At 41.0% G+C, this 72,089-nt stretch overlaps 1 protein-coding gene across 1 annotated transcript; it reads left to right on the top strand.

Moving 5' to 3' along the window:
* Positions 1–30,864: 30,864 nt before the first annotated feature.
* VEGFD (vascular endothelial growth factor D) lies at positions 30,865–62,883 on the top strand. Its single transcript, XM_059821845.1, has 7 exons — positions 30,865–31,004; positions 50,431–50,641; positions 54,189–54,379; positions 56,693–56,841; positions 58,116–58,213; positions 60,612–60,807; positions 62,301–62,883. The coding sequence occupies exons 1-7, from the start codon at positions 30,915–30,917 to the stop codon at positions 62,425–62,427; spliced, it is 1,062 nt and encodes a 353-aa protein (XP_059677828.1). The 5' UTR covers positions 30,865–30,914; the 3' UTR covers positions 62,428–62,883.
* The last annotated feature ends 9,206 nt before the right edge of the window (positions 62,884–72,089 follow it).

Below are 72,089 nucleotides of genomic sequence, written 5' to 3'. Positions count from 1 at the left end.
ACAAACAGTCAAATGCCGCTTCCTGTGCTAGCGAATGGTGCATGATCTGTAGGGGTTGCTGCTGCCACCTCCTCCTTCACATGCAAGTGTGAGATAGGGCTGGAAACCTGTTTCCCCAAACATTTTCACAGGACCCAGACACAGAACTGGAGCTGCTGTTGCCACCACTATGAACATAATTAAAAAAGTTTCTCATGAGGGTGACACGTAAGCAGGTGAAACTTGGGAACTCCCATTCTTCATGGATTTGTTGGACACCACTAAAAATGAGTTTAAAGGAAGCCTCGTCACCAAGGAGAAGACGGTTGCCTTCTCCAGCTCCTTCCCTTCTGCAGACAGCGTTGCCAGGTCCTCTAGACTTAACATGAGGGTGTAGACTACTTGATTTTTCTTTTAAAGCCAAACTTCTGATGCTATTTTGTTCATCCAAAACAAAATCTTACTGCTTTCTGACTGCTGTGCCAGTATTTTGGGGGCCACAGGGACGTGTCCTGGAGCTTATAAACAAATCAAGATAAGAGTCAACTATTTGTTACCAACAGAATGGAGCGAGTTTTTTCAGTACAAGTGCCGTGGGAGGCTTTCTTTGCCAGAAGATAATTGTTGCTTTGACTCAGTTTATAGACGTGCACACGGCCTTTTGCATTTTTCGTAGTTGATAAGGCCATTGCAATTTAGACTGTTGTCTCAGTGGAAGGACTGAATTAATGTTTATTAACTGATCATCACCAATTAATAACTCCCTAAAACTGAACATCGCATTACCTCTGACATAACCTCATTCTAGGCACCCTTGCTGCGTGATGTAAAGCAGTCATATGTAGCTCCTTCATTTTTATGTCTGTTTATTTTGCAGAGATATACAGCTCTGTGGTTTTATTATCTTCATTAAGAATAACCTTTATGGTAGAAAGAGAAGATGAACGCATATTGAAATAGCATTTCTGTATCTACTACTAACATTGTAATTAAATGCCTTTCAGTTTTTCATGGGTTCTCTTACGCGTGATGGTTAAGCACAAGCTGTGATGCTTCTCCTTATCTATGGGAAAGGCACACTGGGTATGGGAACAGCTCAGTCCTCTTGATCTTTTTGTTCAAGCTGGCAGCATGTTTCCAGTTGTGACAGTGGCTGGACGATATTGGTACCTTTCCTGCTGTGACCGAGACTTCTCTTTACCCCCCAGAAAAACCTCAAAAAACAGCATCACTGACAGAGCCAGTGCAAATCTAAATCCCTAAATACCAGAGAAAGCTTGAGCTTTGCGTTAGAGATCCTTTAGGGGTAAAAGTAGGAAATAACAGTGAACAAGGCTGCAAAGGTAACACGAATTTTTTGCATTTCATTCACCTTGTACCTTTGCTTTTTTTGTCAATGTAGTGATAAGGTGCATTATGTCTCAGTCTTCCATCATGTGACAGTGCCTGTGTGCAGCTACAGTATGTTGAACACTTAGTGGTTGTCTCCTGTACTGTCTACTAGATCGTTTGTTTTGACTTTGAGGAAAAGCACTTTGGCTGCCTACCTCTCGTATGGTCATGGTCCATCCAACTTCATCGATAGCATTTTATTATAAAATAGAAAATAAAACCATGATTTTGCACCAAGCTCTTTTATAGATGACCCTTCCCTGACTTGCTCCACAATCCCCTGGATGTTGATGAGTGGGGTACAGATAAGGGCGGGAGTCTGCACTACCAGATCTAAATTAAGGTGTTGAACAAAGCCTTTAGTAGTAGGCAATTGTGGTTACATACATAGCTACGCTCCCAATAAGGATTTTACTGCCCATACTGGGACAGAGCACAGAATTTGTAGATAGATTAAAAAAAACCCTCAGACTTATATCTGCTCATACTGTTCAGATTTCATGTCCCTGCTCCTTCTCCAAGACCAGATGCTTGTTCTCAATGGGTGTCTTTGAACCAACACAAGAAAAACAGCAGCTGCCCAGCCTACAAGTAAAGCATGAATTGTGGGATGGCCTTGGTCACCTTTGACAAATGGCCACTGAAGGGTTGGTATTTATACCCAGGCTCAGTAGTTTGTTTGTTCAGTCATCTTGCTATTAGTACTAAGGAAGGAATAAATGAGAGCAAACAAACATTGGGGCAGGATATGCATTTTTATGAGGTTAACTCATCCTTAGGGAAAGAAGGAAGGCTTCCATCAAAGTGTAGCCTTATTGCAGAAATCTGACTGCAGGGGTAGTTTCATTTGTTGAGGATTCAGTCTCTAGCAGGCAGCAGCACTGAATGATTTAAGAGACCGGCCCAACAGAAAGACAACACACAGGAAGGCGTTACCACTGCTGTGAAGTTTAATAGTTCTGAATTAAACTGGTTCATTTTCAAAGCAGGAAATATACTACAGTGTTGACATTTACTGCCCTCTGGCAAGAACGTAGTGGGTCCATGTGGTAGGGTTTTTTTCTGTTTTTTTTCCCTCCCTAATAAAAAAGGGAGGAAACCTCTTTTTTTTTTTTACCATTTGTTTGTCTTTCACATATCTTCAGCCAGTAATGGGGAAAAATGCTTGGAAAACATCACAAAATAGGGGGAAAATGAGGGACACCACACCAATTATTAGGTCCGTTAATAGATAAGGAGATGTTTACCCAAACAGATAATTGGCAGAAGGGCTGGATATAAAGCCTGATCTCCTGATTTGCTGTCCACAGTGCTCTCTCCAGAACCACCCTTTTATTGCAGCTTGCTATTTTATAAAATATCCTCACATAAGCTTCCTTGAAGGGATGCTCAATCACACAGTGAGAGTATACAAAAATCAATATTTTACATGATTGTCAATAAAATCAACTGGGAAAATACAATTGTCAGGTTTTTCCTATATTAGCGTCCCTAATGATACAAATTACTTTATCTGAAAACTTTTGGAGTGAAATTCTGGCCCTCCTGAAGCCAGTAGATATTTTGCCATCAACAGATGAAGAGAATATTCTGTGTATACTGCCTGCCTGAGGTAGGTGACATTCAGATACAACTTGATTGTGTTGTGTCTAACTTGTTCAAAGTTGGAACCTAAGTCGTCATTCCTCATTACAAAAATAAAGTTTCTGGCGTCGCTTTTGCCTGTGCACAGAGGAGCATTTTCTACTTCTTTGGCATTAAACTCTGTAAGACATCTGTGCCCTGTATTTGGCAGGGACTCTTGTTTGCTAAAAAAGGAATGAGGTAATCAAGTAGTGAGTAAACCACACTGATTGCTCACCAGAACAGGCCTAGCAGGGCACATAAAGAAGAAAAGCATATAAATCACTTGAACAAGTAACTAGATGAAAAATTGTATAGTACATCTGGGCATGATAAGTCATTGCTATATAGGGCATTCAGAATCCTGTTCTGAGCTTGCTGTTTGAAATTATTTTGGTATTAGCATACCAATGCAGAGTGCATGGATTAAAAGAAATCCTGCCCTCTCCAACTGTCCTGTTTTGCCCTAAGCATGTCATCCAGGACCTTCCTGTGCTGAGGGGCAGCTCCCTATGTGCATTAAAGAGGCAACCTGGATTCCAGATTCTACCGTTCACCACAGACTGGTGAGTGTCAGCCAAATGCTGTGTTAATACACCATTGGGCTACAATAGCACACTGTGGCTGCACTACGGTTTTTTTTCAGGATGGCTGTGAAGATAGGCATCTTGACAGAAGTTATTTTAAGGTGTTAAGATTACACTTAGTGCCTACACAGCCTGCTTGCCAGCCCCAGTTGTTCATGTACACTTTCAATAGTCTTCCTCATTAGTTGATGTATTAGTTTAAGAACTCACAGTAGTTGTATCCAGAATTGCTAATTTACACATGTTCACATTATTAAAGATTCCTTCATTCCTCCTTTATAAACCATCTGTTTTCAGTCACTTTTAGAATGATTCCTTTGGGGGGGATTTCTTTCTGTGTTGTTCTGTGTTTCAGAAAGCACCTGAGAATCTTTGGCATTTTTGGGGGTGCTCATTTCACTGCCTTTAATTTTTTTTTTTTTTAATGCATTGGCTTGTTTTGAATTGCATCTTCCCCCTATGAAGATCTCAGCAAACATATTACAAATATAATCTACCATAGTAAAATAATGCAGAAAAAAAGAAGAAAGTAATAAAAAAATCCTCTTCTCTTTTTCAGGAAGACGGCTTTGAGCCAGTCAAACATGTCCTCTTCAAACTTTTAACATGTCTGCAGCATCTGGTGTAAAGAAGTTTTAGCATATTCAGGACACACAGCTCACGGAAAATGCAATACACGGTGTGTGGGATCTTGGTCAAAAGACCTTGTGGGCAGCTCCTTCACAGCGTACCTGAGCCTTATAATAATTTTTAGCTCTCACAGTATTATGTAGCAGATCTCTCAAAATAGGTAAGCTTGGCTGCAGTGTCAGCCCTGTAGGTTGCAGTGGGAAAGCCTTGAAGCACCAGCACCAAGTGAGCAATCAGTGATGTTTAATTTTGCAGAAAAACCTGTGAGTTCTACACTAGGTTTATCTTTCCAAGGTAAGGTTTAATATGCCCTTTGTGTAACGTATGTTGCAAAAATGCTATCTAAAGTTGGCAAAGATACAGTGAGACTGCCCTTCCTATCTCTTTTGGAAAAGGATTGGCTGATGACTAAGCAGGAGTATTTGTAGCTGTTGTTAAAACTAGTAAAACTAATACAGCTCTAGGTGCACTCACTGTTCTTTTGAAGACAGTTCTCTTTAATTCTGCTACCCTTTAGTTATCTTGGATTGGTAATATTAACATGTTATTTTTCCACAATTATTTTACTTATAACTTCACAAATTGTTTCCTTTTCATTTCATAGATGTTCATATGTTTGTTCACATACAGAAAAAAGAATCAGCAAAACTATTTTCGAAGATAGATTAATGATCTAGCTTTAACTTTGGAGATTTTATGATGAATAAGGATCAAATTAATTATGGGTTCCCCCATTAGTCTTACTACAGAATTTTTTTATCAATAGCTAGGAGTAGTTATATTTATATACAGCACATGATTCAAAAAACTATAGTTCTATAGTAAACTATATATAAAACATAGTAAACTATATATAAACTATAGTATAGTATATAGAGTAAGCTATATATAAACTATAGTAAACTATAATGTTTAGAGATTGCTTGAAAGAAATTTTAGTCTAACATACATGTTATGCTAACATACATGTGTGTATATGTACCCTAAAACAAAATGGTTGTGCATTTTACATTTTGGAATTTTTGTCTTAGTCCTGTTAATACTGGTAAAGTAACCTAATCTCAACAGTCACATACTTTTTTTGACATCTTAGCAGGGAAACCATCAGTTGATTTGGCATGGAGACTAACCTTTCACCCCTTGGGGTGGTCCCTTCAGGACATAAGAGAAGGCACATAAGTGGATTAGCATGTGGAGGCTTACATTGCTGACAGTGATTTCCACGAGCATCACATTCTTAGGATTCTAGCAGCCATACAGCCCTGCATAAGTGAAACTATGCATCTATTTCAGTGCTATTTTTGTTCTGTTCTGTTGTCTTTTCAAACTAAGGTTTTCTACTGCATTCATATCCTCACTGCATAGTAACATCATGTGAATGTGACTAATGAAAAGCAGTATCCTAATGGTGTTTTAAACACTAATGGCCAATGAGTTGGCTATTTCCTGGCAGTTAATGGCCATCTGGAGGAGATCTTAATCTGTCTGGTCATTAACTGCCAGGAAATGATTGACTTGGAGGTTGTTATTGCTCTTAAAAATGAAATAGATTTTTTCCTTCTCACTCTCCTCACCATCATGCCACCGGCTTACAGTCCTTAAATGCTGTCTCCAATGTGAAATTTTTTCTTGATTGCAGAACTTTTTTTAGCTGTCCAGTGTTTTCTGCACTTCATAGAATCACACAGTTGTGATCCCTGCCTGAAACAGGGGATCACAACCTGAGGCTACATCTTTGCATTTGTATCTACATAGGAAGAATCGTGAACTGGCATGAAATTATGTTCTATGTGCAAAGAGAGGTTTTGATCTTTCAGATGCAACTCATAGGCTGTGATCTTTGCAGAAAGGATATCCGTCGCAAGAGCAGAGAGCAGAAAGCAACAGGAGAAGGATAGCGAAAAATGGTTACAATGATCTGTCTTAAGGAAAGTAAAAACTAGCACGGGTAAAACTAAAAGTTGCCATGGCCATCTTTGCTTTCAGCCCACATTTCTTTCTTTATCTGCTGTATGTTTAGGTACATTCTACTGCACCATTTTAAAGTTTATCTTTGTTTATTGTGATAGTTATTTAGGGAAATCTGCATTTCTAAATCTCTCCGTAAGAACTTGCTTTGCTAGGTTGTCTACAGCAAGCTTGATAATAACTTGAGGTTTTGCTGAGCCCACTGCCTATCATCACCAGATTGCCTTACTGGTTTGTTTACTCCCCCATTTGTCTGTGCTGATCTTTGTCCTAAAGTAAGATGAAGTCATACTATAAGTTCCCTAGGACTTGCAGTCTTTTTGGTTTGTATTTGTGCTGGATGTGGCAGAGTTGCATGTGGCTGATGCCTGAAGACCTAGATATTGTGTTACTGCAGAGCTGCTTGAGTAAAGTTGGGTCTGAGACTTAAAGGATTTATGGAAAGAGCAGAGAGGAATTAAAAAGAGACGATGGTTGTTGAATGATATCTTTGGGTTACGATTCGTTGATGCTGAGAGGAGGAGAAGGGGAGAAGGGGAAAGACTGGAAGGATGAGATGTACAACAGAAAAACAAAGGTAGGTGAAGCAACGTGTCAGGTAAAATAAAGTTAGTGCTGCAATATGTGAATCAAAACAAAAGCACAGATGATTATCAACACATAGTTTACTTAACAAACAGTAATTATTCCAGAAGATGCATTGACTGGATCTGAGTGAGACCCACAGAAGCAGCTGTTACAAGAGTGGGTCCAATACAGAGCACTTCAAGAAGCAAAACTGGAGAAAATCTTGGCTGATTCCCACAAAAAAATCTCTTTGACTGCACAGTTTATAGTGTTCTTAGAATTATGAATAACTGACCCTAATACAGTATCTGGATGCAAACTATTTGGTTTCTTTATTCTGTCAGGAAACATCTATTACTAGAAGAAAAAAAAATCAGGGAGGAAGACTAATTCGGTTTTTATAATGTCTTTAACATGTTTTTTTTATAATGTCTTTAACATGTTTTTAACATGGTGTTTCAAACCTTAGTTGCAAATTATAATTGGGTCAGGAAATTAAACACAATACTCTGTAGATATTTAAAAAATGGAGCAAGCTTGAAGAAAAACATTAAATAAAAATATCTTTTAAAGTATAATTGTAAAATAGTTATGGACACATATGAAGCCACATGTCGAAAAATTTATGACTGCTCTGGTATGCAGACCCCACTCCATTTCAGCCTCTCTTCTTTATTTCACATTTTATATTTTGGTTCAGTTTGGCAATAAAATGGACATATTAAAAAATGTTGGTAAATCAGTTCTTAGGTGTAAAAGGGGAATTTAGTGTGAACATACATATCCTTGCCTCTCATACTTGTGCTAGAAACACCAGTGTCTCCCTGCTGGAGCAGCTGTGATTCCAATAGGCTGCGTAGCTTATGTGTGGCAATGTTTTTTTCCTTATAATTAAAAACACATTTACAAATAAAATCCAGGAAAGGAAGGAAAGAATGTTAGGGGTGATAAAATTAAAGACTTCTGAATGGAAACTCTTTGAAGGGCATACAATATAGGCAATTCTTCATTTCAGAAAGGGAATTTATAAGTTTAGTTCAGTTCTGATCTGTGTGTTTTGTGTGTCTTGAGACTCTGCATTTGGCTACGATGTAAGACTGCTTGCTAAGGGCCAGTTCCTCAGCTGGTTCAGTCCTTAATTAGGGAACTATCGAGTGGTGGTGATAGAGATTGTTTGGGTAAAATTACAAGAAGCAAAAGAAGATCAAAGAGCTTCAATTTTAATATTATTTAATACTTGCTTAGGAGGTAGGCAGCTCCCCCATTATCTGCCTGGACCCAGGGTACCCTCTGGCCTCTTCTGTTCCTTGGCAGACTCTCCAGTTTGGAGTGGTGCCCCAAGACCAAGGCAGACCGGGGCATTTGTCAGCAGTGAAAAGTCCGTCAATCATCCCCATCCCAAAATAAATGCTCTGGGATGTCTGTATGAGTCACAGGAGAAGGAAAGCAAACCTCTTTGTATGAAAGGGGACCTGTAAGACTGCAGCCTAATCTTCTGGTGTTTTCACTATAGAAGTTTTCACTCTTGAAAAATACAAGTTTGCCTGTCTTTGGTCTGTGCATAAAATTAAGTCTTAGGGTGTGTAATAAAATATGTTAGCCAGCAAGCAGTTTAGAGCTGACTAGGATGCATGTGCATTAAATAATATCAGAATAAGCCTTTTCTATTTTAAACATGAATCATGAGGATATACTGATTTCATGACTGTCACATGCGTGACAGAAAGCAGAGACTAATTATGTGACAAAACCTAGAAATTCTCAGTAGAACAAATTGCTATGTCAGACAACTTCTGACATTTTTTCATATTTAGTATTTTTGGGTAATCCCTAACCCCTTTCTCTGCAGGGCGAAGCACTGTTCTGTGCCTGTCTTGTCTTATTTTGACGCCCTGATGTAAATGACCATTTTATGAACTGGAACAGGTTGCCTAGGGATGTGCTGGAGTCTCCATCCTTGGAGGTATTTGAAACTTGACTGCACGACACCCTGAGCACTGCTCTAGCTGCCCCTGCTTAGGCAGTCTCCAGAGGTCCCTTCCAACCTCAAAGACTATGATTCTGTGATCTATTCTGTGCAGTAAAGCACATGTTCAATCCTATTCCTCTTGAGTTTTTTTCCTGGTTTCTTTGTTGTTTTCCATTGCGAAACTTCCCTTTAAATGCATGTAGACCAGGCTCAGATGTAAAACACCCAGTAAAACTCCTAGGATGGTATTTATGTCCCCTAACTTTAGAAGTCCGTTGCAGAGGCCTCTGCTGCAGAGCTGGTCACCCTAGCAGCTCGTTACAGTATGTTGAGAGATTTTTAGCGTTATGTTCACAGGCATATTTTTGTTGTTTATTTTAAGAGAAGATGAATAACCCTGTGAAGGGTCTGTTTCTCTCCGTCAGCTATAAATACATCCAAAAGCGACTACTTCAGATAATTCAAGCTATTGGTATGCTTTGGATTGTTTCATTTTTTTTTCATTTTTTCCAGTGCCTTTTTCCAAAGTTTCACCTATAATTTCTGCTCGCCATTAGTGTCTGAACTTCACCCACTGAAAAGGCCAGGTGAATGGGATACATCACTTCATTATTAGAATAATGAAACAACACTATGTTATCTTGTAGTAAATTCTCATCTTTTGAGGCTTCCACACCCAGAAACTTTCCTAAATCTCTATTTTCTGTGGGCACTTGTTTTTTTTTTCATGGAAAAAGTAGGCAGCTGTAATACAGTTGTTTACCTATTTTGAAATATAACAAAACCTACCTAATAGCACTGGAATGCATTGGATACATTTATTGAATGTTTGTAGTACTAGATTAGGTCTAAGTTTCACAGAGCATTGCCATTGTGAATTTTAAACTCAATTTACTTCATTTTTTTCTGATGTGTATAAATAGAGTGTACTTCAGGCATGGTCGACAAGAAGTTATCTATAAGAGGTGCTGTTATTTTGGTTTTGTGATTTCACTGCAGTATTTTGATGAAATATTTAATGAAAAAGTCCACAAAAGCAACTGCAATATGGTCAAGTGCATAACTTAGCTCAGGAAGTTGTCACCATCTGGTTAGAGAGTCCAAGCTGCCCTGTCCAGGCAGAACACAGAGTCTCTGCTGAAAGAGAATTTCTTGCACATGTCCAGTAACCACTGTGCAGCCTGGAACCAGTGGAGATCCACTTGGTCTCTTTATGGACAGTTAACTCTCCTGTCAAACAGAAGTATAAGTAGCTGAAGTCAGTCAGCAGACACCTGGAAAGATCACGTCTATGATCATGTGATATATGTGAATAGTCTCTGTGAGCACAGAGGATGACAGTGTTCCTACTTCGCTATCATCTGGGCATTTGTGGCCAGTTCAGTATCAGCTTTTCCTTGTTGCTGTGTTATGAAGAGAGTACCATCTTGTGAAGCCTCCTGGGGTCTGCGAGGAATCCTGTGAGGAAAATATATTGTGGGATAGCATGAGGATGAAGCAATAATGCCTTGAGGGCTCCCTGAAAAGTTGCATGAGCTTTGAATAGCTTTTAGACCTTTTTAGAATTCTTGTAGAAGAAATGTAATTCTCTATTAAGATAGCTAAATTTGTCTCCAGGATTTTCTTTTTCTTTTGCTTTGTCTGTTTTCAAAAAAAAAGGACATGAGCTCAGCAGCAACTTTTCCAGGAATAATCCCTAAATTGTTAACTTTGAAAAGAAGAAAGCTCTACCAGAATTGCAAGGTGATCAAATCCAGCAGCAGCATTCCACGGAGGAAAAGGTAATAGAAAAAAGTCTGTCAGCATTTCAACCTAGGCAGTCTTCTGCTGACCTCCTAACCCTGTTCATTACAGCTGAATGGCCTAATAATGGGACGGTCCCACCCAGTAACTAGCTGGGCTTCTTTTATTCAGCTGCAGAGAGATGAACGCAGGAGCGCCTTGGGGCTGTTATACAATACTGCAGGAAGTTCCAAAAAATCCTCATTGCTTTTCTTTTAGGGAGGACTGATGTATATTTTGGAAAACTTAAATGTCTAACTTAAATGCACTTACACTGTCTTTTTATTTGGCGGACGGATGGAAATGAAAGTTTTTTCTTATGTACATCTGGAACTGCCTCTTAACTAGAAATATTTCCAAATAAGGGTAAGCCAAGTAAACACCCACTGGAAAAATTATTTTACTGTGTTGTTATTCCTAGTGGATATTTTCATTAGTTTTATTGATTCAAGTTCTAGTCACATCATCTGCATGGATGAGATTTCATAATTGCTATTGATTTCTAGAAAGAATTTTTTTTGCTATAAAACATTGTGATGTAACCCTTTGAACACCAGCATTTGCCAGGGAGTATCAGTCCAAGGGTGATAATTCCTCTGGTTTGCCTGTAATCTCTGAAGATGAGTGTAGTATTTCCAGTGAAGGGTAATATTGCTTAAAATTTTAATTCTTCTAAGTTTCCCTTTATTTGCTTCACTATGTGAATGGTGATAGCAACAAGTTACGTCTCCATACATGCTATTAGTTTCTCTCCTTTTTCAAATTCCCTGTTGTCTTCTGAAGAGTTCATAGGTACATAAATACTTAGAGAATACCGAGAAAATGATGTTGTGCTGGAGCTGTCAAGCAGAAAGGAGATGCAACTACTGTCCATGACCTTCTTCCTTCATGATGCATGTTACATACTTCTGCTCGGTGTACCTGAGGAAGTGTTTTAAAAATTAACCTCAAACTGCTCTACCTCAGCCAGATTTCCCATCCTTATTTTTTTCGGTTTGATACTTTGGCTTTGTCTTTTACAATTAACTTTTCTTTTTCTGCGTTTCCACATTATGTTTATACAGCTGCCATTATAGTTTCTATTACTACAGCCATAATGTTACTAATGTAGAAATCTTCCTCAACTACTACTCCATTTATCTGGAATATAACAGCTAACTTCTGAGGAACAAAGGAAAGCAAACTGGTTTTGAATAGTGGTCCTATACATCTTCTTACGAACTAGCTTCTAAATATGTAAACAATATTTTCCTTCCCTGCTTCTTCCTTAGCCATATGAAAGTACAAGATGTGCACCTGCACTTCAAGATGGGCAAAGAAGTCAAGCACATACCACTTTCTTAAAGGTAAGGAGCTTACTATTTTTGGGGGGAGGAGGAATGGGGAGAAGAAGAGGAGTGTAATAAACTGGGTGTGACTCATAGCAGGATAAAGAATTTCACCTTTATAGGGTGAAAAACTTCCTATTTTTGCAATGTTCTACTTCCTTAGTGTTTGGAAACATATCAAATATCAAAAAAAGGCAGAGTTACCTATTCCTAAAGTCTGCTTCCAGGACAGAGCAGCACAGTCCTTGATGGGAGCTGGGTTCCTGTATATGGGAGCAGAATATCTCAATTGATCTGTAACATTACTCAAGGTCAGATCAAACTCCACTGACCGAAAATCAAAAGGAACTGGAAGATGTAATCCCAGCCTGGTCAGTGTGACTTTGAGGTGTTGGACTGGAGCAGGGGAAGATACTGGTTACCATCTAGAGGTGACTTGTTTGGAAAGAACTTGGTCCCTCAGAAGGGTAACATGGATTAACACTGGTGCTGATTTTGTAAGGTTTTCATTGCTTTTTGGATAACGAAAGGTCAAATTATACCAGCAAGAGGACTGAACTTTGTCTTAACTGGTGATGGACTTGGTGAGAGAAGAAACTTTGCCTTCTTTATAGAAAAGCATCCCCCTTTATTTCTAGGAATAACATTTGGTTTCTCGGATGGTTAAAAAAAACCTCGAGTGAGAGTTTGGGCCTTTGATGGCTTTGGTGAATGAAGGCTTCCTAATTACTGCTAATGAAGCTTAACAGTTCCTTTTGGTGGGAGTTAGAAAAAGAAGCAAAAGTGAAGTTTAAACTTTTAAGTGAGGAGGCATTCCAAATATCTTCATACATTCCTGCTGTATTAATGTGAGGGCAGATGAATGCGTAGGTATTTGGGAGAAAGATTTAAACACAGACAGCTCAAACAGTACCATTTTTCATGTGGTATTTCAAATGTGTTCTTTCATTGTTCCTTCTTTATTTGGCTTCTGTAGCTTTCTTAATTGTCAGACTGCAATTGGAAGATTAATTACAGATGCTAATGGAAATCAGGTATTTTCATGTATAAATATACTACAGACAGACTTTGAAAGAGAAACAGTGCAGGATTGTAATGTATGTTTACTTCAGTCTGAAGTACCTAATAATATATGCAAACAACGCATTGCAAACAATATCTTGTTTGCATTTCTTTTAAGTAGTAAGGAAAGACCTTTACTATGTGGAATGTGTCTTTGGTGTCAGTCAGTTCACAGAAGTCTACCGACTGGCCAGTTTCAAACAGAGGGACTGAAGGAGTTTGCTCACAAACAATTATGCAAGCGATAATGCAAACTTCCTGCAAACAGGGAGGGATGGAGGCTCTATTAAGAGCCCTCTACTGAGGAAGACCGCAATATGAACTCTACTCTCACTGTCCCTGTGAGAGAGAGTGTTGCAGGTGCCTTAAAACCAGAGGGAAAATGTCGCTCAGAATTTGCACTTCATCAGCATCAGATAATTCACATGGGAGTGAATGGAAACAATAAATAAAGAGCGACACACATCCATTAGAGATGAGTTTTCAGGGAGCTAGGTGTTTTAATTGTCCGGTGATTCCTTTAAACTAGACACGTCTAAGAGTTAAGCAGCTGGTCAGTGAATTGCTCTCAGAGAAAGCAGATGTTTCTGCACAGTGCGAGAGCAGCGGAAGCCAGTCTGGGAGTTTGAAGTACATTCCACATGGTTTGGAGAGAACCCAGGGCCCCATCCTGCAGCCCTCACCCATCTGATAAGCCCTCCCCTTGGGAACAGTTCTCCACACACCATGCGCTAGTCATAGCAGTCAAGGGTTTCCCCCAGGTTTAGCAGAATCTCAGCACTGTGTAGTTCTTTCACATTTGTAACACATTACTCCCTCCTAGCTGTATAAAGGGGAATTCACTACTACCTATTGCAGCGGGTTTGATTTGTATAAGAAATGGATCTCATTTGCAGTACAAGACATAGTTGTTAGCTGCTTTCACGTAAAAAGGGCAGATGAGAGAGAAGATAATATCAAGCATTACAAGCATGTAACACCACCAATGAACTCTCTTGTCTTTATAGGCATAGGTTACAAATTACATATTAGGAGAATAATATAGATGGGAAGCTGGGCCTAGTGAATCACCCCAAATTATACATCATACAGATGTGTGTGAATAGGTGTGTATGAATAGACCTGTAGTTGAGTGGTCAGGACTGTATTCAATTGCCGTAATCAGCATACCAGATCTTGGCTTTGAATTGCTAGGAGAATGACTGGAGGTGGTCATAGCATGTGAAGTAACAGGAACCTAGTGAGCAAATACGTTACATTTAGCAAAGGGTCAGAGTAACATGGCTATCCATGAATGACCTTGTGGTCATGAATGAGTTAGGAGATGGTGGCTCTGATTTAGCAGCTCACTTTAATCACAAATACACTTGCTTATCTCTTCTTGCATAACAAATTTGCCATGTATATTTGTACATAGCACTGGAGTTTCTAACTCAGCCCTCTGTGAATGCACAAATGCAGTAAGTGGAGGTAGCTGAGTAGTATTCTAGATGCCATAAACCAAGTCACTTTTGACCTGTTGCTTTTGAGGTAAGTTTTGAACTTAATAACATGTAGATACACCTCATCTTTTAAAACAGTCCCCCTGTGTTGCTTCTGTCTCTGCGCACAAGCATATTCACAAAAGATTGCTTAAAAAAGCTCATTGAGAATTGGTGCAATGTCTCACCTTAGCAAAACCTAAAAAGATACTAAGGTTGGATTTTGTTGGTGGTTTCTTATGAGATTCTTTTGCATATTATAGCTAAAACTATCATTATTTTGGCTGCAATGTCTTAAAAAGAAATTGCATCCCAATTGTTCTTTGTATTGCAACTTCGCAGCATGGTGATTTTTTTTTTTTTTCCCCCACATTTTGTCTAAGTTTTCCCTGGGTGTTTTATCACTCTTGCAGTACTTTTGGCATGTTTGTTACTTTTGATGGTGGACCTGGTGTATTGAAGGGAAGAACCATTTTGCTTTCCATTTGCCACAAGTGTTCTTTGGTGAACAATGTCCTGTAAAATCTAGTTCCAGGATTTGAGGGATCTTAAAAATAATTTCTTTAAATACCTAAAAGCACTGAACATGCTCCCATAAATTTAAAAAATTATGGTGAGAAGACCTTCCAACCGCTTTGCAGTCAAAATATCATTGTTTGCAGTTAACTTATGATGATTTAAAATTGCAGATAACAAAAAAAAAAAAAAAAAGCAAAACCAGATAAGGCTGATTTATTGTCATTGCTCCAGGTGAAAGAAATGCAAAAAAACCCAAATATGTCAAGCCCTTTCAGTTTTCATAATCAACAGTGCTGTTCATCTGAGAGGGAAGTTGGAAGATGTTTCTTTAACCTGAAGTACCTTTCTAAGAATAAATCCTTTGGGAGGATGCGGTACTGTTCTCTAGGATAGTACCATCCTTGGAGATCTGAGCTGATTTAACACTCTTCAGTCACTCTGGAGAATGGTATCAGCCAACTGTACCAAGCCAAAACCAACAGTCTGCAATTTGGCTTGAGGAGCAGATTGTGTGGCATCCAAAATCAATTTGTAAGGTAAGCATGGAAGAAGTGCGTTAGACCCAGTGTAAACAGATGTTCATAAATGAGGGATTGGGTGAGGGATTTAGAGTGTGTAGTGTTGTTTAGGAATCAGGCCTTGATTTAAGAGCTAACTGCAGATGGAGATAAGTTATTTTAAAAGGGTCATGGAGGTTTCCCTAATTGTGTATTCTAGCCTTAAAAGTATGGGAGCTGGAAAAAACCATAAAAGAAAATTACTGAGGTATACCCTTCATTTTCATAAATGATTAAGTGGAAGCATAAAAGAATGGATGGAAGGGGAAAAAATAGGGATTTGGAAGTTATAGAATAAAAGAGATTACATTTTTGAGAATTTCAGAACTAAGTGATCACCTCTGAGAGCAGGGAGAGAGGTGAAGCACTTAAGAACCAAACAATTCCTTGCACACAGCAAGTGAAGGGAATGTAGAAAATGTGGTCAGTATAATTCAGCAGGATTCCTATCAGCTGATTTACTGCAGATATATTCCTGATACAGTAGCAGCTCCCAAAAAGGAGATGTGATGTTTGTTAGCTTGTTAATAGTTAGAGAATGTGTGTGTATTATTAACATATGAATGTTTCTTACTGTGGAACTCATTGAAAATTTGACACACCAAAAATCCTTTTAGTGCAAAGTTATAATTTGATAGCGCTATTAACTTGGCTGCATTGAAGAGTAAAGCATATAACAATGGGCAAAGGACACACTACACTTAAGAATTTTATTAATAATTGAAAAGAAAGTCCTTCTAAAGCCTTCTAACATTCGAAAACATACACCAGTTGTAAAGTATTGGAATTTAACAGATGTGTATGTAATATTTGGTACAGCATCTCCAGTGAGACTACTATACATCTCAGATAGATAGTAAACCACATCTTATATTAAATGTAATTACTTCTCCCAGCAGTAGTGCAGCACAGTTCAATGCAGAACAAAAGCTGTTTCCTTACTTTTAAGTAATTCCCACTGCAGTCTGTATGGTTAAAGTGTGACTGTGAAATAAAAGTAGTTAATAATGGAGGGAAGCTTCTAAAGATGAAAGGAATATGTTATGCCAAAAGAAAGAGATTGAATCAAATATGGACTAAACTGATCTAGAGGGAAATCCTTTGTTAGAGGTTAATGTTACATGATAGCAACTAAGGCAGAAAGTGGGGTTATTAGAAGTTATTTAAGAAACAAAGAGCATATCCAAAAGCCTAAGGGACCTGCAGAAAATATTGGAAGACCTCATTTCACCTTGAGGAAAGAAGGACACAGGGTTGAAATATTTCAATTCAGATGAAGCAACAAACCCAGATGGGATACTTCATGAATTCTGTAAGAAGTGGCAAGTCATTGGCTTATGTGGCATAATAATTTAAAATGTTTCTAGGAAATTGACATTTTCCAGGCAGTATATGAGAAGCAGAAGAAAAATGTATCTGGAAAACACTCTGATTTTACTACATGGCTGAAGGACATCTGAAGAAGTTGCTTGCAACCCTGAAGACAGAATCCATCTGTACCTGAGCTGGTCACCCTAGACTCACTGTAGTCAGTGGAGGCAGTCTAAAGTTAGAGGAAATGAATCCAGTCATAGATACCAGTAGTTCCCTTGGATACTGTGTGATTTGGCTCAGTGCAAGGAGTTTCAGAGGTTAAGTTAGACTTCAGATTTTCAGTGCACAAGACTGCTAGGTTCCCCATAGCCACAGCTGGAAATACTGCTTTGATATTTACTCCGTTGTGGTTGTTCAGAGCACATGTGTACACATGCACATGGACATATATGCACAAAACTGAGAAGTAACATATACAGAGCTGCAGTTCTCTGATAGGGCTTACACACACACAAATGTACCCTTAACACTGCCTTTGAAAGAGGTGCTAGACTCTCCTGGGGAAGCTGGTCATCGTCCAAAATTACCTTGCTGACTGCAAGTGAGTTGTAAAGCAGTGTGAAGAATACCCGGAGTCTGTGACACTGCCTCGTTTGTGTCTGTGAGGTTGGAAACGAGAAGACACGTCTGTAAATCTGTTCTTATTATCGATCACTCAGATGGCAACTGTACCTAAGGCTCACAGATGTTAACCAAAGAGGCATCTGTGCCTGAACAGCTCACTGTCCAAGTCTGTGAAACCCCTCGGCCCAGTTCAGTGCAGTCCTCTCTATACATTTTTTAAAACTCTGTACACTAACCTTTTTTTTTTTTGCATTTCATTGTATTTCAGCGCTGACACCCTTTATTCACACCAAACCTGGCAGTGGGTGTGTTGGTAAATCTCTGTATTCAACTCTCCTTAAGGCTTCTGTTCAGCTTTCAGAAAATGGCATTCTGGCGAACGACAAGATGACAAGATTTGCAAATATGTGAGATGCTGCTCTTAATAAAAACAAAAAAAGTCTGTAGTTGAGTAGAACGACGTGCCGATGGATTGACAGCTCACTGCTTTCATTTCCTCTTCAGCCTCCTCTACTGCTGAGACTGCCGTGCTTTAAAGAAAAATGCCCACAGAACAGGTTTATATTACGAGATTATTATTTACATGCTCAATGTCCCCTATCAGATCTGTTTTGCCACCTGCTGGAACTGATTTAGGACCCAATGCTCTCCACCCTTTTATCTTGGTGGGGCTGCACACCTGCACAGTGTTAGGGGACCGCAGGGGCCACCCACGGAGAGCAACCTGCAGGGGAAAAGCTGTGCCCCTGACAATACGCTTTCCAGCAGTGACCTAGATGTTGTATTGCAGCATCTGACTGCTTAGCTCTCCTATACTCTTTATGTAGTAAATTAATGATTAGGATGATCAGAACACAGGGACACAGTTTTTACGTGTTCATGTCTGCAGTCCTAATTCCCTTGCTAAGAGATTTAGGACAACCTATAAGTCTGCTCAGCACTTCCAATCAAAAGAAGAAGCTGTAATCAGAGTTTTATTATGTATGCTGCAGTTCAATTGGTCTGGTGTGTATGTCTCAAGATACTGGGAATTATTACTTAATCCTCATCAATGGAAGAAGGGAAGCAGACCCAATGTGGATTAAATGCAGTAGCCAATAAAAGCCATACTCTATGAAAATATTACAATTATAAATGAAAGACAGCCTTTCCAGATAGTTTTCCTCATGCTTTTACAAATGTTTAGACAGCCTAATCTACCCGCATATTTAGAACAGCTATTTTCAGTGAGACCCTTATGAACTGTACTATTAGTTAGCATTCTTGGCCCAGGTTAGCAATGGAAAATATTTCTTATCTGATCGGCTGTATTTTTAAGTGAAAGACATGTAAAATGTATTTTGCCTTTTGAAACTTTTTTGATTTATAAAAAATAACAGGGTTCGTAATGTATCAGGAAAATTGCCTGTGAACATTTATGTAATTGTCTTTGATGTACTCTGTAACTCTTTTCTAAGTATTTTATGTATAAAATAGCAACACATTTTACATATATAATCTAGGTTTATATACTGAGTTTTCTGCAGTATTATAAACAGGTTTAAATGTCTGGGGATATAGTCAAAGCTCTGCCATTCAACCATGAAGCCAGAAATTGACAGACCAGCAACAGGCCACAGGAGCTACATTTGTATTTATATGCAATTTGAAATGATCTTTCATATCACAACATTGCTGCTTCCATCCATCCCTTAGAAGAGCAAGGAGAGGAAAAATGATCCCGTATAAAGTCAGAAGTTCAATATTTTGGCAAACTGGTTGTAGTGATGTGTAAATCAGAATTCTCACAAAGGACCAGAGAAAATAAATTTTCCAGGAAGTATACATGTCCTTTATTAAAAGGGCATTGTTGATACATCCAAATTGCAGATTACTTCATATAAAATCCTATGTGTCACTTTGGAAAATGGTATTGAAGGCTTAAATGAAGAGAGAGTGACAGTGACAGTGAGGACCTTGTGGGACAGTTCTGTGCAGACAATGACATGTTTGTCATAAGACTGTAAGGTTTTATTTGAATGGGACTATCCACTTTTTGCAGACTCCTCTCCTTTGTATCATCTTTTCCTGCATTTTAAAATACGTACTAGAGTATTTCAGCTGTTTCTTATCCATGCAACAGCAAAAGATTTTGCACCATCCTTCATATCCAGTGTGTGAGAAAAGGCTGGCTGCATAGATCTAGTTTGAAAGTGGAGGGAAAATGGCCTTCTTTCATGGTAGAAATATTTTGGGTCAACACTGAGAAAGAGTGAATCTGAATGTATTGAAGAAAAAAAAATCTTGTAAGGATTTTAAGATTATTTAAGAGAAACAAATATTTCTGAGCAAAATAATTTTCAGAAGTGTTTAGAAAGAATATACAACTTGGTTCCTATAATTTCTTTTCATATTTAAATGTCTGTTTTATTCAAAGATCCTGATGATGCTGAAAAAAAGGTAGAACTTCACCACACAGTGTATTGACTGATGGTAACTGTTCAGTTTGAGAACAAGGTAGCTCTGCCCCAATAATTGCAGCCTGAAGGACAGTTCTTGATAGGACTTCTAAGACGAGAGTTGTTGACATTGTTGCCATAAGCCATAACTGTGGGCTCATCACCTTCCTTACATCTCCCTGCAGCCTTCAAATTATAAATTTACAAACATACTCTCAGAATTTTAGATCAGAAAGTTCCTAAATACTCCATAAGGCTTGTGCTTTTATTAATTGGCCAAATTTTTCTTAATTTTCATGATACACATCAATCCCTCAACCTCTGCATTAATTGTGAAGTTGGAATTAGAAAGGGGATCTTTCCACTGACATCAGCAGGAATGGAGTTTCACCTGGGCTGATCATTCCTTTTAAATCTCTTTTGCAATTCTAAAAATTTAACTATCGCAGAATAAAGTTCATCTTTTTCCCAAAATAGGACAATAGGACAACAACAATAGTCCTGTATTTACACTTAACATGCTAACTATTCTCCAGATGAGTTTGTCTTGTGTTGCCTACTTTTCTAGCCTTGGGGACCATCTGTGAGACTGTAATGGGGAGATAGTGTGTCTCTTTGGGGAAGCAAAGTAGACACCCTAAGTCACTATGAGTCTTGATGAATTTACGTCATGGTGGGATCCTCTCATCCTCTGTCTGTCTCATCTGATCTTTTGCTGTGTTCTGCTTCCTCTTCTGCTGAGTGCTCTTTATTGTATTCAGAACAATGGTGGGTGGGGTGGTATACATGCCAGAGAAACATTCTTGATGTGGAGTCCAGCTTGGCAGAAAGATTCATAAGTAATTATCTGTTGAAACGTGTTTACTGTATTTGCTTTGGTCCCTCAATAGCAGAAGGCAATTAAAAACAGGGAAGTCAGCGTTGCTTGCATCAAAGGTCATAGAAGATGTAGATCGGCACAAAACATTCCTAATAGTATACATCTTCTAAGCCTCAGGTAGTCCCTTAGACTATTTGTATAATGTTGAATAAAAGAGAGACAGGCCCTCTCCCTGAGGTCAAGAGACTTACATTCAAATCGCTTCAGGCCAACCTGTTAGGCTAGTATTCATGAGTAGGTTGGCTGAATCTGGGCTATGTAGTATTTGGCTAGGCATCTCCTCTAAGCTCCATGTGATGTTCCTGTGGCTTTAAGTCATAATTATCCCTTTTAATAACTTTTTAAACATCATTATCCTTAATGACTTAATTATTAGATCATAATTATGTATGTACCATGCCTTGGGGCATGCCAGGAAGACACTTGTGCATGTTTGGAGATGCAAAGCCTGCTTGAAGACTATCGTAAAGCTCTGGGTGAGGGGAATCAGGGAATCCCCTTGCTACAGTCTTGCTCATTGATAAAGAGATCTCTGGAATGAACTATTGCCAGAACCATACCTGGGTGTTGCCTTGGAGTGAGCTAACCAAAGTGGTGCAAAACAGGGCCAGGGAGCAACGTAACCATGAATTGGGACAGTTTTTAGCTAATCAGAGGTTTAATTTCCTTTGGACTTATGTCTACCTGTTTTCTTGGTTTTTTTTTTTTTTATTTTTTTTTATTTCTTACTTTTAATAAGTAAATGCTATTTTAGAATCTAAATAGTGTTCACTTTTTATGTTAGAAATTCTTCTGTCAAATTTCTCCACCGGATTTAAGGATTAACCTAGCAGTTGATATGAACTTAAGAATATAACTATTTTACTTGGTCCTTGTGTTTTTCTCTTAAACAGCATAGATTTGTTTGCCATCCCCTGACTGCCCTCCTGGGCCTAGAGGATTTTGTTATGAATAGCTTGGCCAAGAGGCAGTGCTAGAGGCTTAAGTTCATGGTGTATTCATCAAATACCACCAACAGAGTAATTCCCAGATGGATGAGGAGGTGTCTCAGAGCCGTCATGACAGAATAAAATACTTCGTCTAGAACCTTATGGTTTATATAGCCAAGCGAACTCTTCTACCCTACAACACTGTGACTGGTGGGTGATCCATCAGGCTTTCTATGTTATCTGAACACAGTTGCAGAATCTTACACTTGGGAGCAGATGTGGGGAAGAGCAGGCAGCGGTCTGATCCACGAAAAAAATAGGTTTGCATTGGGTGTGACACCAGCAGGCTCAGAGATGAATGAATGCCAGGGCACTCTCTGAGCTGCTTCAGGACTCCTCCTCAAGAAGCCTTGATGGCACCTGGTCTTCTGAACCCTGATATCTGCAGTGGATTGGCATTAGAGATAAGTAGATCATTTCACATAGGTGACTGACCAGATGATGATGGATCTGAAGCGTTCATTTTATTTTGATATGCAGGCAGACAGAGCTGGAGTAGCACTATCAACGTGAGGATGAAAACTTTACAAAAGCCAGTTGGCCAGGCCATCTTTTATTTTGTTTTCAATAGGAAATGCAGGGTGAGCTTGACAAACTGTGTTTATGTTTATACATTATTGATAGCAATAGGGTGTAATAGAGACAGGAAACGGGGTTTCTTGGAAAAGCACAGAAGTGCTTTTGTGTTTTAAGTGTGAAAAAATCAACCTATTAGAGCTAGAGGTGAACTTTTTGATATACATACTTTACAGTATACATTTACTTCTCTAAACATCCTCGAGAGAGATCATTAATTCTCCCCTGCTGATGTCAGGGAGCTGATTTACTCATTTATTGGCTTAGTGTTTGTGAATGTTAAAGCAGTGAAACCAAATGTCAACAATAAACATTTCATCCCCAAACTTTAAGTTGCACCAGACGGGTTTTATTTTCAGATTACTGAGTTGTTGCTCTAAATTGTCCTCAAATAGGTGTAAGTCTTGAAATTAACTTTCGGGGCTTTGCTGTCATTGTAAACCACTATGTGCATACTCTCAGGGTGTTCACTGCAAGGTCAATTATGCTGAACAATGTACTTGTTCTCAGACCATCTGTTATACATGCATATATTGTTCCAAGGATGTTGCTTCAGGGTGCTATACAAGTAAGCAGGGAAATCACCTGTAGAAAATAAATGTATAAACCCCTCTATTGTCACCCTTTTGCTGTCATACCTCCCACAATGTGGTTTCAGTTTGCCTAGGACTTGTATCAAAATTTGCTCCCTCTGAACCTCTTTGCTTCCACTTCTCTGCTTGCTGTCTCTGATCTGTTAGTTGCCTTTATTTGTGAAAATATCTGTCCGGGGAGTGGGAGTCTCAGTTCGGGGAAATGCTGGGTGAAGGCAGTTGTTCCAAGGAATTTTTACTGCTGAAATTTCCTGAAAAAAGCTGCTTTGGTTTTGTTGAAGACAGGGAGAGACAGGGAGGGTGAATGTAGGTATCTTTAAGCTATCTTGGCCTAGGCTTGGCCTTGGAGTTCCTTGCTGACCTTGAGGGGCGGGATGTTTTCACAATATACTCTGGCCATACCCAGTGGGTCAAGAGTCTGCGACTTGGGAACAGAAATTGTTCCCAGGGGGTTGTTTCTGCTTATTTCAAGGCCTTATCTCCCTGACAGGACATCAGAACTAGGAATAAAGAAACATCCTAGCCCTGGAACTTGGCCAGGCACTTGAACTTGAGGTATTCTGTATTACTTTTAACTAAGAACTTTTTTGAGTAGACTGCATATGATCAAAATGTCCAGAAAAAGGCCAAAGGCTAATTTACATTTTAGGTAAGTACATTTGGTTGTGAGACTATTTTTTTCTGTCGTCCTGTGATGACAGACTAAGTCATGCTTACAGTTCCACTAACTGCTTATGTTGGTGAAGTCTAGCCTGGTGTCAAAAGTGCAAAAATGAAAGTAATGCTGCATTTTCCACTTCTATCACAAAACCTGCCTACCTCAAAGACGAGTCATGATGAGTTGGGTGAAGCTCTCCAGGAGCACTTGAAGGTGATCCTGTGGTAAGGACTGCTTCAGAAAATATCCTTGCATGAATTCAGCTTTAACTGACCAGACCTGTAACATGTATTTGCTCTTTGACCTCTGAGGATGCAACAATCACTAGACTACATGAGTATTTTCTCATCTAACAGATGTTTTATGATGCTATTTTCATCATTATAAGGTGGTGTCAGATCTCCCTCATGTCTTGTAGCTGCTCTGCTGCCACCATCCACCCTACAGCCACTTGAATTATATGGCTGTAGGACTCTACAGTACTAGATGAGAAAAAAGAAGATGTTTAAAGTACAAGCTGTGTTGTTGCTCTTCCACGTGGAAATATCTAACATCTTGTTCTGACCAAAGAGCAATTGCCAGCTGGTGCTACCTTGTCCATTGCAGCAGGAGTACAGAAGTGTGTACTGAGGAGCAGATAAGGCTCTTTAACTCGCTCAAGACATTACCAGAGACTGCAAGGTTAAAGATGTTGATATCACCTGCAATCACATCTTTCTCTTGAGAAATTCTAGGCTTGATGTGCATAATACAACAAATGTCTATTCAGTTATACAAGTCGGTGCAAGCTACGCATACCCTTAAGTCCCCAGGGTGATTTAGCAACAGTGCCACGTGTACTGGAGAAAATGAGAACCTATTATCCTTTTCTTCTTTACAAGCACCCATGAGTTCATCTGTTTTGCTCACAACCCATTCAGGATTCAGCAGTCTGGATATTCACTGTGTTTTGCAGTTATACCTCCCTTTCTTACTGTACAGTAGCAGAGGATGAAGCGTCAGATCGAATGAGGACATTGCACTGTTGAAGTTGAATGCATCTTCTCAGAATCTGCTTCCTTCCTTGGCTCTGTGAGCTGTTTCAGACATCTGACTTGAACAGGCAGTGATCCTCACAGGTGGTGATACTTAAACACCAGCCAGCCAGTGTTTTGCAGTCAGTCTGGAGGCAAGGCCCTTGCTACAAGAATAGGCGTGAAGGATGGCATCTGCTCCCTGGTCAGAGCTCCCCCTCTCCCTCCTCCTCTTTCTCCTTTTTCTCCTCTCCCCTCCCTTGCCCCTTTTTTCTTTCCCTTTCTTCTTCTTAACCGTGAGACCTCTTTTATCTTTCTGTTCACCTTGCCTCATTTCTCCATAGAAAGATGCGAGGACTTATAAAATCCACAAGCAAAATAAAGGCTTGTGAAAGCTATTACGTGCCTCTGTAATTAAAGTTTGATTATCGTTCCATTTGTGCCCTTATTAATGGTTATGTAAACACAGATGGATGTGAAGACAAGCAGACACAGAGCTCCCATTATTGTAGATAAATATGAATTACAGCAATCCAGAGAGAGGTCTTGCCCTCTGGATCAGGGTCCGTGTGGGTTAGGCTCCTCAGAAGTTGGACTTACACAAACAGACGCAAAGGAAGCACTGAAACCAAAGAAACACCAATTTTGTCATACATAGGCTAACTAAAGCTGTCGCTCAGCACAGCAGCCACCCCCACAGTGGTTTTCCATCCTTCCAGGCATTAGGTATTACCAATGTGAACTAGAGAAGGGTAACAAGGCAGCTGTGCTCTTCCTGAGGTTGGGACAGAGCCTTTCAAAGACAGAGCAATTCAAAGGTGTGTTCATCACTCAAATGTTCCACCAAGAATGTTTGTTTATGATTTTTATCTGCCTTTTGCTGGCAGCGCTCTTCCTGCTGCATGCCGTTAACAGCAGCGTCCCTCCTCTGAGCTGGGCCACAGCGTGGCATGGCTGAGAACTGAACCAGTGGACATCATTGTGGTTTGTATTGGTTAAAGCTAAGAGTATGCCTGCCCTTCAGCCAAGGGTGAGTTTGTAGCTTGTGTAGACATTCCCTAGTGAACTTTAAGCTAGCTAGATTGGGTATTGATAGCAGTTTAGCCGCTGCAGCCTGGAGCGCAGTAAGGGCACAGCACCCAGTTGGGTTGGCCCACTTCTCAGGCAGGTTTTTCAGCCTGCACTGAGCTCTAGGTTTGCTGCAGCAAGGAGACAATTAGGCTATCTATCTGATTTAAGGGTAGCTAAAGTGTAACTTTATGAGACGAAGCAGCGTTCTGGCTGGCGTGAGGGCTGGCTCTGGAGGTGGCTGGTTGGTACTGCCCCCATGGCTCCACTAGCACAGCTTCGGCAGTCTTGTCATGCTCTCAATCTGAGACTCTGCAGATTGGATTTTGCATATTTTTCTAAATTTTAACAATCCAGCTCAGCATTTAGTGTGATGTTTCAAGCATTCTGCTATTTGATAGAAATTTCTGATGCCAGTAGTCATTATACTAAACATGGCTTTATTTTAAAAAATATTTTTAATTTAATAATTACTTGATAATTAATTTAATAATGTGTACTGAGTGACCTCGAATTGCCATATAATTGCTGTGTCATGAGTCTAAGTTAGATTCTTGTTTGCAATATTTGAGATAATTGACTCAATTTTTCTTTTTCTATGTCATTTGCAAGAAAACAAAAGTTCCTCTGTGTGTGGATTACTTAGAGGGAATGTACAGATCTGTGCATAGAAACATCTTGCAAATAGTTACTTAATGACCTTCTTTGGGAATTATGTTATTTCCCTGAATATTGTGCCATGCTGAAACTTGAAATTGTGCAGAGTTCTCAAGTGCAAAGTATCTGCTGAAATAATACTTTATTTGAAGCAAAGGCAATGAACTGCCTTTATTGAGCTCCAATTTTAACTTTGCAATCTGAGACTGATCAATTTAACTGGAGTATATTTAGGGCATATCCTCACAAACCTTCCGTGATCTGAGTAGTCCTATTGATTTATGGCTTACTCTTGTGTTAAAAGGCCTGAAATATCTTCCTTTTGTGTTTTGTTACATTTCTCTAAATGAAGATGGTTTTTGTTTGAGGTGTTTCCCTTTTAGTTTTGTCTGGCAAATAGTGACACTAGTCTGGACCTATCTGCGGGTGTAAGTTATTTTCAGATAGCTGAAGGAATTTACTGTCTCACCTGAAAGAATTTCAGCTTGAAGAATATGAGTTGTTCAGCATTGCCAAGAAATTCTTCTGTTCCTTGGGTGTGCATGCATGCAAGAAATGCAAAAGCTAAATATGGTGCTATTTTTTCAGTTCTAGTTGTCTGTACTGGCCTTTTTTCTCTTTATTTGCTGTGAAGCCCAAGTATAGAAGCTGCAATGCACCATGCAATGCAGTCCTGGTGAATAAGCTGCACTCGGTCTGCATATTCTACCTTAAAAATTAGTGGAAAGTACCAAGAAAGTATGATTAATCTGTTCTTAGGGATATCTACCAAGTTCTGGGTCTTTTATATGTTCTCTTCCATCACAAAAACAGAGTATGGGAATCAGTGAATCAGGGTTTCTGTGCAATGTATGTGAGACTGTCACTTTGAAATAAAGACTCATATGCTTAAAATATTAACGAATAAATGATACATAATGTTTGCAGTTAAATAAATTTAAACTTCTTTTCATCCGTATTGTTCATCTACTTGAGGCATCAGCGTTGACCAATATTTGAAATAGACTTAACTAAATTTTGAAGCTCTTCTTGCAAACAGCTGACTCGTTGCCACAATATTAATCTATTAGCTGCTCACCCAAAGGTGACATAAATGTTTGAATTCTCGGTACGTCACACAGTATTTAGCCTTGTTGATGTCAATGGAGCTGCTTATTCAGCTACAAAAGTAGAGTCATGTAAATAGTCATGTAATTTTTTTTAAGTACTTTTTATACAGTGCTACATTTTAAAAGAAATACAAACCCGAGCCATGCACAGAACTGAGCAGGTGGTTCTACGATAGCAAACTGAGATAAAACAAGAAACTAGAATGTGAATATTGTTAACATGTGTTCATTTATTAAATGAAAACATAGACCATAGTCCTAGGAGGTGTCTGGTCAGACAGCAAGGCTGTTCACTGCTGTTGCAGGCAGCCTGCATTGTAACCTCAACATACTTCTGAGTTTTGAGCTCCAACACAAAAGTATTTAAACTGTTCTCAGTGCAGCAGTAGGCAGGAAAAACCATAAGAAAGCTGTGTGAGGAGTAGGGCTGAGATGGTGCTGGAGGGAGCACTGATTCATATCCTGAACTGGAGGAGAGAGACAAGAGCAATAGGGAAGGGATGGGGACAGTGGTGCAGATGGTGAAAATGCTGTTTCCAAAAATCCATCATCAGAGTCGCTCTGCTGTCCTATCAACTGCTTTCTCCTGCTTTGCTTTGCTTTCACTAACAACTTTGAGCTAGATTTAAAGCCCTCTGCAGTTAACAAAAGGTTTTTTTCCTTCTTTGCTAGTCTTTGTGTCTGAGTCCTAAGGGAGAGACTAGTTATTTTTTGTCTTCTGCCTGCAGGATCTAACTTGCTCTTGTGAACATGTTTGAGTCATTGTCTAAGGGTCAGTTCAGCCTTCCTGCCAAAAAGCCCACTGAAGCCAGAGGTGGGTGGACTTTTCTAATGAAGGGTTTGCTTTAAGAAAGATTCAAGTTGTGTCGTTCCAAATGTATTTGTAATTCAGAGTTGAATTTGGTAAGTAACAGTGATGAGCTAAAACACACACATAATATTACTGAGGTGTTTCCCTCCAACATTTCCAAAACAAACAGCCTTGATTTTCTAGTGCTAGATTGCTAAGAGTCCCTTAAGTACGGTTTATGGGTCTTGCAAGGGCAGAAAGGCAATCACCACCCTCATCATGAGGCTGAGGATGTGAGACCCCTTGGGTTTGAATCACTTTGCTTCTTGATTTAGAGCAGAGACCTGAGCTATGCTCTTGTTCTCAGAAACGTGCTTTCCTTGCTGGTTTGCAGAACATACCACCGCAGGTGCTTTTCACTCTCCCCACCAAAGCTGTTTTGCTTCATGTAAGCAGTTAAACACTCGCTGAGCTGATGGGAGAAATTCCATAGCTGGTATCTAAAAACCTCAGTGATGCTCCTGGGCTTTCCCTTGCTTCTGCCAACTTATGAAGTGGAGAGGTGATGCCTGTGAGAAGGACAGAAGCAGTCTGGCTGACAGCCGGAGGGAAGGCTTGCTCCAGGTGCCTGGTCTGGCTGGTGAAATTTTGCACCTGCCCTGCCAGGGGAACAGAGCAGCTCATACCTGAACTGTGCTGGAGACAGGCTGTACAAGTATCCCACTCACCAGGCTTTAGGGCATGAGGGCATGTATTGCTTCTTGCCTGATTCGTGAATCTGGGTTTGTGTTTCAAATAATGATCCCATAAATGAGAGAAGTTGATGGCCAGGTACACCCCTCCAGTTAACTTCAGGTCAATAGAAAGTTATTATCATGCAGTCCCCAGAGTACATAGGTTATTTTTTGTTTGATCCCTTATACTGAAGCAGTGCATCCGAGGCTGAGGAGTATTCATTTAGTTTAGCAGGCTTTCAGTTCCTGCAAGGAGATGGATATTAGCATCAGGAAGGAAATGGAGACATTAAATGAGGTCATTAGATAATACGATAATTTAAAATGATGAATGAAACAGTTAAAGTATTTTAATGGTAAACCACAGTACAGACACAGAATGTCCCCTGTAGCGTGGGGCCTGTGAAACTGTGTGAATATTCCTGGCAGCCTGGGTGCGGGGAAGGTACCAGGGGGAGAAGCAGGTACACGGAGAGAGGAGCTATTTCACACCCGATTCAAAGAGGTGAAATTCCTGCTGTCCTTGTACGAACCAGTGTGGGCTGGGTGGGGGAGGAAGCCAAAAAATGAGAAATAGATTGCTTTCACAAAACAAGTGGCAAAAGACAAAGCTAAAAAATAATACAGTAACATCTATGCTTTTAAACATAAGGACTCAGGTAACTGACAGCAGCTGGAAAGACTGGATTCAAACAATTTTCTCTCCAACGTCCATTTGTGATGAATACTTAAGAAGAAATTATGCAAGCTAATGATAGTTACAGAAGCATGACTTTTATTTAAGAGAGCCACTGCTTGGACATCAGAGGTAGGAAACTAGTGCTCTGAAATATTAGGTACGTGACTGTTTTATGTTAACAACTGTAGAGTCTGATTCTGCAAACCCTAAGCCATGTGAGAGTGGAACTACTCTCCTGAACACAATATATTATATGACTACAGCAATATAGATTTAACATGCGTAATTATTAGAGCCTTTGTCTATGTTATAATTTTAAATGCTAGATCTCCATTTTGGGTTCAAACAGTGGAAATATACAGTGAAAAGGCATGCATATCTTTGTGCAGCAATAATGATTGTGTTTTGCTGCAATAAAAATAGACTTTTTCCTTTTATATCTGTAGCTTCATGAGCTTTCATGAAAAAAATCAAAATCCTGTTTGCTGTCAAAGGTAGTTTTTAACTTTCCTTTTTAAAATCTGTTCAGAAAACCCTATGCCATATAAGATAGAACACATTAAAGAAAGTCAGTCTTTCTCTTTTCCTTTCCCTCCCTCTCTTTTTTTTAAAGAAGTAACTTAAAATATGTGTGCTGTGTAAGAACGTGTGCTGAAGTTTCATGTTTCAGGTAATCTTCTTTAAAATAATGGGAGTCTAGATTGCATCAGTTAGTTTAAAAACTGCTATGCTATTGGTAGGGACAAAATGGGATTAGAGCCAAAATTTGACTGTGTTACTGCCAAAGTCTGTATCAGATTTAAGACACATGCTTCTGCAAGCTTCCATGAAGGTTGTGAAAAAAGTTTTAATACAGAGTTGGATTACAGCTCTCGAGCTCAAAACATTGGCCATTACACTACCATCTTAAAAGGCTGCTGTAACACGGAGCACAGAATAGAGCAGATTTCTTACATTTTCTGGACCACAGATGGATTTTGAATGCCTCTTTGTGTCTTGATGGAAGATATATTAACTTCATTAACTGGAATCCATACCTGATCACTTGTGAGCGTGTATGTGTATATATATACAGATACATATCTATCTAAATCCTTATCATGATTTTCTTTCAAGTGTATCTAAAATCTGCTCTAAGAAATGACATTCTTTAGATGAACTTACAATTGTTTGGAGTGGTAAAGAGCCAGATATTTACTCTCATATGTTGGAATCCTTTGTGAGTTTATAAGAGAAATTCTGGAAGCTTTTCTTTTCTGTATTGCCGATAGAGAAATGCATTTCAAAACAGACGCCTCTAGCTGTATGACGACGACTGCGTAGTAACCTGTGGATTTTAAACACCAGAATGTACAAACCGTGGGCAACTGTGAATATTTTCATAGTTTCTTTTCTACATCTGCTGCAAGGATCTGACTATGAGAATGGATCTGTGAAGGTAGGTGATCTTTATTTACTGTCATTCTTAATAATTCAAATTGCCAGAATTACATATAGTTGATATGCAAGCTAGTGGTCTTTTTGATGTTTTTGTGTTTGGGTTTATTTTGTGATGGTTTAGTTGCACAGTTGTTTAGCAGCCATAGGAGAAAGGAGAATCTATAAAGAAGTTAAATCCATATTTGCTGTTTAATATTTTATGTCTTTTTACTAGTTATTATTAAATACTTCTTGTATACTTTGTCCTTAAGTTAAACTTTTAGTGTCGGTCATGCAAAATAAAAGCAACATCTAAACAAAAATGCAAGTCAGAGCATTTAGAATACTTGTTAAATACACTTTTTAATTTCAGGTATTTAGAATTGCAGGAATAAGTATCCTGCTATTGAAATTTTTCCACTAAAAACACGTGTTCATCAGTTGTTCACTTGTTTGCCAGAAATCAGAGAAATGTTTTTCTTTTGTTTTATTAAGAGACGTTATCCAGGACTTTAAAATAAGCAGCAACTAGTAATAATAGAGCACATTGCCTGGGAATTAACCTTTCTTCTGAATATAATACATGCAACAAAGTTTAAGCTGAAGCCTCACCTTGAGAGTAGGATTTTTCAGATCTGATTTTCTGTGACAATGTGAGAACATCCAGGACAATCATTTAGACAAATCAGAACAAAAACTGGAACAAGTTTCTACATATGCAGTGTGTCCAAAAATGTTTAATTCGGTGTGTGGTCCAGAACAAATTATTTGTTTTTCACTAACAGAGCAAAGCAAGCAAAGACTTTTGTTTTCAGTTCAGAAAACCTCCTGCTTGCAAGAGATGACCACACACTAGTCTGTGAACTGAGCTGCATGTTGACCTGTGTTTTAGAAAAGAAATGCTAAGTTCTGTGCTTAATTGCAGACTGCTGTTGCCAGCACAAGAATTTAGCAGTAGTGAGCGATGTGTGCCTCAGGATGACTAATGACTAACCCCTTTGCCTGCTCACCGTTCACAAGCTTTTAATTTACAACCTCACTAATCAGTGCTTTGAAGACATTAGGAACAGAATAATCAGTCTTGTATACATCACCTTTATGAACTGCATGACAAATCACTGGTTTCTTACTTGTAGGAATCACTTTATTTAAGTCAGAAAGTGCTTTCTAATATAGAATACTAACCATTGTATAATTGGCAGTGATGATAATACGGTCCTCACATGGGACACCAGTTTATTCAGCATAATAGTAAACCACTACTTAGTCTTCTAATTAAATTTTGAAACTATACCCACTTTGCCTAGAATAAATACAAGAGCTCTTCTTGCCAATTTACACTGGTTTATAGATTATTCACTGTGATAGCATTGTCCATCCAACATATGTACATCTGTAATTGTTTCCATTGTAATCTTGCTACTGCTCTCAAGAAGCCAGCCTAGCCACTGAGTATTGTATATAATAACAAATCACTGCTAGTTTCCAAGACTATCCTGAAGGTATCGTGTAGATCACACTAAAAAGGGCTGTGTTTCACATGCATTGGCTGCTGATTGCCACAAGGAAAAGATTGGTTTTCCGCTTGTTCCGGCTCTTTCTGTGTAGACAGAGATTTTTGGCTAAGCTGTTGATTATTTTTCTTTTAATGTTTTTCATAGTATGTTAGATTTCTGGGTTGTTTTAGCATGCATGACCTGTGGGCTTCTGTGTGTGTACATATGTGGATATACCCCACAACAAGTCCTTCATGTTACAGTGTTTAATGGTACACAAGGTCATGCCTATTCTTACTGATTGCACCTCAGATTGAATTTGCAGAATACAGAAATGATGTATTGCATTCACGTATCATGCCTTATTTTTTTGAAGTTCTTTCAGATCAATGGCAGTATTGTCTGGATTAAATCACGAAGTCAGGATGCAGGTAATAGGCAATTAATGAGACCCAAGAAGGGTTAAGCACCAGCAACCTGCTCTCCCACTGTTACATGAGTTCAGGTAGCTGAGCTCTGCCCAGGACACCTGAAGTTTTAAACCTGTTGATGGTTTAAACCATCAGGTGGTATCAGTGTGGTATCACGCAATAGAGTTTTGGAGGGCTAAGGATTTAAATACTCTCTTATCCCCCTCCACAAATATCTAATTAATGCTGTGAACATTAAAAAGCTTCTGTACAAGCTGCTGTGATTCAGCAAGTATCTCCGTTGTGCGTGGCTTTTCCCAACCCTTCAGAAATGCCATCCTCTTCTGCGTGCAGGAGTCCCTTTTCCCGCCATGTGCACACCAAGGCCGGTTGTCCCCGGTCTGTCAGGCCCAGCTCCTCCTTCCTCTCTCCATTCCTGACCTGTTCCAGTCATGCATTTGACCAGTGTTCTGCCACCTCCAGGACTCAGGGCCTCAGTTTCCCTACTGGGCTCCCGTTCATGCTCTCTCTGTGCTGCCCTCCTTCCCACTTGCTTCCTCCTGGCTGGGGATGTCCTGCTTTTCTCTCAGACCCTCCGGAGGTCTGTCCCAGCCCCTCAGAGACAGCCCTACTGGACTCCTTTGCTTTCCAGTTATGTCTGACCATGGTCCCTCCTCCATCCCTAGCTTCTCCCTTTGTCTCTGTGGTCAGGACTGACCCCAGTTTCTAGTTCTGGTCTCTTCAGATGCTCTCAGCCTCCTTGGCCAGGTCTTGCCCTCTTCCATCAGTGTTCATCTCCTTCCCCATCCACAGGCAAATCTGGCAGCTTCCTTTCCCTGGTTGCCCAACCCCTGGGGCTGAGGAAGGGCAGGCGCCCAGCTCTCAGCCCCGTGGGCTGGACCTGCGGTGGCCGGCACCCATGTCCTGCTCCACTCCTGGATGGAGTGGGGTCAGCACAGGCCCCATGTGCTGAGCGTCTGGCTGCCAAACCCTGCCATGTCTCTGCTGTTGCTCTCGGAGGTTTTTATGTTTGGGTGGATTTTTGCAGATAGCAGTAGGCACATACGGGCCAACAAAGGTTTCTCAGGTGTGAAAACTTCACATCTGTGATCCACAGCGGGGAAACGCCTAACGTTTGCAAAGAGGAGGTTGCCAGAAAGCGTTTTTGCATGGATGAAGAAGGAGCTTCATCCTCAACTGTGGTCAAGCCATTTTGACAGAGAAAGCAAAAAATTATTAAAATCATTTTGAGGCAGACATCTGGTGTGGAAAGTTTCAGCCTGCACATCTAACGTCTGGCAGTGTAATAAACAACTGGAAAACAGTCTCATGATGGGAAACGGTGGGCAGCCTCAGACTGGGACAGCGCAGCCGCGCAGGTGTCGGGCAGGGCTCCTTAGCTGAACTCACGTCAAGGCTGGCAGAAAGCCCTCTGCCTCGCACGCCACTTGCTTGGTTCAGGATGCCAGCCTGACATAAGAAGACCTTGGGGAGCAATTAGATTGCCACATGGGTTTTCTGAAGACTGAGCATTATTTTTTTTTCATCAGGAAATGCTTAAAAAAATGCCTTGTTGAAGTTTTGTGCTGACAGTCTCTTACGTTTTGGAACCTCTCAGCTAGGGAACCGCAAACTTCACTGTCTCTTTTCCTGTCTCTCCCCCACACATTTTTCCTCTCCTACAGCAATGACAGACATAGGCTACTTTTTCCAGAATTTTAAAATTAGATGCAAAGAGCTATGTCTTATGTTCATCAGAGCGGAGGCAAATTTTTTGCCAAGAAAAGCCAATGATCTGTCAGAGCTGCTTCTGCCTTCCAACACTAAAACTGCCTCTCTAATGAGGCTGCAAGGTCTTGATCTCTGAGAATTTGAGTCCCAACACTCCCTGCCCTATTCTGCCCCTTCTGTTATTAATAAAGTGTTAGGGGGAAGGCAAGAGAAAGAGACAACTGGTAATGCCCAAGTTATAACAGACTCACAGCCTTTTTGCAGAGGTCTTCTCCCCTTGGTGAACCCTCCTTTGGTTCACTAGAAAGAAACCCACAGGTGATAGGCCAGAGGACTACCACTGAACTACAAATCTGCTTTCTGATCAGAAGACCGAAGGGTTAGTTATGTTTAGCCCTGGAGCGAAACATGGTTGCTCTCTGTTACATGCCCTCCTTTTCCACAGCTAAACCTTTTTTACTTCTGCACTAAACATTGATACAGCCTTGAGTGGTCATTTTTGCTCTAACAAATCTTAGATTCAACAATCTTGTATTGCCACTGTGAGTTGGACAGAGGTGGAAGCCACTTGCCAAATGCAGCTAGTGCATAGCCCCTGTCTGCTGGTGAGTGTGAAACAGCACTTCACCATGATCCTCGGTCCCTGGACCACCTAAGTGGAGAATGCTTTGCCCCTGGGAAGGCATGGAAATACCGGAGAGCCATCACACTGTGATCGGAAGGAATCGGGAAGCTCTTTGCATCTCTCCTTTCCTAGAGCCAGCTGCAGTCTGTCTGTTTGTACAACCAAAACAGACAGAGCTCTGCAAAGAAACCTAAGCAGCAGAGCTGGATGTAAGCTTTTGTCTCTGTAATTATGACTGACACTGTTTCTCAGATAGATCGACAAAGCTCTCTAATAACTGCTTGCAAATGTTGCTGAGTTTCTAGAAAAGAGAGATTCTAACAAATCCTCTATCTCATGGGTTATCTTCCTCAAAGGCAACTCCTGGAAGCACAGCAAACTGCTCAACAGCTAGAAAAAGCAACTCGAAAGGTTGTTGGAAACAATTTATCTGTTTAAACTAGGCTTTTCATTCTCACATCCAGCTTCCTTTCAAAGTTAGCAAACTCCTTTAAATCAAGATTATGAAACTGTGGTTTTCAGAAGTGTTTTATTATCCCAGCTTTGTCACTGCTGCTTTTGATTCTCTGTGATTACCATCTCTGATAGGCACGATGAGCCAAAACCATGTGAAAATGAACTTGCTGCATTCCTGCAGAAATGATCGTCTATGCTTTTTCTTCAGGAGTGGGAAGCTGTCAGGGAGGTGTGACGAAAGCCAATTTGTTCTGACTTATCTGCTACTGCCTTGACAAGGGACAGTGAAGGATAAGAGAACAATTCTGTATTGTTGCCATGCCACACGGCATCCATCCTTGGCTTTTATCAGTTTGGAAACTACTAACACACTGCTACTTTATCAAGACCAGCGCTTGCTTGTGAGAAATAGCAAAAAAATCTCTCCCAGCTGCTGTTCCAGTCCAGTCCATCTCAGCTAGGACTGCAACGTCTGAGTATAGAGCAGAACTCTGAAAAGTACCTCAGGCTGTTCAGATTAATCAGATGCAACATTTGAGAAATTAATTCTATTAGTCAGCTGTTTGAAATGAAGACAGTGCTAATTAAACTTTGACATCAGTTGTGGCTCACATCTGAAACTCTGTGAAACCAAAGGAAGGCAGGAAGGCAGGTTCAGAGGGCAGTGGAACAACTTTCTGTTAATTTGTGGTCACAAGGCAATGAAAACCAGCAATCAGCTCAAGCTCAGTGAGTGTTGCTTGTTTCTGCCTTATGTAGCCTAATTGTGCTTTCTCCCTCACAGGCATTTGCATTGTTTCTAACCACTGATGTGGTGGTGTTGATGCAGGCTCCCACAAGAGGCAAACAGAGAAACAGCCTGCTTGAAAATGGGAAAAAAAACCTGGTGCAACCTCTGGCTTGTGAGACCTCTGCTGTTGTGTCTGCAAATTTTGTTCTGATCACTGCTGTCTCTATGCCATACTAGAGCTGAGTAAGGTTTACTTGTGTCTTATCTCCTGTGGACACCATATCAGTATTTGGGAAAAATAAATAAGGTACAGTTGTTGTAGGTGATAACTCATTTATTCTTATTCCCATTAAAAACTTTGTACAGTAGTTTTCATAGTTATCTCTAAGCAACTGGGATCTGTGTTTCTTTTAGACCTTTCTCTCAGGGCAAGTAAGTCCAGTTACAAAACTGGCCATTGCTGTTTCTTGGGCTTGGCTTTGAGATGTAGTCCCGGGCTTTGCTGGGGGGAAAAAATGACCCAAGATATTTTGCTGCAGGGAAGTAAACTCAATATGATACCTTTCCTAAAGAAATCCTTATTCCTCCCACTATGTGTCAGTCCCTTACCTACTTCTCTGCCTGCTCCCTACCTCCCCAGCATGTTTTGGAAATCTTCATAATCCTTGTTGGGATTTGGGGAAAGGGGACAAAATCCTATGTGCCCCCACTACAGCTGCAGAGACTCCATTGGCCCATGGGAAGACCAAGCAGAATTTGCTCTGTTTTTGACACCCTTGTGAAAGAGCTATATATGGGCTTCTCTGCCAATGAAAAGCAGAATAATTGAGCAGGGTATTTTAGTTTGCTCGCATTAAGAAAAATTCAGCTTCCTGAAGGACAGCTGCATATTTTTTTCTGCTTTCCCCCAAATGTGACTTAAAGTGTGCGACCACTCAGCCAGTGGTAGAACGCCATCTAGGGTCCTTGCCGCTTCCACAGAGTCGTACTGACCACAACAGACCTGCAGTTGTACACATGGGATTTGGCAATCCCATGTCGGTGCCACATGGTTTTGGAAAGGGGTGACTGCTCCCTTTATCACCAGGATGTCAGGATGGCTTTGTCTGAGCCATGCTTTCAGATGGGAAGCATGCCAGGTTAGTTTTGCGAATTTATTGTCACCAACTGCAGCGCAGTCACAATTTGCCTGCAGTTGGGGAGGGAATTCTATTTGAGGTGGGTTGAATTGCAAAAAAGTTGCATCATGTTACTGTATCACAAGTCATGTTGCACATAGAGAATGTGCCACACAAACAGGTAAACTTTTCACTTTAATTAACAATGTGACTCAGAAACCACGTTAGGATACTTTCCTGAACTGCTAGGGAAATATTACTTAAGAAAAACTACAATTCCAGGAAAATGTGTGCATGTGTTTGGGGTAACATAAGTTCATTCAGTACTGGCAATGGCTTTGCTTTGTGAAGTGACATTTTGAAACCCAGCTGTCCAATTGGCTAGTCACACTTCCAAAACATTTATTAAAATGTCTTGGGGCAAACCCAGAAACCAGTGAAAGCACTAACTGAAGGAACCTTCATCACATTAAAAGTTATTTTCAAGAATTAGAAGGAGACATAGTCATCTGATTTCATTCAGGTCTCTGTTACCGAGCCATTCCAAAATCACTATCCAAACCCCAGTGACTTCCAAAGAATGGACAAATATCAAAAGAAAGTGACTACAGTCTGGACACGCTCTTTGTAAATACATATAATACGCTATTTTTGACATGTGTACCCTCTCACAGTGTTAGACTAGCACCTGACATTGTGTAAGACGAAGTAAGTGCTACATCATGCTTCTGCTGTGCTCTGTACTGAGCAACACGGCTGCCTGAGCAGAGTGCAGCAATGCAAGACGATACAAACAAGCATACAAGTAGAGGCTCAGAAAACATACTGTAAGACTCCCAAAGCTGTCAGTAGCATTTGGGATATATCAACGACAATCTATCTGTGTTGCCAATGTGACGCCCATCTACAAGAAGGGACAGAAGGAGGATCCAGGGAACTACAGGCCTGTCAGCCTGACCTCGGTGCCGGGGAAGATTATGGAGAGGCTCATCTTGAGGGCGCTCACAGGGCACGTACAGGACAACCAAGGGATCAGGCCCAGCCAGCACGGGTTCATGAAAGGCAGGTCCTGCTTGACCAACCTGATCTCCTTCTATGACCAGGTGACCTGCCTAGTGGATGAGGGGAAGGCTGTGGATGTTGTCTACCTGGACTTCAGTAAAGCCTTTGACACTGTTCCCCACAGCATTCTCCTGGAGAAGCTGGCGACTCGTGGCTTAGACAAGTGTACTGGGTAAAAAAACTGGCTGGATGGCCGAGCCCAGAGCGTCGTGGTGAATGGAGTCAAATCCAGTTGGTGGCCGGTCACAAGTGGAGTCCCCCAGGGCTCAGATTTGGGTCTGGTCTTGTTTAATATCTTTATCGATGATCTGGATGAGGGGATTGAGTGCTCCCTCAGCAAGTTTGCAGATGACACCAAGTTGGGCGGGAGTGTTGATCTGGTTGAGGGTCGGAAGGCTCTGCAGAGGGATCTGGACAGGCTGGATCGATGGGCCCAGGCCAATTGTATGCGGTTCAACAAGGCCAAGTGCCGGGTCCTGCACTTTGGTCACAACAACCCCAGGCAACGCTACAGGCTTGGGGACGAGTGGCTGGAAAGCTGCCCCGCAGAAAAGGACCTGGGGGTGTTGATCGACAGCCGGCTGAATATGAGCCAGCAGTGTGCCCAGGTGGCCAAGAAGGCCAACGGCATCCTGGCCTGTATCAGAAATAGTGTGGCCAGCAGGAGCAGGGAAGTGATTGTCCCCCTCTACTTGGAACTGGTGAGGCCGCACCTCGAATCCTGTGTTCAGTTTTGGGCCCCTCACTACAAGAAGGACATTGAGGTGCTGGAGCGTGTCCAGAGAAGGGCGACGAAGTTGGTGAGGGGTCTGGAGCACAAGTCTTATGAGGAGCGGCTGAGGGAACTGGGGTTGTTCAGTCTGGAGAAGAGGAGGCTGAGGGGAGACCTTATCGCTCTCTACAATTACCTGAAAGGAGGTTGCAGAGAGGTGGGTGTTCATCTCTTCTCCCAAGTGACGAGTGACAGGACAAGAGGAAATGGCCTCAAGTTGCACCAGGGGAGGTTCAGGCTGGATATTAGGAAAAATTTCTTTATTGAGAGAGTAGTCAAGCAGTGGAACAGGCTGCCCAGGGAAGTGGTGGAGTCACCATCACTGGAGGTGTTCAAGGAACGTGTGGATGTGGCATTGTGGGACATGGTGGTATTTGTTGATGGTTGGACTTGATGATCTTACAGGTCTTTTCCAACCGTAGTGATTCTGTGATTCTTTCACTGACAAAGCAACTATACTTTGCGTGATCAGTGTAGGACAGACCTAAAGGTAAACTCTCAATGTTGTAGAATAAGAAACTCCATACCATAGTAGACCTACTCTTTTCTTCCATCTGCCTGTCTGGCTTTTCCATCACTGCCGACAAAATGATGCACAGTGAATGTTGTTACCTTCAAAATCACACTTCAGTTGATGTGAGGATGTTTCCCATGAAAGCTAAAAGGCCTGACTGTGGGAAGAAATATTTGTTTAGTGAGAGTTGCAGTTGCTTCTCAAAATATTTGCTGGCTGGAAAAAAAACTCCCTCATTTTGATGTAAAGATCTAGCTGGCTAAATGTATATAGTTGTGAGAGGCATTTTGATAAAATATTATCAGTCTCTGATTGCTTTGGACATGAAAAAGAATATGAAATATTCTGAAATCTATGCTTTCACAAAATCATGTAAAATTCTGATGTTTTCAGTTCTTTGCTTTGAATATTTTGGTTCATTCAAACCAAGAATAGAGCAACCAAAATGTCTTGTCTCTCAGGATTTTGATAATGTAAGCATGCTACCAAAGTGCAAGAAGTCTGATTTGTTTGCTGTAGCACCACAAAAGACCTATTCTACTTCAAAAGGCCATTCAAAATATAAAACAGCTGTACTCTTGAAGCTGTAGGGTGGCTAATATGATTTACTTGTGAAAACACATCATCTTCAGCTTAAGTAGAAGCTGTTTTATCACCACCTTGACCACTAAATTTAGGAATGGTGTAATTAAGTCTCCTGTCTTCACTGGAAGTAAGGCTGGAACCCAAGGAGGCAGACTCCTAAGGAGGGGAGTCTGGAGGGAACTTTTTACCACATTGAACAACAGAGGTGGAGCAGTCTAGAAGTTGCTTCTCCTCCAGTTTTGCGTCTTGGTCAGATGATGTACTGGCAAGATTTTAGCAAAAGAGGCCCTCAAACATCACATCTGTATCAGTGAGAAATGTGACAGTGCCAGATAAACCTCTCCCTCTCAGCCCCCTGCCCCCTCATACAACACCTGGTCAAACTGTTAGTTTTATCATTATACATTCCTCCCAGACCCACAGGTAACATACCTGTCAGTCCTTCTTTCTGTGCTCTGGCAATCCTCCACTGCTCTTCTTACAGCACAGGGCCTTATGCAGTTTCTCTTTCAGCAGCCATGACACACAGGACTTCAGGATGAAGTGGTGTGATCACACAGTCACCCTTTTCTGAAAGGACGCATGGCCAAGGCCAACACTCTGTAACTCTTGAGGCAGGGCCGGGAGAGGTTTTGCCTGGACTGTGGGTGAGGGAAGCAAAAGTTTTTTTCCTGTGCCTGCTCTTCGGTCCTTGAGCTTTTTCTGGGCAAGCAGGCACCCTCCCTGGAGGTATTCAAGGAGCGTGTGGATGTGGCATTGTGGGATGTGGCTTGATGGGCATGGTGCTGTGTGGTGTGGGGTTTTTTTTTGTTTGTGTGGTGTTGTGTGGTGCGGTGTGGGGTGGTGGTTTTTTTTTTTGTTTGTTTGTTTGGTTTTTTTTTTAATGGTTGGACTTGATGATCTTACAGGTCTTTTCCAACCTTAGTGATTCTGTGATTCTGTGATGAGGGTAGAGAGGTGACCTTCAGGCTTTCCACTCAGGGTACCATTTCCTCCTCTGCAGGCACAGCAGGAGTATCTGTCTGGGCATTGCAGCCAGGCAATGCATGTCTGACACATGCGTATCTTTGCTGGTGAGAGTTATATGGAGTCTCCCTTCCATGCAGTTGCAGAAAATGCTGTAGTAGTGGGCACAGCTGAAAATGTTAACAAGCAAATCAAGGCATCAATTTTCAGAGGTGGCTTTGGAAAACAAAAAGTGCTCACCTCCGAGCTCCAAAACCCCAACTTCTTTGACTATCATATGTCTGATGCAACCCTAGAGTTTCTCAACTGTAACACGGTCCTTAGTAATTTTATATTTGGGGAAAGAATGTTGAGGCCATTTTCAACCTCTTAAAGAAGAAATTCAGCCCAGTTGCATATTTTTTGCTATATACTTGGACAATATAGCTGTACGCTTTCAATACAATTCTCACTGGAGAAAGCACCCTTTTAAAAAGTTGCAGATGGAAATCTGCCTCACAGGAACTAAACTTGTCCCCACCATAAGCAGCATGTCCCTCCAGGCTATTAATGCTGTAACTATGATGATCAAGTGAATGTTCTATCTGGATAAGGCAGTGCACTGAGAGAGCCTAAACTTTTTTCTAAGTTTTAGAACAGATTTGAGTATTTGTTTAAACAGTCACCATTTGAAGGTGGAATGAAGTACTGCGTACTGAAACTTCATCCATGCTTCTGATAATGATGGCAAAGCCTGTAATAATCACTAAAAAATCCCATGACAAGCCCATCTGTTTCAGAGAACAATATTAGTAGGAAGTCAAAATATCTCATTGTTTTGTCTCTCTGTGGTCATGTTCACTATAATTAAAAATAGCTTATTTGTGCACTAATAACGCATAGATAATCAAGCTTCCAGAGGGGATACAGTCAGGGATGGGACTTTGTATATCAGAAGTTCACGGCTGACAGCGAATCAAAATTCTGATTTTATTGGAGCTGTTGAAAAGTAGATGTTCTTTCTCTCCTCAGAAATGAAATACAATGGTGATGATAAAATTAGCGCAAACTAGTATGTGTCAGACATGTGGTAAAGTTAGACGCCTCCTGCTAGATGTTTATAGGGTGATGCAGTTGCGTGTTGATAAGGCAGTAAGTCACTCCTGCAAGCTTGATGTTTTCAAGCTGCAGAAGATTGTCTCACTATTCTATTACCCATTATGCAACACCCCAAGGATACAAGATGCTGTATTATAGACGATATTTGTTATGATAACATTTGGCAATGGTTGAGCCCCTGCTATCTCAAAATCATGGCCCACTACTCTGAGCAATATTTTCTGTGTTTCCTTGGTACTCCCTTTGGATGAATGCCTTCCTCTGTTTTCTCTCATCTTTTACTTTGGTTGTAGACACCAGGTTAGGGATCGTCCCTTTATTTTGTGTTTGTACCTGACTCCATACTCCTAGGAGTCACAATAATGTTAAAAATACTACTAATAAGGATGAAAATCCTCAAAAGCAGTTCCACTTACTGCAGAGACTCCACAGAAGCTTGTCATCCCCACCAGGAAAATGGTCAAACAAGAGACCTTTAGAGACCATGTAGATCTTTGTGTTGGCCTCACAATGGCAGGAGCTGCCCTGTTCTCCTGCCAAGAGAGAACAAGACTTTTCCACAGGAACTCCCTTACAGTTCCCTGGCCACATTAGCTCACAGTCTGTGTGCTGCAAGCCACAGCATGGCTGGGCAACTGCCCCATGGCTTTGAGGCAGGGAATCAAGTGCTTTCCTCTGTCGAGGCAACTGCCAGTGCCAGCCTTCCTTCATCCAGTCCCAGGTCCTTCAGCCAGTCCAGTCGCACTTCCTGGTTGTTTATATTTGTGTACCTGAGAAAAAGGGACTGCTGTCCCTCATACGTTGCCTGTGCTTTGGATAAGGAGAGGGGATTTCATCTCATTTGACTGCTCTCAGTTGAGTGGGATTCAGGTCACCTAACTACAGCTGAGCTAGTGACCTGCTAACACCTTCAGTGTCAATGGAGAGAAAGAGGCAGTTTGGAGGCACAGTTTATCCAACAGACTTTACAATGAGATGAACGTGCACCCAATGGACCTGTTTTTCTCCATTAACTGTAATAGGCATCTCAGATAACTAGTTCACATTCAGTCAGGTGAATCATACCCATGGGATCAGATTGTTTTTATTTTTAATGATTGTGGGGTGGCATGGAGCTGTAGGCACTCTATCTCTGCAAGAGCCAGTAACAATGATCAGCTCATACCTTGTCATAAAAACACCTTGGGGAATGCATCATGGAAGAAAAGGAGGTTATTTTCAGGTGTAGCATTCATAGCAGCAAAGTTCCTTGGTATTTTCATCTGGTGATGAATCATATACCAAGTATTTAAACTGGTTTGAGTCTAGTTCTGAGAATAGCCTTTGGGCAGCACTGGAAAGGGGGGAGTTCAGCTTCTGGTTATGTCAGGTCTTTGTCTTCTACATGACTCCTCTTGAACTGAATGCAGCTGCTACTGCTGCATTAAGCAAACGACACTCACATAAAGGTTCAAAAAGTCCTCACTTGCTGCCAGTACTCTTTGTTGATGCCCAAGTGTCCTCACTTTGTGATGAAACCTCCCCCCAGACTGGTTAATTTTGAAAGATTTAGTCTGAACTTAGCTTAAACCTGTTTGGCCATGTTTGTGATACAATGGCATTAAAAAAATCATCACTCTGTGTTATGCAGCTACAATCTGCTTTCCCTGGCAGGATAAAGCCATTACCTTCTTTTTGTTGCTTAACCGCTGAGAGGATGGGTCATAAAACAGTGCAAGGTTATTGAGAGGTTCCTTAATCATTTGTCCTGGCCCCAGACACAATGATAATGTTGAAGATTTCCATTGGTATTTATACAGCACTTGCCACAATAGTATCTGTGACCCTAACTCAGAAAAACATTCCTTTTTAGAAGAGCTCTTACACATGTGTTTAGCTTTAAGCAGAGGTTTATGTCCCTCTATGGATAAGGACTGCGAGGCTGGGGCTTAAGGAAAGTAGTCATCTGCGTAAGCTTTCAGGATGTCCTTCTTGGGTCTGTGAGTGTGCTCGAGTACAGACTGAAATGCAAGCAGGAGTTTCCTCAGATTGAGCAAAATATGGATTTTGATCAACCTTTATTTTTGCCTTCTCATGCACACAAAATATTATTCACCATGCACATGTTTTCTTAAATAAAAATACTGATAGTTACTGATGGCCTTGAAAAAAATTAATTTTGGGTCCTAGGTATGTGTTTGTGCTATAGGTCCTCAAATAAATTTAGGACGTTAGTGGGCCTTTCTTTTACTATCACATTCTACACATTTTTCCTCCATTGTTCAAAATACCTCCAGGAGATCCTGAAACACAGCATTAATGCAAAGACCATCTATGTCAGGCTGGAAAGAGCAGCACATGGAAAAAAGGGGTTCTGCAAACACGGGTTCTGCTGACTCACTCAGACATCAGTTTGAAGAGGGTAGGGTATTTTTTCTTAGGCAAGAAACCTAGGAGCTTGTCAATCATGGAGAAAAGGTACAAACTGCTGAGCTGCAGCACCTGATACGAGATTGTCAATACTAATTCTCAAGAAGGGGCCCAGTGTGAACAGTGCAGCCTATGTGTGGGATTGTGCATCTATATGACGTGGTGCATAAGCCAAATATTTGACCAGCATAAATCAACGGGGTAATGAACTCAGTGCCTGATTTAAGCCAGTGTCCAAGGTGGGAAAGGCCACTGGATGTACCACTGCTTTTTCTCTTGTTCCTTTCCAATGCTAACTACTTTTAGGGTTTTTCTGGCATCTGAGATTGCTAGGAAGAAGACAGATAGCCCATTATGGTTTCTTTTGGAAGGACAAAAGTTGTAATTATCCAAAAATCACAATGCTAACCCAAGTTATCATTTCCTGATGTCAATGATGTTGCTCATAGCCCAAAGAGAGGAAAACAGATATTCCTCTTTGAGTTGAAGAATAGTTTTGGAACATATGAAAGGTCAGTGTTATGAAAAACACACAACTTCTTTTAAATATGAATCTGATTTTTGTCTTTGGGTATGGGTTCCATTCTTCGATAAGATACTTAGAAAAATGATATTAAGAGCAGCAGTTAGCTGAAGAGATAAGAATGAACGACTTAAACGTACTACTTTGATATTTGTTATTGATGAGCTCTACGCAAACATTTCTTGTAGGCAATAGCATTATGTATTTTGTTGAATAGAGGGTGTACATTTACGGGTACTGAAAATTTAGGACATTTGGAGCTTTCCAGTGATATGGCTCCGCAGGTAATTTGTTCATTTTGCGAGCATGTGAAGGACATTGCCCTGGCCCTTTGCCAATGGCTTCTTCTCTCCTTTCTTTCTCTCTCAAGCCTTAATGTATATTTTAAGCTTTCTGGGGTCAAAGATCATAATTTTGCTACCTATGTGAACGACGCCAAGCACAGTGAAGTCCTGCTCCACATCTAGGTGGTAGCCATTGCAACCAACAACTGCCACAGTGGTGATGGCTCACCCCAGCTGACTACTAAAATCTGGGCCAACCTAAGGGAAGTGGAGCAAGGGCATAGCAGGGAGAAAAATGGATGTTCCTCCGCACCAGGAGGCTGAACAGCTCAGACTGAGGTAGGTCTCATTAGACTCCCACCTGGCAGAATATGGGGAAAGGAGTAAAAATAAACAACATCATAAAAGCAGAGTGGGATCCAAGCAGTACAAGATGATGAGAGCAGAATGGAGAATAGGAAGGGAACCTGGAAGGAAGGACTGTAGTTACGGGAGAAAGCCTAAAAAAGGGAGGTAGGGGTATCTGAAAAGTGGGAAATAGCATGTGCAGATGACTACGGTCAGGAGAAGCAGGCAGACAGTAGCTCTGTTCCTTTTGCTTTTTGGGAGGAGCTGGATCTCCCAAAAATGTCAGCGGAGGTTTGACCTTTCTGCATGCTTCCCCCTGCTCTGTGGCTGAGTGTGGAGCTCCCTTCCTGTTCAAATGCTGATTTTAACTGCCATCCACTCGATATCACTGTGAGAGGGGATAAAGTCCTTGATCATCACATGAGGGGTAGGTTTGGGATACTGTTGAACCTAACACCTTCCTCCAATTTCACATTTTGAAATATTTATTCATCTTTCTGTGCAAAGCTGCACTGTTCTAATAGGGGGTTTTCAGTCAGCCAGAGTATGTCTGTCCGTATCTAAACAGGGCTTGAATTTAAACTGCAGTACGTGAAAGAAGTCTCCACATTTGCGTGGTGCTAGCAGCCCTATGGCACGTCATCTACGGTATCATCTGAGACCATAAGAGGTTCTGTGTTTTCATTTGATGCTGTCCTTTTCAAAACAGGATGACCAGAAATGAATGCTTTGGAAAGATTTTGTGACCACATGCTATTAACTGCTTCTGGGCTGCAGCAAGAGAGTGCCCGACTGAAGCAGTTCAGTCTGTGGTGTCCGAGGCTGTGGGGCTGTGCCCTGACAGTGGGGCTGATGCACCTTCCCTGTTCTTTTCATTTTTTAAGCTTTTGGTTTTGAGTGCTTTTAAGTTGTGGATCGCCAGCTCTGTGGTCAAAAGGATGAGGGACATCTTTCTCGATGCTGAACACTCTGTTTGTGCTCTAGCAACTGTTTAAAAGAACATTTTAGGTGAGAGTATTGTAGTAGTCTCAAAGGAGTCAAAACAAACACATAAGGCTGTATTCACTGTTCCTGTTTTGGCACTTAGGTAGATTGGAACAAAATTAGGTGCTTCTCCTCAGATGTTTTATATCCCAGATAGCTGCAGTGAGATTTGTTTGACCAAAGATCCACCACACAAATACCTCTTGTGATCTGGTGAGCCTGGGCTTGCTGGGCAGCCAACAGGAAGGCTTTCAAGGTGATTTCAAATGAAACATGCTCTAAAAGTGTCTGTATTTCTCTGTCTTGGCTATAGAGGGAGCAGAGTGTGACTAACTCACAGACAGAATAGATATCCACACTGTAAAAATCTAGAACTATCTATCTGGGATTCAGCCCTCCCTTAAAATCTAGCAGTGCCTTCTGCTCACCATCTTGCCTAGCATCAGCAGTGCTCAGAGGGAGAGTCTGCACTTTATCTCAATGCTGTTGTTGTTATGGGAAAGGGCATCAGGAAATTTTTTACTGGATGGTTTCCTGGGAAGAAGTTATAAAATCAGCTGTAAAATCTGTTCCCTGCAGGAAGAAGTCAAATATAAGAAGAAGGAAGACAATTATTCTGGCATTGTGCTGGTAGGCAGCTGGTGATCCTGTCAAACTGCAGAGCTTGTATAGGTACTAGGAAACATGGAGAGAGTAGAGGCAACAGATTCACTTCAGGTTTGAATTGCCCAGGCAACACTGAGCAGGGCTGGAATTGACAGAGAAGCGATAACTCAGTTCTAAGGGCTCTGTGTGAGTTTTGGATAATCGTGGTTTAGTTAATTAGGATACACTTCTGATGACTGCATAGGGAATTCTGTAATGAGCACTGCTCCTTCCATTTCTTTCGACCGTATTCCTCCAGTTTCCAATATATGAAAAACAGTAAAAGAGAAGAAGGAACAACCTGCATACATAGGCAGGCTTTGTCAACACCACTATGATGCATCAATATCAGAGGTACATTTTATTAATTACCACATTTCAAATCCTATTGGAGATGCATTTTTGGGGTATAAAAATTACTTCTACTACTTGTTCCTCTTTCTATACTAGTTGTGAAGGCATAAAGTCTGTTCATTTCAGTGCATTCAGTCCACATTAAGGAACTTGTATAGCTTTAAAAATATAAGAAACCTTAAAGCAGTACAAATTCTTGCTTTAGATAAGCCCGGAGATATTTTCTTACCATAAGGAGGCATGTATACTTCTTCTGTTCTCTTTGATCTTAGGTTTAAAACTTATTTTGCTGAGTTAATAATCTTCAGTAAAACCTCTTGATGTTTAAGTAAAAGAAATGGAAAAGCTAGTCCCAAACTACCGATCCTTACAAGAAGTGCAGGGATATGTCTCCTAATTCACAGAATATCATCATCTCATTTTACAGGTTTGCTGTAATTTCATTCTAGTTTAGAAGTCTTGGATGCTGATTCAGCTAGAACACCTTTTTACTGTAAAGAGAGAAAAAAGTCTTGTTAATGGTTAATAGAGTTTAATTTTAATATCTTTGGTCCCATTACCACACTAGTGCTGGTCCTATACTCGCATGTTTTGTAGGGTCAAGGAGACAGTTTGTGAATGGGAGTGAATATAAGCTGCGTTTCTTAGAACAAATGAGTTTTGACGCCTTGACCTCAAGCTGAATTTCAGCTTTCCTACATCAGCAAAATTCTCAGTAGCTTGTTTGTAAAACTATCTTGAAATTCAGTTACTGGTGCTAAGTATTCACATTCCTTCTGACCTATTTGTCCATAAGTATTGAGATGGGCTTTCCAGTTTTCACCACATATGAAATGTATGAGAAATCATTCACCTATGAAAAACAGCCATCTCTATAAAGAAAAATGACAGCTTGCTGGAGCACAATATAATGTTCTGTATGGGCATAAAAGAGGAGCAAATTACTTATTCTGAGTTAACTACACAGGGAATTTTAGGTCAGTGGAAGGTAATTACCCAAAAATGAACTTGGCCCGCATGTACAGGCTAACATCTGTATCATTGCAAAATAAATGCCACAGATGTTTTAATAACAAATAACAGATGCAGTCAGTGCTTGGGTTTCAGATCTCATCTAAAAATGTTCCTCTTAAAGGTGACCCTTTCCCCCACCCCTTTGCCAGCCCTTTACAGAGCACTTGCTTGCTACCGGTTCAGACTGCCGGTGGCTACACACCTCATCGCCAGCTTCCTATATTTCTGCTTTGCCTTTAAGGACTGGCATTTTATTTATGAGAGCCCTTTATTTGCAAGTCAAAAAGTACAGTCAACTGTATGACCAGAGAGTACAACTGAGAGCACCAGCCCAGTGCAACACAGCCATTTATAAACATAACTTTTTACTTGGGTTGGAGGCAATAGTTTTCAGCAGATCTGATGAGTCAGTGGAAATGCATACTCAATGCCTTGATAAAGGCACAAACACAGATGTTGGAAAGCAGCAGCTAAAGAAACCAGTATTGTTATGGGGTGCTGTGTAATACTAAGTTTCTGTTAAACAGGTGTTTTTTAAGTGAATAAAGACTTTAAACTGGTGCAGTAGGCCTTTGTAGGGAGTGTTCTCCTGTGGGAGTGGAGAATGGTCATGTACAACATGCAGGTGGAAAATGCAACGATTGTGCTAACTCTGCTGCACAGCCACAGCGCTGAGGCTGGACTAAGGCTGCTTTGGCTGACTGGGGCATGACCCAAACAGTAGTCAGGATGGGAAATGGCAGATGCATTCTGCACTCTGCAGCACATTGAGTGTTGTGTTTGCCCGCTGTGTGGATGGGCCCTTGTACTTAGGGCAGCTTCCAGCTGTATCACCTGCCCCTGCAGTGACGTCTCGTGGTTGGCACCAAAGCTTTGGCACTTGAGGTGGCTGGCTGCAAAGGCACATGAGTTGTGCTCACCAGCTGAACTCATTCAGGTTGTCTATATGGGTGACCCAGGATTCATGCTGGTGTGGCTAACCACCTCAGGCACAGCAACCATGTGATCGGTGTCTGCCAGGTTCCGTGAGAGCTGTGATACGGGGAGTGCAGCCTGCATCTGTCAAATAGCTCTGAAGGCTGCGATGGAAAGGGTGAGGAAGTGGGTATCTCCCCCTCCCAATTTATACGGGCACAAATCCTGCAGATCGGTCTGGCGCTGGGTACTGTCAAGAGCCGGGACATTCCTGTGTGCTCCTGTTTTGCCAGGTATTCTCAGCTGTCCTCAGTAATGTGCTGCCTTTTTGTACAAGTGCTCCATGTGCTGCACTGGGGACAGGCTGTAAAGGTACTGGCTTTCTGACTTACCCCTTTCCCTCCAGAGGACGTCTCTGTCAGCATTGGAGCGGTCAGAACAGCAGATCAGGAGAGCATCCAGCCTGGAAGAGCTGCTTCGCATCACCCACTCTGAGGACTGGAAGCTGTGGAAATGCAGGCTAAAACTCAAAAGTCTGGCCAACTTAGACTCCCGCTCTGCATCACATCGCTCCACCAGATTTGCTGCTGCTTTCTATGATATCGATACACTGAAAGGTAGGTGCAGGTTTGCAGCTGAATGATCTCACCTTCAGGACCACTGATTCTTAACCAGTAAAGGGTTAAGTACCAGAGGTTTCCTAGAAAACACCCATACTGGAAACAACAGGGTATTAATGGAAAATGACTTTGTATGAAAAAAAGTTGGGCAATAGCCTGAGTCTGCCTCCCTGTTTTGTGGCCAAATCAGGCTTATTGTTCTCTGTATGCTCTCTGAAGGGAAGACGTATGAGGTACGGATTTGTCAGTCCACACAAAAGGAGGGGAAGACAACATGCAAAGAACAGGTTGGAATGACTGGCCGAGGGGCTGGCCAGCAGCATTGGGCTAAATCTCAGAATTTGCTTGCAGGCAGAAACAAACAAGCTTTCCTCCAGGAATAGAAATCCCTTTTTTTATTAGTTGTGCTCTGATGTAAGGCACTGTATCAGCAGCAGTGTCTGGGTGGGAATTGCAGACGAAGGAGGTATTGTCCTAATCCCAATCTATTTGAGGAAGTCTCTCCAGAGAGAAGTAGATGATCTTGAAAGAACAAACCAACACCTGAATGCGGGGAATCACAATCTATTCCCTCATCTGGAGCAAAAGTGAATACCATTCCTTGTAGGAGAGAGACTTGAGAGGCATTATGTGTTCACTGATGTAAAATAAAGGACCGGTTACTATACTTTGACCAGCAAATGGATATCCTACAGCAGAACTATACCGTAGCCTAACAAAGGACAGACCGAGCTATTCTTTTTTGTTCGGTCGGTAGCCTGAAGTGATACGATCATAGCACTTTCCTTTTGGGAAATCAGATATTGCTGATGCTGTTCCTATACCAGTTTTACAATAACCACAGTCACATTTGCACACCATTACTCAGCTAAATTATGGCTGAGCAAAGGCCTTAATTTGCTTCTCTGAGCCACGGCACAGAAATGCAGACATGAATGCCAGTCCGAACAGGGTTTTCATATGACAGGCATGGTTTTAAACTTCTCATAGAAATTTTGTACAGAAAAAAAAAATCCAGTACACACTGGAAAAACAATTCAAAGGTCTTTAATTAATGATACACATTTTGTTTGCACACCTTTACAAGTCTAGGAGTCCATAGAGCTGTTATTAGAAGTAGTACCCAGTGTCAAATGCTGTAATTCTCTATTCACGATTGCTCATTTAGTGAGCACCAGAATTTCTGAAAAATGAAAATATTCCTTTTGTCAATAGAGCGAGACCACAGAGGATGTTGTCAAGTGTTTCTGAGGCAGTGCATATTGCAATGGGCTTTTTTTCAATGCCAGAATAATGTAACTGTTAAGGTAATAAAGTCAGATGACCATGGTCATACAGATATAGTTTTCTTATAATTGCTTGGAACAGCTGTTAGGTCGCTTCCTACTTTTGCTTTAAAAGTCTAACTCTAAATACAGAGATGTCAGCTTTCTCATCCAAAGTCAAGCCACTGAAATTTAAGTCTAAAAAAGCCTATTGGGTCACCTTCTCCATTCTTTCATCCGAAGTGGAATTATCCCAGGACAGAGACTACTTTTGTTCTAATATCTTAATATGTTCACGGTACTAAAACTCCTTTTAAAAAACCTAAGCCTATAAACATGTATTTCTTTCCCACACCCTTTCCAGTCATTAAGCATTGATCTTTTTGCCAAGGGCATCTGTTTTGTTTTAATAAAGTGTTTTGACGCGAAGGCTGGATCAAGGCTCCTTGTTGTTTCACTGCTAGACCATCTTCCACAGCACCCCAAACTCCAGCAGGGCGAATTCAGGGCTTTGTTCCTCCTTTCTAGAGCTTTAATGATGAATCCACTGAAAGCTCATGTCACCTCGTCTAACCACAGCCTCCCCCAAGCAGCTCAGCTCACCTAGGACTGCAGCGCTTTCAAGCTGGAGTCTGTATCAGAGCCAAATTCCTCAGCAGCTGCCCTGTGCTTGCTCACAAAAAAGATTAGGGTGACCACGGTGTTTCTGAACAAAATGTGACACCAACTTCTTTGACCACCCCTTCCTATAGCACCCCTTTGCTTAAAGAAGTCGTCAATAAAGGGAGGATGTGTGCAGTTGGAAAGGTCATCACCACTTACTGAAGTGACATCTGAATGGTTACACGCACATACCTTAATGAGTTTGGCAAACACTTTAATTTCTATTTTAAAGCCTAGGATTGGATTGCTGTTTTGATAGACTAACACTACGCTAGAAAATTCTACTGATTTTAGTGATTTGTCTCTTAATTTATGCTGTGAAATCAGAAACGGGGCCTCAAGCTCTTATTTCTTGTACTTTTTGGGAGACTGGAAAGTGGAGTGAATCAACCCTGGGGAAGGACTTTGCAGGAATAAACAAACTGATTTAAATATACAGAGTCAGCTGAAGAGAAAGTTATAAATAGTAAAAGGAAAGTCAGGTAGGAAAGAGAGAAATAAATGCTTATCCAAAGACAAAGTATAGCATTTAGATTAAAAGTCTTCCAAAATTTTTATTTTTTTTTTTTTCAGAACTTCCCTGTAAATGTATGCTTTGCTTGCCCAATAGTAGGGAGGTGGACTGCATTGGAAGAGAGAGCAATGTTCTTAATAGTACAGGAGTTGCTTTTGATCTTTCAGAAGCCTGCTGGAGGGAGGCAGACAGGAAAAATGTTTTTCATAATTTTAAGGAGGACTTAAAGCATAAACATTGATGACTCTTGAGTAATTCCATAACTTGAATCAGGTAAGCAAAAGCCAAAAATAGCAGGGCCACCTCTTAACGAGGCTTGAGATAATATTATGTAAATGCCACTGCTTTCTCCCTCTGGTTCAGTCAGTTAATGCATTATTCCTTCTCACAGTCAGAATTTGACAGATCAGTCTAAAATAAATTACTAGTTGACAACAATTCAGTATTTGAAAGATGTCACAGTGTTTTGAATAGATAAATCATGCTTGAATACATATTCCTGTTATTCAAACTGAACCCCCTGAGGGTACTGAGGTGTGAGAGTGTTTGTCTTGGATTTCATTAGACATTTTGGAAACGGTGCTCGCTGGCTGACATCCAGTAGGAGTATAAATACCCTCTGACCAGAATCTGTTAATCATTAATGTGCTGTTGCAGTCAGGCCAAGGCTCTACTGAGTCTGCAGTGGGGTACATGCGAAGAGAGGGTAAAATGACAATAAGGAGGTCTACCCTGGAGAAAAGGAGAACAGGGTGTGGGCCAGCTTTGTCAGACAGCGGCTGTGAGCTGACTCTTGGCTAGGGGAAATCAATGCAGCTCTACTTAACCCACTGGCATAAAAGGAGATTTTGGTCATCTGCATTGAAAGCTAAAGGCGGATAAATGCAACGACCTTTCTGCCAGTGCAGCTGGTGTAAGTTACTGGGATAATTTTGCACTCAGACTCTCTCTGGTCCTTAGATCAATCCAAGTAAGTGCGAATCGATCCAAGTAAGCGCAAATGGCCTGCCAGCACTTCATTTTTATTTACATAATGCTTCATCCTCACTAATCAGAGGTTTAACTTTGCCATGATTGCTCATAAAAATGGTGTTTTCTCCAGTCATAGATGAGGAATGGCAAAAGACTCAATGTGTGCCAAGAGAAACCTGCGTGGAAGTTGCCAAAGAGCTGGGTACAACAACCAACAAATTCTTCAAGCCTCCCTGCGTGAATGTGTTCAGATGCGGAGGCTGCTGCAACGAGGAGAGTCTGAGCTGCATGAATACAAGTACAACTTATGTGTCGAAAACGGTAAATGAGGCTATTCATCTGCTTTCTTTTTACCCTGGCTCTCCAAGAAGGGAGGGGAAGGAGGACATTTGGTTTCTGAGATCCTGTTATGAAAGATCTGTCTGCACTATCACAACGAACAGAAGAATTAATCTTTTATCCATGCGGAGTGAATGCAGGCATGAGCAACAGCATTTTACATTCATGTTGCATTATTAAAAATGGATATATATGTGTAGAGATGGAAAATCAGGCCCTGAGAAAGTGACTGCAGGCTCATGTGATGTTAAGGTGTTTAATCCTTCTTTAATGTATTATTACTTGGATCTGGGACCTCTTGAGAGTATTGGCTCATGGGAATCCTCTGCACCAAAGGATTAAGAGACACTCCAGGAAATTTTGCTGTGTGAGGCCAGGAGTTTGAGAGCTGCATTTTCAAAATTGCCGTCAGTGCCAAAAAGGCTGGCTAATAATTTTGGATGTGCAGTTTTGCGAGCCTAAAAAGGGGACATTTTCAGCAGGAGAGGACAGATGCTCTCAATTTGAATGCCTCAGGATCTGAATGTCCCAAATCACAAGTCACTTTAGAAAAGAAAGGCTTAAGCCAGTAGTCAATTACTGCTTAGTTGCAACAGGCGACAAATACCTGAGTTTTAATGACCAGCGCCAAAAGGTGAGCATAAAGTAGACAGAGAACTTCTTTCTGTAGACTCCATCCAGTGTCTATGTATAGAGATACCTTGCTCCAGTGGGTGACTCTGAACAGAGCTCCAAGTTTAGTACTTTCAATCAGCTCTACAGATGAAACCATCTGTGTTCATACCTACAGAAGGAGCACAGGAGGCTGGTCCTCCTAGATTAACTTTCACCTTGTGCATGCCTACTTATAGTTGATCAAACCTTTTGACCTGCAGTAATATATTAAATTCTGGTTATTAAAAAGGCTTTTCTTTAAATCAGAACAAAGATTGAGGGCAGTTGTTTTAAAAAGAAAATGGAAGTCCTCATAGTGAGCAGGTCCGATTCGCTTCTGTATTTGTTTCAGGTTTGTTGGAATATAATTCCACGGTGCCTGGTTGTACTGGAATACAGTTGGAGCAAAATAAATCAGGGCCCATCTTTCTTGCGTCAATGTTCATTAATTGCTTTCATTCCACACCAGAGGAGAAAGCTGTTATGAGCTGTTGGCCACTGACAAAAGACATCCGATCAGCTCAGGGAGATAGGTCAGGCTAAAAAGTATTTATTTATTTATGTGTTTTTGGAGCAGCAGTTCACAAGTTTGTTGAAAAACTGCAGTTCTGCAGACTGTAACATTCCTTTAGTGTCCTTCAAAATAACCATTCCCTTAAAAGCCCCCAGCTAAGTTCCACTCCCGGATACACCACAATCAGTCCAGAGTTACTCTTCTAAAATGAATGGAATTACTCGCATATTAGTGATGTAAAATATCCACTGAAGGATATTCATGCCACCTAAAGTTAGATGCTATGACACCTAAATTTAAATGTCTAAACTGTCAAGCTTAGGAATATTTCTCAGCCCCTGAATGTGGATGCAGCATTAAGCCAAGACACGCTGGCATGCGAAGATGTATCCTATGCTTTGGTTTCCATGGGAAGGAAGCTGGCTTGGGGGGGACTGAGGGGGTGTGAGTCACTTCAACAGTTCCCACACATAGCTGCCCAAGGAACAAGGGCTTCCACAAGGCTACTCAGAGATCACCCTAAACAATCTGGATGCAATGAACATAGGCTGCTTTGTTCCTTAGGCTCCTGTTATAGTCAACAGAGAGATGTTTCCAGGGTAATTCCCTGCAGGAACCCAGCTGAAGCAGAATGAACTCTCCTGTATTTAGTCCTGTTTCTTTCTTCTCTGAGGATGCTGTGGGGGTTAAGTTAGTCCCCTAAAGATGCATGCTGTGATTATACCTTGGGACAGTTAAACAGCTGTCTCCTTGAATGGTTGAGATTCAACAGATGATATAACTGAGAACAAAGTTCCCAACACCTATATCTTTTCCATTTGCCCCTAGCATCCAGAAGAGGCTTTTAAGTGTGTTTGCAAATAATTTTGAATGGTCTTGGGTGTATAATAGCTGGTAATACAGCACTGGGACCACCGTTTTGGCAAGTTCCTACCTTGGTGGGCATTGCTTATTCTTCTCTTCAAAACCTTTAGTGCTCACCTGCTCATTTATACCTATGGTAACTATCTCTAGAAAAGAGCAAGGGTGGCACAAATGGTGGGAAAGGATAAGAGGTTTTGACTTAAAACTCCCAATATTAACTGTACAATGGAAGCTGAAAAATAAATGTTATTTCACCCACCTAGCTCTTTGAGATTTCGGTTCCCTTGACAAGTGTTCCTGAGCCTGTGCCAATCAAAATTGCCAATCACACAGCCTGTAAGTGTCTATCAAATACCCAGCGCCATCAGTACACCATCATACGAAGATCTGTCCAGTACCCGGAAGAAGATGGGTAAGTTCCCTCTTTTACAAACTGCTACACATGTTTTGCAGTCTAAAGTAGGAAAATTGTTTTGTTCTGCTTTGCTCATTACAATGTCCCCTTCACTTTCTGTTATCCCGACAGTTTTTCCAAATACCTTGATTATCACTCAGGGTTAGAAAACTTCAGTTAAACCTGGTGAATTATAAGTGAATGGACACCAGAATCCAACAAACAGCAGGCTAGTTTAGCAGGATCTGGAGTCAGTAAGACACTTAGGTGCCTGAGAGTGGACTCAAAGTGCACATATTAGCACTATGCTCCACTGGCGCTATTTGGGTAGGTGTGCATAGACCTTTTCAACCTGACACAAGCAACTCTGCTCGCCTATTCTTTAGCCAGGGCACGCAGAGTGTTGTGGTCAAGCTAAAGCCTTCTGTCATACCTCATGGCACGCTGGGTCAGAATCAGTATGAACCATGGCTGTGCACTTTCCGGTCCAGTCCTGGTTTGCATCTGTCAGGCTCATTGGCTGGAAAAAGTGATCTCACATCTAACTTCAAAATACAGTATTAAATACCTGTAGTCTTGGTGGGAATAGGCTACATCAATTTAAGACTCTAGAAACACAGATAATTTCAGTGACTCACTGGAAGCCAGCTCAGATGTGTCTGTCTAGCCCTGCATGTAGGTTTGCCCCCATAAATGCCCTTCAGTTAGACATCTGGGCTGGGGGAGCAGAGCCACTCCAGCCCTCACTCAGCCTGCTGGCCACTCTGAATCCTCGTCCTGCAAAAATACAGAAGAACCTCAGCCTTCTTCCAGTTTGTGAGTTCCCCTCCCAGAGCCAAGTGCCTAAAAGTCAAACCGGCCCCTTTGACCCTGAAAACAGTCCACTGCACATCCTTAAGCATGGGCAAATTTAAACTGGAGCTGCACTTTCTGGCAGCGTGACAAAATTGAATACAGTTACATGGCATGAATACTGTAAGACAAAGACTACCCTGGGTGAGGTAGAGCTGTGTTGTGGAAAAGTGGAGCTGCGAAACTGTAGCTGTTTCCTAGGGATGTAATCTGAAATGTGTGCTGTACCTGCTCCATCTAGTTGCTGGGAGCCAGCCAGCTCAGCAAAATCATCCAGTCCCAAGGTTTTCTGTTTGCAGCAGTAATGCACACAGATGCCGTACCTTCATGTAGTACAAGTGGCAGACCCAGCATACTAGCAGGCTCATTTTGCCAAATGACTACACTGATGCTCCTATTTTTTTTTGTTTTATTCCTATCTTATTTTTTTTTTCTTCTAGATGCCCCTTTACCAACAAAATTTGCCATAATGGATGGATCTGGGATAGTGACAAATGTGAATGTGTTGTCGATGTACAGCACCCGAACAGACGAGAAGGTAAAGATAAAATTACAAATGGACACTTTTGCTTACTATCTGCAGGCTGCTTGTGTTTCATTTTGGTTTTGTCCCACTTTTTCATTGACAGAGTTATAGTTTTTATTCCACATCCCTAAATAGACTTGGCTTATGATGTAGAAACTCACCTGAAAATAAACACTCGTATGTACTTATCCCCATCTCATGTTTTTTGCTTGGACGTTTTACTCCATCTGTATAAGCAATCTGAATGGGAAATAGGAAAGTACTAAAAAGAGTTAGTGAAGTAGGCACCCTGAATAAATTTTTATTTTACATGGGCCTTAAATTGTATGATCGGCATTCGGGAAAACTTTTTAACTGGAGAAAAAACTATGCCCTGGAATATATTGCATGGGGAAGGTGCTGAATCTTTATTGTGAGAAATTCTTAAGAACAGACATACCAGGAATAAGATTATTAGCTGTAGTCAGTGCAAAAGATTATATGACCTTTCAAAGTATTTTCTTATTTTTTATGATAACACTGAGGTATTTAGAAAGCTTTCAAACTGATATGCCCTACATACTCAGGAGTATGCAAGAATACCCTTTCAGGTCTGTGGAGGGAAATGGAAAAGGGTAAAATTAGCAGAAGTTTACACTACTTCCCTCCTCCTTCTGATTTTCCTGCAAAACTTTAATCTGTCAAAGGAATTTGCAGGAAATATTCTGGGGGGTACCTGTGTAAGTCTAAAGATACTTACTAGCAGTAAACATTAAGAGAAGTTAAAATTTCTCCAAGCCCTGTATAAGATTTTTAAAAAATTGTTTTTCTCAGGAAATTGTACTGGTCAAGATAAAATTATCATAGCACTAGAGCAGATGGACACAGAAGAAAGCCCTGCCTTTGTGGTTTAACCTACATGCAGCAAGCAAAAAAATAAACCATCCAAGGCAACAATAAAAGCAAGCTGGCAAGCAATTCCTAGGCTAGCAAGCTAAACCAAAACTAAATAAACTCATAAACTGGTCTGTTGATTACAATCTCCTGATGTTAATAAGCAAGAGATCAGTTGCATAGTGGTTTCTGTAGGATCTCTTCTGATTCTGGATCAGACCATTTGACCATCAGGTTAGGTAGTTAAGCTCAAGCTAGACTTTTCACTCAAGAAAGGATTAGTAGTCTGTATTTCAGAGTATGTCCAAAGGAGTGTGAATAGCCAGAGTCCTCTTAACTTTTAGCCTTTTGTAAGGTCAGCTTGGAGCATTAAAAATTGTGGCTTGTTGAATTACAGCTTTTGATGACATAGACTCAGTATTTCCTCAGATAAAATATCATTCTCTGAACTACATTGTGTTTGGCAGCGGCTGGGACAAAATAACTTAAAATCTGTCTTTGAGGTTGAACCAAAGTGAGACTGAAACACTCTGCACCACACGCGCCAAGCTTTATCACCCCAAGGAAGGGGTTTGTCTTCCAAGAATTTGGGGTAGATCCCTTCCCCTCTTCCAATAGGACTTGGGTTTTATTCTGTCTGGATATTGGTTTTCCAGCATTCAGTAAATAATAATGAAGGTTTCTTTCAAGTAATGTGCAAGCCTTTTCTGGCCACTGAGATCAGAGCTGAGGCTGCAGAGGTTGCAGATGCAGGTTACATTCCACATTCCATAGGTTAAATCCAAGAGCTAATTGTAAAACTACAGGAAATTACCTTGCCAATGACACATCATACGCTATGACCTTTAACCGGGGATGTGCTGCTAGCATTTTAATAAAGCTTTCACAAAATGTGTTCCCTTTTTGCTAGGATTAGCATTATATTGTACTCCAGATGTGTATTTTGAGGGAAGATAGATGAGGTATTAGGCAGTGCGTTCACTTGGCTGGGGTTTTGTTTCTGAAGCAAAGTATTTTCTTCTTTTTGTAACTGACAAGCGTGCATATGCATGTTATCAAAGTGCTAGACCAGCTTGCACCTTACTAGACTTAGTACTACTTTTGCAAAAATTTCCAAAGTATATGGATAATGATGAACATCGAGTAGTGAGTGTGATAGTTTGCGTGAATGTGCGTTTTTGTCACGGGTACAGACTAAATCCTTTTCGAGATTCTCTTTTTAAAACCTGCTGTCCAGTAAAGATTTGTGCATTCCAAAACCTAACACTAGGCTCTTTTAATATACAGCCCCAAAATAAAGTATTTTTATGCAGGGTTCAACCCACAAGAAATAGCAGTATTAGAGTAAGTGAAATAATCAGCCCAATCCTCTCAAGTCCTTTTCTGCACTGTTAGTTACAACAGAAATTCTGAAGATTAGAATCTATCAGAGAGTACATGGGCAAATCCTAGTGATTGCAAAGAAAGAGTTAGTCTCTTCAAAAGCGGAATTTAGACATGTAAAGCTTACAGCTAAAAGATGTATGTTCTATTGCAGGACTCCCTCCTCTTGCTGAGCTGGCTATGTGCGGACAACATATGGAATTTGATGAAGAAAATTGTGAATGCATCTGTAGACAGAAGTGTCCCACAGATTTCTTTCAAAGTAAAGAGAACTGCAGCTGCTATTTGTGTAGGGAGAGCCAGGAGAGCTGTGCTCTAAAGCACAAGATATTTCATGCTGAAACCTGCAGGTAAGTGTTCCTTGTCATTCAGTGTCTATGCTGCAAGATCTGAATTAGCTTGCGTAAATGCTGGAGGTGCAAGTGCTGAATTAGCCAGGACATCCACCTGGGATAAAATACCTTGCTGCAGTTAGGGAGATAATAATAATAGAGATGATATTTACAATACTTGCTTCATAGAAGGAGTCTAAGGTTTATTTAATTAACATGTTTTAAAGAAACCTGGACAAGGATGCTATTCAACTACCAATACTTATTACTTTTATTCCCCTAATCTTAAGGGAATGATGGTTAAAACTGTGCTACAGCTGAAATTACTGTGTGACACGGGGGATTTACAGTGAGATACTGAGTCTTGCATTTGTAGGTATGTAGAACCGATCCTGTGTTCTCTGTCACAGCTGAATGCAGACTTATGGGCGTCTAGGGACAAAAGCTCCCTAAGTTGGCACCCACACCATACAGTTCATTCCTGATTCAGTTTGTCCTGAAAGCAAGTGATTTTCTAGAGCTAAGGCAATTTTGTACACATACAAAGCCACCCAATCAGCTCTGATTCCACTGAGAAGCTGGAAAATTGTTCTGGGGCTGTTATACTTCATGCATTTCCCTAATCCTTCTGCGTAACTAGTTGTGAGGTTTCTCTGGCAAAATTTTAATAGAAAATACCCTTTCAAAATACTCCTTTTCCATACATTAGTTTATTTTCAAAATTTCCTTCTCAGAAAGGAAGGACTCTACATGGCCACATGTAGAGTCCCATGAGCATGCAGGAGCTCTATCTGAAAGCTTGTGTAAGGACAGTCAGCATCCAGTCTCTCTGGGTACCTTGGCAGAACTGCAGCTCACTGAATGGTCACTCACAAAGTCCATTCTCACAGCCTTCATAGATTCATCATGGAGAAGAAGCTGTGGAAGAAGTAACCTTTGCATCTTTAGGTTCAGCTTTGAAAATACGGACAAGCATCAAATAGTTGACAAGAAGTATAGAAATAGAATCAGCAGAGCTGAAAGTGAGCATGAGAGACTTCATCATTTACATGTTTCAGACAGGTGGGAGGGGATCAATGCAATCATTTGTTTACATGGGTTTGGCTTCCAGAAATTACTATAACCTGGACACAGGACTTTTATGCCAGACTTTTATGCCCAGTAGTCCTGGAGGACCAAAGCTGAAGCATCAGGTGAGCTAAGGTACTTTGCAGAATTTGAGGGTAGCACTATCCAGTGCCGACACTCTAGACTTCACTGCTCACAAGAAATGAAAGCATTACTTGGGTCGTGACTGTAGACAAATGGACAACAGCAAGACATGTTGCTGCAGACAAGAACTGTTAGGCAGCAGCCTTGTCTGCCTGTGTTGTAAGGTGTTGACACTTTCTCAAACGTTATCTACAGCACATTGCAGTGTTCAATGATGAAAAACTTGAGGTCTGCAACAGTGAGGAACTATCGTATTAAAATGCTTCTCTCCTTCTCCTTTTTTCTCCTTTATCAAACAGCTGTGAGGACAAATGTCCATCCCAACCCAGAACATGCCCAACTGCAAAACCAATGTGTTCCAGGCATTGTCGTTGTCCGAAGGAGAAGAGAGGTTCTCACGGGTCCCAAAGCAAAGAAACTCCTTGACTGATCTTCCCCTATTCTCCAAAAACCTACTGCTTTGCGAAGTAGCTGTCACTGACTTTCAAACAATAGTAAACACGAACACCTTCCACATTAATAGCAGAAGAATGAATCCAGTCTGCATTTATTTATTAGAGTAATCACTAACTGCAGGTGAATCCTCTGGGACATTGGTAATTGTTCTCTGAGAGGTAACAACAACTGATGAATTGCTGGCGGCGTGGAAGAAAGAGTGGAAAGTGCCAGTTCAATGTTACATTATAGAAGATGAAGCTGGTACATTGGTAACAGAGCCACAGTCACCAGCCAGTCCTTCAGAAACTGAGACTAGATAATCTTAGCCTCTAAATCCTTAGCTAATGCAGCTCCTGGGTGAAACTTTCTTCAGAAATTCAGTGTACGGGATTTGGCTTCTAATAGGATCAGCACTGAGTTTTTTGATCTACTGTCCAGCTTTGATTATCATTTTGAGTTTATTGTACAACTACTGTCAGATGTGCCATATTTAAGTGTATATAAGAAAATAAATACATCAGTTATTCAAGTGTTTTGATTTTTCTCTGTTATTTTATAACTCTGCCCAACAAAATGAAAATAACCAAAATAAGCAAAAAGCCATCTCAAGTACAGCATTCTTATGTTTGTCCCACTAGGACTGGCTTCTGCCCAAACCCAGGTCGAAACAAGGTCACTTGATCCAATAGTTTCGGTAAAGAAGAATCATTTTTCCCACGTCTGCCCGACAACCATGTGTGATTTATTTATTTGTTCCTGGTGTAGTGTGTTAATCTCCCTAAGGGAATAACAGTCACACTAGTACTAACTCTTCAGTGATTTTTGGAAAGGCATGGTTCACTAAAAGATGGCTTTCCTTTTAGCTTACCATGCTATGAAAAGATCTCCTTTGCACTGAAATTCCTTTCACCAGTGTGAGGCCTGAGTAACAGTGGTTTAACCAAATCAAGTACAAGGACAGCATTATTGTCTGAGCCACTGAAGTCTGGACTGAGCCAGTCCAGAGAAAATACTGTGAGCAATAATCCTGAACTGGAAGTGATAGTCGTGACGACTGAATCATTTTTTCTCCTTTGCTGAATTCTCCAATTCTATGCTGCACTGTGAATGAAGGGAATAGAGCAAATGAAACAATTGCTGCAGGGATGGAAAGGCTGACACAACACAATGGCTTTTTGATGTGCATCTGAGATTTTTTAATATTTCTATCGGGAAAAAATACATTGCTTTAAAATAAAATTACAGCCAAATCCTGTGAGATCTATTGAATTGTTGGACAAAGCACCAAACAATTTAACAGGTCTTTTGTCTGAGTAAGGCATTTAGGATTCGACCCTGGACGACTGCTCTGAGCACTTCCTAAGCCGTCTGTGATCTAGGTCTGTGCAAACATACCGGCAGGCTGTTTTTGTTATCCGTGCTGGGAAGTGGCCTGGGATCCTCTGACCAAGCAACACAGTCTGACCTGTGAGCGCACTGGCTGGAGCCCCTGCAGCAGGGTTACCTACGGGTCTGCACTGGGCTCCCCTGCCAAGGGTTTTCCTCCAGAGCGAAGGCCACATGCAGCTAGCATGCACTCTGCATGGACAAGAAGGGGAACGTGACCCCAGTACAAAACCAGGTGAACCAGCTGGGCAGCAGAAGCACACCCTTACATTTCCCTCGCTCCTCCAAGAGGCTCTAAATTCAGACACGTGTACATGGTGGGTGATGTCCCTGAGCTATACAAAGGTCCATAGAAGGAATGAACTGCCCCATCACTTCTCACCTCACTCAGTCGGGGCACCCCCACTTCGTGGCTGGATTGCCAACCAGCTACACCATTAGCACATTCCTCAGAAAGCCAGGGAGCTGCAGAGGCAAACCAGACACTGAACTGATGGCACCAGAGGCATATGGAGTAAAAATACACCTTTGTGCAAAACTATACAACAGTATTTGTACAGTTAAATTCTGTGGAAAGCGTTTAACTTTAGCATTTCCTAGCTTTTCTTAAGTTGAAGTTTAGCAACCAGAACCCTGTATTAATTATGCCCGAGTCTCATCAACATTGATCTGTAGAGGTTTCCTCAGTTTTTTGTCCTGACCAGTGAAAATATGAACTTTTTTTTACAAAACAGAACTGCTCCAACCTGAGAGACAAATAAGTCTGCTTCAATTCCAGAAGGCTCTCAGATAAAGCAGTCACTGAGGGGCTGAAAACCATGTTCAAAAGCTTTTCTAACTGAGGCAGAGAGGGATTTGAACATGAGCCACCTAAACCCAGGAGAGTGCAATAGCCATTTAGGATACCCAGGCTAGAAAGGTACCATCGCTGACCACCACTGTGAACCCTGCTCTGAGTTTTTCACACCTTCCTAGACCACTGAAAAACAGACCTGTGCCTGGAGGTCTAACTCAGGACTGAAGATCCCAATGGGAAGGAGTGAGGTGTTGCCATGTCCACAGGCTTCGTTCAGCCTAAGCCTCTGGGTGAATTTAACCCTTAACCTCAAAATTTTGTGCTTACCTCTTGCGGATCACTTTGTGAAATGCTTAGGTAAATATTTTTGACAGAAACATGCTCAAACAACAGAGAATGTGTCATCACCAAAAACACACCTGAAGGTCAACGTAAAATTCAGTGTTATTTTCATGTTTAATCCCCTACAGGTTCTTTTACCTGTGAGGGATTTCCATCTTGCAAGCAGCGATGTGCCAGAAAGCTTATGAAATCAGAACAGGCCTTAGGCTTACCGTGAAGGTGGAAAAGGAAACAGCTTGTGGCGGCATTCACTAACAAGAGTGACCTAAGCAGTCAACACGTAAATATTTTCTAGTTTATAACTTTCATGCTCCTTAGAGATTCTTAGCCCTAATTTCCAGAAGGCTTATGAATGTACTGCTTTGTGCTTCAAATAGGACTGTCAGCTCTGGTAGACAAAATTGAAACTCACACTTAAACCTTTGCAGGATAACAGACTTGGGGTGCGTGTGTGTGTGCACACGTGTGAGTGCGCATGCACTAAACTCACCATCAGCTCTTTCCCTCCTGGTGCAGCACAGGACCCCACACAACTCCTTCTCTCTCCATTAACCCATTCATCTGTCATCCAGCTGCCTCTGGCCCACCAGGTCACAAAATGAGGTGGAGGTGAGCACCCACACTGTGCCAGGGCTGGCAGGGTAAGGGGACGCCTCTTGCCGGTGTCCCATACTTAAGGACACTGCACACACCAGGACAGCGCTGCAGTCCTGTAGCCTTCCCCTGCAGCTCAGTACGATGGATCCATCCCCTCTTGCTTCACGTAACACGCGACACTGTCCTGGGCGGGGAAGCAGAGATGCCCAAGAGCTCTGAATTGACCAGATTCACGCTTATCTGTGCAGGAACGTGAGAATATCTTTCCCTAAGCCTACAAACTAATTGCTTGAGTATAAGCATTGGCCATTCTTCCCCTCTTGTTGGCTCCTGTCAAAGAAAAGATAGGGAAAGGCACTACCACCTTCTGAAGCCTTGCCCCACGTACTTTTTGGACTGTAGTCATGCACTACTGTGTTTTCAGCACGGGCATATTACAGCTTCTTTTTTTTACAATAAATTCCCATCCCAGCAGATCATCTGCTCCTAAGGCCCTGTGCCAGTCTCTGCATTGCAGGGTGCTGCTCTTTTCCATCCCGCTCTCCTGTATGATTAGAAAATGACCAAAGCCAGAGCATATGCTGCATATTTGTAACATTCAGTGAAATACTATGTGGAAAAGCTCAAGAGTTTAAGCACAATGCTGTGAATGCCAGTGCTGCGTGATGGTCTTCATTGCCACAGCTCCAAGAAGATCCGGATGTCGCTAACACCATGGCATAGCCATAAATCCTTTACCTGGAAAACCATGACTAAATGGAGGCTCTGGGTGGAGACGGAAACACACACAGATTATTAGAATTTGATGGGGATTTATAAAAACTCATAATGTTATTTTATTTGAGAAATCCTGTATTCTTTGATCCATCTAAAAATATTCAACAAACTTTAAAATAGAAATGTTTTATGTTATCTTTCATACAGATACATCAGAATTTAATAACAGATTTTAATATAACAATTCAGAAGACTTAAATGAGGTATGTAAAATTCATGGCAGATCTGTTTCTGACTGATGTCATTAGCTCTTAACCTATGACTAAATGACCTTCTCAGAGGGAAGGTTATTGAGCAGAGGAACGTTCTCTTTGAAGTTTGAAATGCCTTTCATTACTGTGTTCAGCGTGACTTGCTTTTTGCTTTTATGCTTGCATATGGACATGATTTACAGATTTCATAGCCAGAATAATAATGCTAAAACTTCCTGTTATGGTGTGTCTTAATTTTTACATAGTGAGAGAGGTCTTTAATGTGATATTTGGATTATGGCCTCTACATGTTCACGTGTATAATAGGAAGGAGAATACTTGAATAATAATGGCTAATTCTAAACAAGCGTGCATGAAGTTTCTAAAAATATCAGGTGTTATGAGTAGCTAGCTTTCACTTGCATGTGCTTTTTGCAGGCAGGGGGGAAGGGGAGAAGGCTGAATGAGAATAATATAATGAACAAAATATTCACACTGCATTTGAAACAGTCAGGAAATCTTTATCTATTTGCAAAAAATGTACTTGACTTTAGAAGGACAGAGGTATGTGTGATCTTTCTTACAAAATGCCGGTAGCACTGAAGAAATTCAAGCAAATCTTGAAAGTACTGCTATCAGTTACTTCGAAAGCCATTGTATGTCATGTACTGTGACATTGTTTATAGCAAGCATTATTCATAGGAAGGTTGACAGACCATATATAAATCCTGTCATACTCATATACATTGCAAACATATAAATCTATATGTATCCTTTGGGCATCAAGTCCAGCTAACTCTTAAGGTCTTTTCCTGTTTTCCAGCCAAAAAAAATGTGAAACTGGTTTTTTGTTTTTTGATTTTTTTATCTTGTACCACTGTAAGCCAGGAGTTTTGCTATTTAAATCAAGAGTTACTTTGCTTTACAGTAGTGTAAAAAAAGGAAAGGGAAACCTTGAAAACCCCAAACAAAGTTTGTGGAACCTCCTTCAGCTGCCAGTTTCCTTGTATTTTCCAAATAACTGATAAATGCATTTCAACTTTAAAATATCAAAGAGGTTGTTACCTTCTAATTTTGGAGTCATGCCAGGAATTGGTCTCTCTGGAAGTACAAGGTGGTTACCAGGACAAGTGAATCTATGTTCTCATTTATTATGCTCTACATTAAAAACCAAACAAGTCAGGGGTTACAAATGATGTACTGTCATTTATTTTATTTCTGTCAGACTCCTACATCAGCAGTTACTCAAAAACTTCAATAAAAACTTTTCACTCAGGAGGGAGAAAGTCTGTTTTAAATTAAGTTAAAAGGAAACTGTTCCTTTAGCCAATACAGCAAAATGAGTACATAAAAGGATGCTGTCAGGGCTTGGTCTGTATTTTGACTTCAATGCCATTAACACCCTTCTTTGTTTCCACTTTTATTCATACTTTACAATACTACTTAATGTGAAAGGTCCACCAGGTTGACAGCATTGAGTATCCATGACTTAGCGTGAACTGCTTCATTTCTTAAACATCAAAAGCTACCTTTAAAATGTTTATGGCTGAAAAATCAATGATTTAATTCTAGTCTGCATTAGTATATGCTATATATTTAAAAATATAACAGTGGTTGTATAAAAAATATCCAGTTATTGAGTGTGATTATAAATTAAGCGTCAAGAAAAGAAGGTCACAAAGTAGGCAGCACTTCACCTAGTCTTCTGCCTCACTTGTTTTTCTAAGTGGTATTTTTAATTGCTGAAGACTGTATCTCTAATGTGTAGCTTAGTATCACAGGTCCAGCTGAAACAGTGATGCAAGATACCCAGATTAACCCATCAGTTTCTGTTAGGTGACTCATTGGCAAAGCATTTATCCAAAATTTTCCCTTGAACCCTGATCCCACAGTCTAAGCACACTCATGTGCCTCCTTTGCTCTTCTTTCTTTCTTGGGAAAGCATTTCTTGCTCCCTGTGAACGGGCTAACTGTTCAGAACTGTGTTTGAACACTCAAGTACGGTTGCATAGTGGTTATTTAGCTTCACTCCTCAGAATATAATTACCAATACAAGTGATGAAACACAAGGAAAAGCTCAACATATTCAAAAGAACTATGCAACACTTTTATCAATATTGTCTCCATAATAAACTGCAATATTTTCCTGTAGCTCAATTACAAAGGCATATCATGAAAATTCTTTTAAAATCATCCAGCCTCTCTCATCTGGCATTTCCCTGTGCATCCCATTTTAAAACCACCCACAGCTTGCTCCTAAAGATTCGATAGCTAATAATTGCCTCTGTCTCTCTACCTGTTCCCTGGAGGCCAATCACCTTATCACCTTGCTCTGCTCCACATTAATTAAATTAAACTCAGAGCACTTGCTTCCAACCTGCACAAAGCTTGAAATCTGTGGCTTCTGTTTCAAACCTCAAGAAGGGTTTGTGAGCCTGGAAGCCTCTCTGAGTCTTGCCGCTTCTAACAGTCAAATAAAAATTACTACTTCCTCCATGGACCTTACCTTGTTTTTATCTTTAGATATTCAAGGTTACAGTAACTCTATCAACTTAAAGAAAATCTTGTTTCATTTCATGGATTTTAAAGTATAATTACAATGAATTATTCTTGCTTTGTTGTTTAAATCTGGATATAAACTATCAAAATATTGGATAGTTCATGTTTAGTTTTTGTAAGAAACTCACTTTTAATTCAAACTATAGAAAACAGGCAAGTACTACACTATTGGGTATCAGAGAACAGTGCTAATAATGTCTTGGAGCATATGTGTAGTAGGAGCATTAGTAGTAGGAAATAACACATACCAGGTGCTGGTTCTTCAGCTTTGCACTGAGAATATTTCGCATCCCCACCAGGATGAACACATTTTAAGTTTCCAACAGCTCCATCTGCTGTTGTCACTGCACCCTTTTTTTCCTCCATTGAGAAGTCCTTACACTTGTTTAACTTTCAGTTAAACCCATTTTGTTAGCATTTTAATACTGAAACCCACCTGAGAGTTCTGGCACTTCAGTTTGTATTGACTCTATGACATAAATTCCCTGGATTTTTTAAAAGAGTTTGTTAAGTAGAGTCTTAAAGGTAAGAACAGAAGACCTCTAAGACAGGCCTTCTACTCTAACACAGCTGATGCATAAATGCTAAAGCACTTCAATGTGGCCTCAAGGCTGCAGAAACAGAAATTTAGATCTGCAGCTAGACAGACAGTAAAATCTAGTAAAGCTGAGGAAAAAAAAGTAAAACCATGTCTAGTCTTGTCAACAGGCTGTGGCTTCGTAATAACTGATACCAGATCTGTGTGTTACTGTCATCTCATTTGATCCAGATCAGATGTAGTCACAACTGCATTTCTGTCAAATTAGTCAGATGACTTGCTAGAGAGTTGATGCTGGTTATACGCTGGCTGTAGGACAGATATCCCTTAGGTCTGCCAGTACAAAGGTAACCAGTTATTCTGACTGACTTCAAATATCAGGGAGACCACAGCCATCACTTTGCGTTCTGTGCCCAGGAATTTTTTCTGCCCCATCTGGGGAGCCCTTAAGCTGGATCACTGACTCCGCTGACAAGGGAGAAGGCACTCAGCACCCCAGCTTTGTTTGCAACGACGTGGGAGGACGTGGCTTGATGGGCATGGTGGTGTGTGGTGTGGTTTTTTTGTTTGTGTGGTGTTGTGTGGTGTGTGGTTTTTGTGTGGTTTTTTTGGTTTGGTTTTTTTTTTGTAATGGTTGGACTTAATGATCTTGCAGGTCTTTTCCAACCTTAGTGATTCTGTGATTCTGTAACTGTTCCTGCTAGGGACGGGGAAGGACTCTAAGACCCGGCACTCCGATGCCAAAATGGCCCCTGAATGGAAGTGGTGAATGATTCACACCTAGGTGGTGTAAGAGAGGATTATTTGCAGCAACTGTCAATGCACTGTGAGCAGCTGTCCCGTACTGGTAAGGACAGATGTGACCTGTGTGTAAGACCAGGGGAGCAGAAGCCACTCCTGAGTACATACCCGACGACTGCTCCCAAACCCTTGTGCACCTCCCCACCTTCACTGCCCTGATTTGAGAGGGAAGGGGAGCTGGGATGGGAGAGTGTTGTAGTACACAGAGGGTGACTGAGCAATCAAGACCTTGGGGCGTGCATGAAGGGCACAGATTACATACAGATGTGAGACCTAACACATGTAGACTTGCCAATCAACTTCTCACTTTGGTTAGTAAATTCATCTGCCATAGATTAATTCCAACCTTCTCAAAGGGAGACCTGCGTGTAAAATGAAAAACTAACTTATTTTGTGGCATCTAAGAGGGAAATCTGGATTAAAGAAAAGAAACCCTTTTTCCAGTTTGTATTTAATGGTCATTTCCTTCATGGACCACACTGCAGTTTGTTAACCTTTCAACTTGAAACCTTTATTTTAAAAGTACATTAACATGTCACTTTATCCAGCTTCTGTGGGATTTCACGAATACAGGAGACAGACTGTAAGAAAACCCAGGTACTTGAATAAGAAACCCATGAATTTTCTTGGCTGCTTTCTGGGTGGTATTGCAGCCAGATACAGGATTGGTTGTATGCAGTAGAAACCAGGCAAAACCAACCTTTTTAAGGTACTATAGAAACCTGTTAGATCCTGATTTTAATTCCTAGCACCAAAAATAACTGCTGAGGTAGACAGCTGGGCTCTCACTCCCTCTTCGCAGGAGTCTTAGGAGAAGTGACAGGCTCTCCAGCCTTACCATATAAAAGTAAACCAAACAGAAGGACAGTTGGCCTTTTCCTTCAGGACAAAGATTACAAATATTGCTTTCCTCCTCATTTTGGAGCATATTTAATTCCAGCAGGATCAGAAACTGAAAACAGTGTGGTTTTTCAAACAGGGTGTCGGGCTGTCTCTGGCTCTCTCCTGCTTGGTTTCACTAATCAGTCTCGCTCTATGCTTGCACCTATGGGCCACAATTCTCCATCTGGCAGTCCATTTTTCACTAACATTCTCCATTTGGGTCTTCCAATAGTTTCTGCTTTCCTGAATCCTAGGAGAGAAAACGTCATTTGCTATGAGCCAGTTGTGCACTCACATCACTATTCCACATCACGAGATTTCTTTTCCAGGAGCACTATGGCTCTCTCCCCGTGGCATCGGGCTCTGGAGCAGCAGTGCTTTGCAGCTCTCTTGTGAACTACTTTGTGAACAACCGATCACCTGTTTTTGTGAGTTACTAATGTTATGAAGCAATAAATGTGCATGCTTTAGGCATATTAAGTGTAAACAAATGCACTAATTTAATACACTAGCTTATTACACACAGCAAAGCCACTTCACCAAACTGATAGTTTTTGCTCCAGACAGACATGCAATAGACGCAACGTCGTCCACCAGGCTGGGGACAGAGCAGCAAACTCGGCATGAGAGGAGGCTGAGGGGGAGATGATAGAGCAGAGTACCTGGCAGACAGTTTTCCTGCCTTGTCAAGAACACTGAAGTGGTCTCCTTGAGGCAAGACAGCATCTGCTACCAGAACAAAGCCACAGGAGTCTCTTTAAGTGTCCTCCATCTTCTCTCT

The sequence above is a fragment of the Gavia stellata genome, chromosome 1, assembly GCF_030936135.1.
Source record: "Gavia stellata isolate bGavSte3 chromosome 1, bGavSte3.hap2, whole genome shotgun sequence".
NCBI classification, from domain to species: Eukaryota; Metazoa; Chordata; class Aves; order Gaviiformes; family Gaviidae; genus Gavia; species Gavia stellata.
Note: the sequence above shows the minus strand (reverse complement) of the source record. Positions and strands in the feature narration are given on the sequence as shown.

Excerpts from the sequence above, each read along its gene's own strand:
- VEGFD (XM_059821845.1), top strand. The coding sequence starts at position 30,915 with ATGTACAAACCGTGGGCAACTGTGAATATTTTCATAGTTTCTTTTCTA. Across the intron at positions 54,380-56,692 it reads CAACTTATGTGTCGAAAACG|CTCTTTGAGATTTCGGTTCC; the intron begins GTAAATGAGGCT and ends TCACCCACCTAG. Across the intron at positions 58,214-60,611 it reads GCACCCGAACAGACGAGAAG|GACTCCCTCCTCTTGCTGAG; the intron begins GTAAAGATAAAA and ends GTTCTATTGCAG.